Below are 58641 nucleotides of genomic sequence, written 5' to 3' on the forward strand. Positions count from 1 at the left end.
AAATAAAATGATAAGTTTTAAGGAGAAACCATGCTGAGATTGATAGCTTAAGGTAACTAGTTTAGTCCCAAATGATTGCTAGTTCATATTATCAAATTCTGATCCAAATCATCGAGTTTTAAGACACTACCAAAAAAACTATGTAGCCCCCCGTTATAAGATCTTATGCTTTCGACAATGCTTAAAGTTAATCGCCTATATCGGAAACCTATTTGTCTTGGTGAATCAACAATTTGGATAATTGGGTAAAAAAAAAAAAGCAAACATCAAAACCAGGAAAATATTTATTTTCAAGCCACCCAATAAGAAAAGGGAACGCCTAAAAATTCACCAAAAATATTAGGAAAAAGTTTATATAGAGCCAAGGCTCTAAACAATCAAATTAGAACCCACCTCAAAAATTTCACTAGCAGAGATTATTTTAAGTCCTAAATATCCTCGAATTGGTCATCTCGACATCAAGATGAATGGACATGAGAAAAAAGTAGATTTCAAGTTTTGGGAATAGTGCATCATGTAACGCCTTTTTGGACTGTCAATTTTCAAGATTTTCAAGTTTTCATAGATATGCTTGATCTATACTATGTTTGAAGGTTTTAAATTTTATAATTAGAGATTAAAATATATTTTAAGGCTATCACAGATATTTTCGATAATGAAACTACATTTCTCAACGCTACTTGAAAGTGGGCTGTACTTGGATTGTTTAGAGCATCAGCTCTATACAAACCGCACCCAAAATATTATCTCACTAAAAGTTCTATAAAAATTTAAAATTGTATTTGAACATGTGAAATGAACGATTTCAGCCATCTGATCCGCTGATAAACAAGAGAAGTGGGGGGTCACGTGGTATATTATTTGTTTAAATAAAGGGGCAGGTGGGCCCGATACAAAGCATTAGCCTTCCCAAGAGCAAACCCCAAAACCATGGATCCTGCAAAGGCCCTAACGCCACTTCCAACCATCTCCCCGCCATCTTCAGACCAAACCCTAACGTTAGATCCACCAATCTCACCTCTGAACAAGCCATCTTCAGAGCAAACCCTAACCCTAGATCCACCAATCGCACCCCAGAAAGCACCATCTTCAGAGCAAACCCTAACCTTACATCCCCCTATCTCTCCTCAGAACACGCCATATTCAGAGAAAGCCCTCACCCTAGGCCATGACCATCCGCTCCAGAAAGTCATAGTGATGCGCCATGGGCATCGATTGGACGCGTTGAAGCGCTCGTGGAAGCAAACTGCTCAAAGGCCGTGGGATCCTCCTATCACCGTTGCAGGAACGCTTGCTACTTTCTGCAGTGGAGTAATACTTAGCAAACAAGGGTTTCAGATCCATAGGGTTCTGGTTTCTCCATTTTTGAGGTGTATTCAAACTGCTATAGGGGTCATTGCTGCACTTTGTGCAAGCGAGATGGGCCTTCATGAGTTCATGACTAAGATTAGGTCGTCGGAGATTCATCCATCAGAGGTCGAGGAGCGCCTTGCTGAGTTCACCAGTAAGAATGTGGTGTTTGATCCAACTAAGATCAAGGTATGATGATTCGAGAAAAGCCTTAAAAAGCACTTATAATTCAGATTCGATTTGGGTTTCTGGGTTTGATTTATCATTCTCTTTTTCTTACATTCTTTTTAATGGATGGAAAGATCTGGTTCATTGGGCTTGATGTTAAAATCTGAGAGTTACTGGCCATGATTTCTCAAATAACAATATTTCTCCCAATACATCGTGCCTGCTTCTTCCCCTTGGCAGTCTGTGAGATATTACCGTCGTACACGAAACCCTATGACATGAAACGTTTTGTTGGCATTTTGTCCATTTTCGGTTCGCTTCTGGCGATCCTGGCCAGTTCCCCAGAGTCAGCAGAGATAAATCGTTGAATGTTAGAATTGAACTTCTCTTCAGCTTGCTCGGGGCGAAGAGACAGGGTAGAATTCATGGAGAGAGTAAAAATTATGGATTTGTTGGGTTTCGTGTTGAGATCAAAGTGGTAATTTCAGTTTTAAAGGAAACTATTTTGTGAGATTTGGTAATGTGTTGTAATTTTAGTTTTGAAGGAAGCTATTTTGTGAGATTTGGTAATGTGTTGTAATTTTATTTTTAAAGGAAACTATTTTGTGATATTTGGTAACGTTATTTTTTTGTTTTTTGAGAAATATGGAAACTGTATTAATAAATAAAACCACGAGAAGTGGTATAAGGCAGCCCACATAGCGTGCTCAGTCTGTAGAAATGACAAAGGAAGTAAAGAAGTTTAGTAAACCTACCTACCAACAGCTCTTACTTTTTTTTGAGGAAAGGTTTACTTTTATAAATGAACACGAGAATACATTTTATTAAATAGGAGAAGGCCACCCACATGATGGGCCCTCAGACTACAGGCAGAGGGAGATATAGTAAGAGAAAGAAACAGAAAGAGAGGGGTAGAGTAGAGAAATAAAATAAAATAAAAGTGACAAGGAAACTAGAACAGATATTAAGCTGTGGGATGGGAGGGCGGCCTGGGGGTGTAGAGCCCGTGATTGTTGTAATGGGAGCGGAAGCAAGTTCTTCAAAAAATAAAAAAGGATGACATGGTAAGTGCTTTCCACGATATGGGGGGAGCACCACCATGGGAGCAGTGTGTCACCTCGGGTGCAGGAAGCATTGCAATATCTGGTTAGGCATGTCAAATGCAGGATGTACAGCCAGGGATTGTCGAATTGCACCTGTCCGTGAGATCCCAGCCTTGGAAATGAGAGGGTCGAAGGGTGCACAACGGTGAAGGGAGCGAAGAGGAGGACGAGAGTCTAAGGTCATAAAAGGTATGGATAAAGCAAGAGACTTAGGGTAAGAGTAGAGTGGAGGATGCGAGAGGAGAGAGATGAGTGCACATAGAGGGAGAGAGCAGTGAGGAGATAAGAAAGCGATGAAGTAGCGAGATGGGGAAGAGAGAAGGAAAGAGGAGCGAATGGGGCGTTGTTTACAAATCCCCTAAGTATATTTACTTTTGTTCGGGAAGAGAGAAGGAAAGAGTAGAAATTAGCGACAATGGAAGTGCCGGAAGGGTTAGGGGACCAAATAACTGAGTCTTGACCTTGGAGAGTACTGAAGAGAGGTGCAAGCATCTGAAGAAGGGAGTTCAAGGATAAGGAGGTTTCCTGGTCAGTTAGGTTCCTTCGAAATTTTGGAGTCCAAACTAGGAGCAGCCTCTAAAATATGTATAATCAGCAATTACAGCTGCCTGATTGTGAGCCGAGCCAGGAGGAAGAGGGAGTGGTAGGACTGTGTGATGGGAGCAACTCCAATCCACTTATCTAATCTAATTCGCTGGCCATTGCCTAGCCTGAATCGTCTGCAGTTGAGGAAGGGATGTTTACAAGAGGCTTGTTCACTATACAAGCAAAGTATAAAAGTAAATATAAGACACAGCATAAAAGGATAAAAGTAAATATAAGACACTATAAAAAGATAAAACTAAATATAAGAACTACAAAAGACCAAAAAAGGCTAGAGGTAAAGTGTTGGTAGAGGAGAAAGAAATTGTATGGATAGGGTAATGAAGAATATGTGTGCCGGAGCAAGAAGCGAGGATATATTGGATTGTGCAAAAATGAAGAAGCTGGGAATTATGGATTGTGCAAAAATGAAGACCTGACAACATTGGAAGCATTGAAAGCACAACTGATGGATGCAAGATGAAAGGAGCCTCTAGAGCAATCAAGGGGTTGGATAAAAAACATAGAGCTCTAGACAAAATGGAGAGAGAGAGAGATACAAAGGTAGTGTTTAGTGTAGAGGGCTTTAGCGAGTGGGAGATAGACTAAAGAGAGCCGAGGGAGGAAAGCAAAGAAGAGTGTAGAAAGGGGAGTAGGAGCCAAGAGGGAGAGAGGAAGAGTATATCGGATTAAAGGCTACGAAGGAAGGAGAATAATAGGGCGGAGAACAGGAGACTACTATTGAAAGGACAGGAAGAAGAGAGAAATGGATTTATTCTTCACCTATTATTTTTTTCCCTTTACCAAAAATAATGGCGGTGCTTTTTTTTTGTTTTGTTTTTGTTTTTATTTATTTTTGTTGAGGGGGGCGGGTGGGGGGGTTCTAAAGTACCACACATCTATATCAACTACAGCTCTAGGGAAAAAGTCTCCATAGTGTGTGGGAGAAAAGTGGAGGGTAGTGACTAGGATAGGAAAAAAGAACACCATGAGAAACTTTACTTTCACAAAGACTGAGAGCAGGAAGGAGATCACATGGCATTCTTATCCCCTCCTACTATAGCGAAACTCGAAAGCACTATCCTTAACAACCTATCATCCTCAGTGTTGACATCTCTGAGAATGTGTTTGAATGTTACTCAAGAAATAAACACAACAAACAATGTAAGCTAGCGTCCAAGGGGGCTGAGCAATCTTTGACGCCTATGCAATGACATTCCTAGAATGTGCTCCAACAAAAAGGCTGCTCTGTTTGGAATTAAATGCCTTGCGGCAAAGCCACGGCTTTAGCAGTAGTTGATTGAACTAGAGAATGAGAGGAAGACTCTCTCAAAGTTAGGAAGGGAACTACCATAACCCGAGGGACTTGGGTTGCCAAGAGAGCGTCCATCAGTGTTGAGTTTGAGAAAGCCACGAGGAGGAGGCAACCATTCTGCTTGGAGTCTATTTGAGGTTGGGGCAAGGGGAAGCAAAGTATCTAATTGTTCATGAAGTTTGGGATGCCTATGTTACTGTAGATTGGTAAACTAACCATGAGAGCCACAAGGCCCTAGGGCGGATTGCTTTTCACCATATGGCCTGTAGGGTATTATTTTTCACCACTTGGTCTCTGATAATTTAAAGGTCACTATGGGAGGTGAAGATTATTGGTGGAAACACAAGTGAACCTATTATCGATTCCAGCATCACCTACACCCAACGCTAAATCTTTCTACAATGGAGGTGTTTCATGAATGCTTTCCGAGACCAAGATTCTTGTTTCTCTAGAGAATCCTATATGATTCTTCAAGGTATTTTTTTCCTTAGCTAATCTGACCACATTATGTGTTTTGCACTTGTTAATTTGCATCCAAATTTTGTTCCTTGATGCTTTTGGTACCAAGTCCACCTGCGCTCTTAGAATTGCCAATAGTATTCCATTTATCAAGGTTTGGATGTCTTTCGTTTTGTTAGTTCCCCCAAGGAAAATTGTTCATGAAGTTTGGGATGCCTATGTTACTGTAGATTGGTAAACTAACCATGAGAGCCACAAGGCCCTAGGGCGGATTGCTTTTCACCATATGGCCTGTAGGGTATTATTTTTCACCACTTGGTCTCTGATAATTTAAAGGTCAATATGCGAGGTGAAGATTATTAGGGGAAACACAAGTGAACCTATTATCGATTCCAGCATCACCTACGGCCCAACATCTAAATCTTACTATAGTGGACGTGTTTCATGAATGATTTCCGAGACCAAGATTCTTGTTTCTCTAGAAATTCCTGTATGAACCACATTACGTGTTTTGCACTTGTTAATTCCCATCCAAATTTTGTTCTTGATGCTTTTGGTACCAAGTGCACCTGCGCTCTTAGATTTGCAAATAGTATTCCATTTATCAAGGTTTGGATGTCTTTCGTTTTGTTAGTTCCCCCAAGGAAAATTCGTTTTTAGCTTTTCTAGAGTGTTTGGGCGTGATTGAGGGTAATTTGAATGTTGAGTACCAATGATGTGTGAATGAGCTGGTTTCCCCAAAGATGGCATTTTTACTGTGTTACCCTGGATAGAATTATATTAGAACAATATGATTAATTGTAATCTGCAGATCCTGATTTAAGATAGTGAGAGTAGAATTCAGTTTATTACAGAAAAATGGGTATGGAATTTTTTGGCTGAAAATTCTAATTAGGTAAACAAGGATTGCATCAAAATGACAAAATTCTAGTGAATTCCTGGGCTAAAATTTTCGGGCATTAAGAATTTTCGTCAGAATTTCAGCCAAAATTTACCCTTTTGGGCAAGTTTTGTTTCTATGGACAAAGTTTCTGCTGATACTCAACATACTTCAGTTCAAAGGTTACCTGAATCTGTTTTTGAAGCTGGATTTCTTGTATTGGTCTAATTAGTCCTAATGTCTGCTGGTTCTTAGGCTTCATGGAACTTTATCATACTATCTGAAAGAACTGACTGTTTCCTTTGATGTATGGTTTGGATCATTTTGTGGGGCCTCCTATATTTGTTGAAATCGGAAGCTTTGGCAAAAGTTTAGTGAAATCTAGAGCTTTAAATTGTGAAAGTTTAATTTTCATTTTGTCTTCAAACTCAGACTTAGAAGAAAGTTGTCCTCGCTTATATCTAGCACTAAATCTTTGTAAGAGAAATGCCAGGATTGAAAGGGACTCTGATCAAGACCCATCTGGGTCTGGAGCCCAAATCAGGTCTGACAAATTCGGCCGAGGTTCTGATAGGCTCGGCCAAATCCTTAAACATTAAAAACCAATGGGAACCAGCCATAGTCCGTGGTTCGCGTGGTTTTGGTTCCTGTATTGGCATTGTGAGTAACGTGTTGGGACCCAACTATGGTCAGCGGTTGCCGTGGTTTGGGTTCTTATCTTGGCAGTCTGAGTAACTTGGGCGAGGCCAAGTTGAATGTCCTGACTTTTGACTCACTGAGAAATACAATCTGTTGAGTTAAGTCTTGTTAACGGGTGCTTCACAATTATAAGTTTTAAGGGAAGGATTGTAAGATTGGCCTGGGATCAACCAGGGCATCTTTGTTTGTCTTTCACCTTCTTCTCTCTATTTATATCTCCATTTATCTACATCACGAGGTGTTAATGGATATTGAAAGGCTCTATCTGTCACTTTCCAAAAAAGATAAACAGTGGTGTCTCTGGTAAGTGAGTTCAAGCCAGGTGGGCTAATTTGGGAAAGTTCTCTGACTTTGCGTAGTGCTTTAAACTTGGTAGTGGCACAACTCTTGTCTCCTCTATCTTGTTGAATATAATGCTGTTGAACTCTTGAAGGTTACATACACAGGACACACACACATACACAGACAGTTGGTTATTGTTGTTGAAAATTACACTTGCACACCTTGCCCGTATTTTGTGCTGCATAAGGCTTGATAGTCTTAATTTGATCTTTAGGTGTCCATGAAGTGATAGTGTTTTTCCAATTGGTACTTAACTTCATTAAATGAGATACTACTTTCTATGTGTTTTGTTCGTCCTTTTGTCTTTCCCAAAAGTTTTCTGCTGATTATCTTTGCATTTTTGTTTCAGTAATGTTGTAAATTTTTTTCATTTTTTCAGCTAAAGCTTGGAAATTTGAAATTTGAAATTTCTTATGTGATGAATTATCATGCCATACCAGTATCAAAATGTAGGTATACCCTGTAAAAGAAATTCCTGCAGATTATAATTATGTGATAGAGAAACAAGAATGTAATCGAGCGGAGCATTTTTTTTTTTTTGTTTGGTTTTTGTTCAGGTCCTTCAGATATTTTCAATGCTGTCACTGTTTTCATTAGCTTTTCTTTTCTTTTGCAGGTCTCAATAGAGTATGGACTGTGTGAAGCCCTGTGTGGGCCGTCCATAAAGCCAGAAGTGATTCCTAAAGATGGGAATTGGTTCCCTGATGTTTCTGAGCTTGAAGCTTTGTTACCTCAGGGAATTGTTGATCGCTCTGTTGAATGCGTGTACCCAGAGGTCTGTTCTCTCTCTTTCGTTCTCTCACTCTCCATCTATTTCCTGCTTAATTTTGTTGTTAATTGGTTGTGTTTGTTTAAACTGAATCAGTTGATGCTACGGTTCTGTTGTTAATTTTGGTGTTTGTGTAGAATTGAATAGTTGCCGCAATGGGAGGAGGAACAGAAAGTGTCGTGCAGAAGACTCAAAAGAGTCATTCGGTCTCTTGCAGACAAATTCCCCAAGGAAAATCTCTTACTCATCGCTCATGGTAACCCCTCTCTCTTTCTCTCTCACCCACACAAACACAGGCATATTTAGATTCATCAATGTACTCAAACAAAATCAACTTGAGTTTGTAAAGTGTAATATGTAATTGCTGTGGAGATAAGCGATGTGACCTAAAAGTGGAATACACAGAATGAAACAAAAATGGTTTAGTGAATCATCAAAAACCACACCTGGTTTTAAAGAGACCAAAGAGCTGGACATAGAGCAGTTGGTGATCCAGTTTCACATGCCAAGAATAGTAGATAGAAAATATACCCCCTCTCTCTCTCTTAGATCTGCCTCTCTTTTGCTTGTCGGTGCAGTGGCAGGAGTTGCAGTTGGAATGAGAGCTTTCTCCAAAAGGCCAGTGATCGTTGACAAAGTAGGTTACTGTTCCTATGCATGCCTTCAAAGGTCGGCCTCTTCTCCATCTGATTTGGAGACCCTAACAAAGAAATCTCGGGGTGTTACCTATTGCATTGAGGGAGAGCGTTCGCCAAAAAGCCAAGGATCATTGACAAAGTAGCTTACTGTTCCCATGCATGGCTTCAAAGATCGGCCTCTTCACCTTCTGATTTGGAGACCCCAACAAAGAAATCTCGGCGTGTTACCTATTGCATTGAGGGAAAGGGAAAGAAAGAAGAACATGCAACAGCATGGAATACATCCCACTAAAAAGAGTCCTCAAAAGTAAATTGGAAGGGGGGCAGGGGGGGATAGTGGACTGTTGTTTGTTTTAACTCTATTAGATCTCTATGCTCATGCTGTGTTGAATCATGGGTTTGAATGTTCTTTTTTTCTTATTTTTTTGAAAATGTTAACTTGTACAGAAAATGAACCCCGCAAGGGGTTGCAGAGGCAGAGGCCCAAACGGGCAGCAAAAAAAATCCCAAAAGCTAAGCTTTACACGTGCTCTCAAAATATCCAAGGCCTGGCTTACCCAAATTTATCTTATAGACTGGGCCTAATGACTTTGATGTTATTTCTTACCTGTTATGTTTGGTGATGATTAGGGTGTTTCATTATACCAAAAGTAATTTGTCTGCCCAATATAGAGAGTAATAGCTAAATACCACATTTATGGAAAATTGGAAATTAGAATGATCATTCTTCTTTATATTGTAACATGGGTAGAATTTCCAAACTGAATGCGCCTTTTAATGCCTTTAACAAGGCAAACGAGCTGGAGTCAGTATTGAAGCATCATATAAGACCCCCTTAAAGCTTTTAAATGAATCTACTCTCATTAAAGTTTGTTTTGTTGCTCAATTATGGCTTAAAATATTTGGAGACGGAGGGAGATATTTGTTTATTGCTCAATTATGGCTTAAAATATTTGGAGAGAGAGAAACTAGGTTACACTTATTACTCGTTTCAGTGAAGAGAGAGGGGGTTTGTTGTAATGTAAACTAGGGAAATTATAACAAATATATTTTAATTTTTATCTATTCAGAGAAAACTCTATTTTTTTTCTTCAATTTGGAAACTATTTTTTTAATTTTTTTTTAATCAAAATGGTTTTTTCGGTAGTTGTATTATTGTGATGTACCAGTACGATAATTTTACTACCGTAATTTTTAGATTATTGTAAAGTCTCCATCCTTTATTACAATATGCAAATTACAGTAATCTCACAATCCATAGCACTTTGACTTAGAGAGAGAATGAATAGTGCAACCTTTATTACGGTATTCGAATTACTCTAAATCTCACAATCCATGGCGCTTTGAGAGAGAAAATGAATGGTGAGTTGTACGCCTCTCATCACCAACGACGGACAGAAATAGGGAGGGCTGGCGTTTTGGGCTTTCGCTCTCGCTCCGTTCCCATCACAGTTTTTCCATAATTTGGATGGTGAGTAGCACGCCTCTCTCTCGCCTCTTTCTCTCTTGCTTTGGTGCGATGCATTCGTTTGACTTTTTTGTTTTTCTTTGATGTTCGCTCGTCTCTTTCGAACCCTAGTTCTTGTGACTTGAGCTTTTGTTGATGAATTCAAGCTCCTGTCTGCTTAGTGGTCGAGCATTTGAGTCAAGGTCTCAACAGTGGTCTCGCTCCCAACCCCCACCGCCATGCTAAAATTGTAGAGACAGACGTGGGAAGATCGGAGGGTGAAATTGGAGGGAAAACCCAAAACACTCGCTCTTCTTATTTCTTAATCCATTTTCTCTCTGTTTTATTGATGAAAGTCAAAACTCCATAGATCTTGAGATTACAGTAATTTGAATACCGTAATAAAGGTTGGAGATCTTACGGTATTTTAAGTATCATATAAAAAATTATAAAATTATATTAGCGATATACAGCTCTGATCGTCAAATCGGCCCAAACTTATACCATTCCATAAGCTAGTGGGCTCACCCTAGCATCTTCATATATATATATATGGAAAACTCTTCCCAATGCCTATAGGTGAAAATGAACAATGATTGCGCCTACCCTCATCATCATCCAAACTTCATCGTACAATCACAGTTGTCCGATAGTAATTCAATTTTAATATTTTTTTTACAAATCCAAATTACTTGAAAATTGGATTGTGTGAACATCTTACTGAGACGCACCTAATAAAAATATAAAACAAATAATTCTCAGATCGGAATTTGGTAGTATCTTCATATATATATATCACAAATTTTGAGTTTTTTATTTTAAATTTATGTACCAACGATTTCACATATCTTTTTCCAATTTTTGTTTTTGAAAGTCTCTTATTTTAGACAAATTTGGGCCAAGAACTCCCTTATTTAGATGAACTTTTCATTGGATATTTGACCCAATTAAAAAGGTTAATTTCGTACAAGAACTAATTGGACTATAATCACATTTGTTGGGGAGGTAATGTAAAAATCACCTCCTAATGGCTTGTGACATTTCCTTAATTTCAAAAGTATTTTTGGTCCAAATGAAAGAATGCTTTTTATGGAAACCTTGTAACCCATTTAGAAAGAGAAAACTGAGACTTAAGTGAAGGAGATATTTGTAAAAAAAAAAAAATGCATAAAAGTTTGAGGAAAGAAATTAGGGTTTTTTGTATAAACCCTATCACCATTGTCGCTTCGTATTGGACCAATTTGTCATCATCAATTTCTTTGCAGAGAAGGTTGCGGTTGATGGTGATAAAAAGGGAAGTCGATTGATGGTGGTATTGTGCTAGGAAATGTTTATTTGAACTTTCCATGCTATTGTATAAGGTAATATCTACAAAACCTCAAAATTTTAAATTTCTTCTAGTAATAGTGAATGCATTATTGCCGTTTTTCTATAGACATCGCCCATTTGGGTGAACCACGTAAATTCGTATGTGTCTTCTATTGTGGTTTCATCATTTTTCATATTGTTTGTTTTCTTGTTTCTATATTTTTCTCAAATATATTGCACAAATATTATTATTTTTTGATATTTTAATTGGGGATGATCAAGTAGAAATTTAAGTTATCCCGATTTGCCAAGAAGAGGTTATCGTTATAGCTTCATGTGTTGACGAGTTATCCGATTTGCCAACAAGAGGTAATCGATATACCCTCGGTAACCAACACACTAACTCCAAACTCTCCACCAGTTGTCATATAAGGATGCCTAACTCAAAGAGATATAGCCAAACATCAAACAATACTAGGCTGTAAACCCCACAAACATCTACATTGCCGCATCCCAAAATAATATAAATGCTAGGAACCAGTGTTTGATAAATCGGACTGGACTTGGAAACCGGCAGATTCACCCGGCTTAACCGGGCATATCCCCGCAAGTCCAAAAATTGTTAAAAAAAAAAAGTGCAGAACAAATCCAAAAAAATATTAAAAGTATATTGAAAGCATAATTAAACGAACACATCAAAATGAAGTTGAAACGTAGTGAAAAAAATTGATTTGTCCCAAAGTTTTTTTTTCATTTTTTTTAAAAAAGATGGAAAAATATAAAAATAAGCCAAAACACTTCCAATCTTTTGTCAAAATGATAAAAAAAAAACATTAAAAAATGCATTCTAAACAAATCCCTTATTTTTTGGGATTACATACATATTTTTTAATTTATTTTCAAAATATCCAGCCAAACCACCTAAATCGGTCTAGGTTTTACAAAAAAACACTTCCAGTTTGACTGGCCAGTTACGAGTTGGACTGGCCTTCTTTGCGAACACTATTAGGAACAACTATTACTACTGTTTGTTAGCTATCTCGATTTTCTTTCATTATTTTTCTCGTTTTTTTTTTTAGAATATAATGAATCAATATTTTCATATTCACTTTAGAGTCTTTTTTGGTTTGACGAGAAAAATGAAGCAATTTGGTACTTCGATCGATTCGGGAGAAGTCTTCGGATTTTTTTAAATAGAATATAAATAAATTAGATATTTATATAAAAATAACAAAACATATACAAATAAAATTTCAAAAAAAAAAGTTTCATAGATATTTTTGTGCTTAGCCTGAATCTGACTGAAGCTTCGGTTAAATCTGCTCGAAGCAAACCCGAATCTAACCGAAGTGGCAGCTCCAGGCTTTGCTTCACTTCTATCTAGGCTTAAAATCCGAAGGTTTTGGCCTCTTCGGCCAAAACGAAGCAAGTTTAACAACATAATGATGAATCCTAAACCATTTTTTGCAACTTAAGTGTTACATCCCCGACATGTTTCTAATTAGCCTGAAGAAAAACGAAGAATTTTTCCATAATAAATTTATGGGAGAAAATGTATAAAATTAATTTATTTTTAAAGAAGTTTTAGATTCACAAAAAGAATAATGATCTTCCGACACCCTCCCACACCCACATTCATGTGTATAGAACTTCAAATGATCACCATTAAAATAGGTACAAATCTCTAAAAAAAAAATTATCATATAAATGTAAGATTCGATTTTTTTAAAAATTTGTACTAAATTTAATGGTTATCATACACACATGGGTGTGGGACTCTAATGATCCTATAAGACCCTCCCACACCCATATGTGTAGGACGCCAAATAATCACTATTAAATTTGATATAAGTGATGAGATAACTTTTTTATTACTTGGATTTTCTTTTATACAAAATACATCATCGCTTATTCACATAAAAACCTCTCCACAATTTATCTCTTTTACATTGCCATCCACCACATACGTGGACACGCACAAGACCACAAGTGCCAACAAGCTGCCGACATAAAGAAGCACCGCAAAGCATTCTTCTCCTTCATTGCGTGTAGGAAGGGCAGGAAACATGGCGTCAGCTTCCACGAAAAATCAAGAGGCATAACTTCATCTCTTATCTTATTATTATTTTTTTCTTTATCTCATTTTATTACTCACTTTGTTAATGTCGAATCGATCGTGTTTATGGGAGTCGATGTTTTTCAAATTGTTTCTGATTTTCTATATTTTAAAAGAGTATAATGGGAGCAATGTTATCGAGATCGGGTGAGACCGGTCAGGCCATTCTGTCGAATCACAACCATTTGTATGTTGGTTGGGTCCGGTCCGGTCGGGTCATCGAATTGAAAATATCATAGGACTAATCAAAATTGGTTTTTGACCGATGCCACTGGCCAGTTGTACGAGCCTTTTTCTTACCCTTTTAGCTTAGTTTTGCTTCGAACTTCTAACCTTTTCTTGCTCCTTCGTCTTTCACTTTAAACCTACGTATCACTAAACCATATCTGATAGCTCTTTCTACTGATCTAATATTTTTAAAGTTTTGTTAATTCAAAGTTTGGAGCACCTTCAAATAGTGCCCAATTATGTTGTTTCAGTATCATAAATCTTTAGGATGGCCTAATAATATATTTTTATCTCTAATTGTAAAATTTGAAATTAAAAAATAGTGTAGATCGAGCATATATATGAACCCTTGAATATCTTGAAAATTGACAGTTTGGAATTTTTTTTAAGACTTGAATTTTTTTTTTTATGTTTATCTATCTTGAGGTCGAGATGATCAAATTGAGGGTTTTCCAACCGAAATGACATTTTCTAATGAATTTCTGAGATGCGCCTTAATTTGATTGTTTATGGCCTCACCTTTATATAAACTTTTTATGCCCAAGTTCCCCAATTTTTAACCCAAATTGGGAACCCTAAAAATTCTTATGTTTCTGCTCCTTTTCATTTTGGCAACCCACTTTTTCAAATTTCAAATCTCTAATATAATTAGACTCATTTTTTCAATATCTTTATATAAGAGATCAACTGTTTAACATTTTACATTATCGTAGGTGTATCTATGTGTGTCGAACATATCTTCAAAATTTTATTTTAATTAGGTTTTAGAAAATAAAATAAAAATATAATCAATCATGACTGCCTTTTCTTTTTTCCTTCTAATTTAAATAATTGGAGGATGCTTGTACGATATTTAGAAAGGAATTGTATACTATATGATAATTTATGTTTAGAACAAAGAAGTTACAACTAATCCTGACCATCAAATGTTAAATCAGACTGTTTAAAATACTTCAAAAAATTAAAATTTTTTTTTTTTTTTTTGACGATTCCTTAGTAAAACCATATAACCACTAGTGGCTATCAACAGTGGTATTCCATGTGTACTTGTAAACCTACAACTATTGCCACCGCACCACCACTAACGCACCACCCTCACTGCCACCACCGCAATCACCATACTACCACCACCACCTACAGGCACCACCACCACCACCACCACCACCGACTCCATCCATTGCCACCTACACACCACCGCCTAACCAAAACCGCGGCCACCACCACTACTATCGACCTGAAACTGCCGCTTCCACCACCTACCCGCCACCAACACTGCCACCACTATCACCGCATCTCCACCACCACCACCATTATATCACATAATAACAATATATAACTCAAATTGTGACGATCAAACAATCATATAGAACACTCGACCGTCAACTAAATTGCCATTTGGTTAATTACAATTTGAAAAAAAAGAACTTTCGATAGAATTTCGCAATCAAACGGTCCTTTTTTTCAATTCTCTCATCACTCAAACACTCGCTGCCACCTAAATTGCCACACGCCAAAACATTTTTACTCAGAAGTTTCATTGAATTTCTTTTGTCTGAGCTCTTTTTAATGATAATTTTGTCTGGCTAGATTATTGTAGATGGGACATCAAGTGTGAGGACACTAGTACTGAACAGGCCACAGCAATTAAATGCCCTCTCATATCAAATGGTATGTTTGGGCTTTTTTTTTTGTCATCATATGCTTTTCCCATTGTTATATCTTTATTGTATATGAATTTGCTGGCACTTTTAAGAAGAAATTCTTAGTGGGCAAATAATGATCATTCTTAAACCTAGAAAGTAAAGAGAAACATAAAGGAAAGGGCAAAGTTTTTGCTGCCTCAAAACCTATCTTGGGTATGGATAGGGGATCTGAAACTCTACATATCAATCTTTAGTTCTACAATCATGAATATGAAGAAAATAAAAATAATAATTATGATTTGGAGCTCTAAAAACTTGTATGGGGCCGTCAACAGGGCTGGGCTGGGCCGGGCCACGAGGTTTCGAACTAGTTTCTAGCTTCCATACAAGGCCCAGGCCTAGCCTGCTCGGCCGAAGAGCCCAGCCCGTGAATACTTTTATATATCTATTTGATCATTAAATGTATAATATTCTTTATAGTACATGACATTATATTTTAGATATGTAACAGCCCGGCTTGGCTCGATGGTAACCTTTCCGGGCTGGACCCAACCCGAAATGATATGTAACCTAGACATGTCTATTAGGACCAGGAATCCATTCTATTTTTTTCATGTATTCTGACTTTATCCTTAATGACATATTTACAGATTTCTAACTTACTGGAAAAGTTCGTATCATACGAGGATGATCCTAGTGTCAAGCTAGTGATTTTGAAGGTATGCAATTATAATCCTAATGTCGAGCCATTGAAAAGGAAATGGATTGTATATAATGAGATCATTTACCTTTGATACAAGGAGGTCACAATTACTTATGACCATCGAATGTGAAATCTGATAGCTTAGGTGTGTGACAATTAAGTAATATTCATGTTTAGTACAATATGCAAATTTTCCTCTGTAAGTCCTTGTAGAATTGTTAATAAAATTTGCATTTACCCATCTTTCGCCGAAATTACGTTGAAATTCTCTAAGGGAAATTTAACATAATACACGTAAGAGATGATCTATTTAACATTTTACTTCTATCTTTTGTTTTAATTTTAAAAAGCTAATCAAATTAGCTATGTTGAGGTGCACTAGATAAATGTCGGTAAAATATTAAATAGTTTATCAATTAGGTGTATTTTGACAAATTTCCCTTTTATTAATACATTAGGTACTGCCAATGAATGGCTCTAAGACATCTTTGCTAACAAAATAGGCAGGTTTCACTTATTTTTCTTATTGTATAGGTGTCAACCAAATGGCGATATCTTACCCTACAATGACCACCGAGTGACAAGTCCCAGTATTTAGGGGTGACAATGGACCCGGAACCGACCCAGGATCCGAGGGGTAGACCCGATCTAGGTCCGGCTATGGGTCCGAATCTTGGATGCGGCGGGTCAGGTCCGGGTTTAAATTTTGGACCTGAACACTATTCGGGGTCCAGTAATACTTTTCAGTTCCCAATAAATAAAATATATTTAAATATAATTAAATTTTAAATAGATATTTTAATTTTTGGGTTGAGTCCAGGTCTGGGTCCAAGTCTAGGTCCCATATCATTTTTTTGGGTCCAGGTCTGGATCCGGCTTGACCCAGACCCGACCCGACCATACCCGATCTGTTGCCACCCCTCTCAGTATTGGAGAGATAGGGCCATAAAGCTCTTAAACACAAAATTCATCATGAATCTTGGATAAAATACTTGTTTTGTGAGCCAATTGTCATATATAGAGATTGGACCTTTGAAAAGGGCAATGGGACTATTGTATGTAATGCATCTCGCATAATAGGAAACTTTTTGTTAGTTCTATTTTATTTTGAGTAATTTTGGCAATTTTGCTGTTATTGTAACATGTACAACCATTATCAAGTAATTTGAAATATACTAAGAAACTCATACATGTTTCTTTTATGGTACAATATAGAAATTTGATGATGCAAGTTCATGTTATTTACGTCTGATGCCCCATAGGGACAAGGCCGAGCATTTTGTTCTGGGGGCGATCTTTTGTCCGTGGCTCAAATAGGGACTACAGAAGGTAAAGTACTCTCATGATCATTTTTTTCATGTCTGATGCCCCATAGGGACGAGGGCGAGCATTTTGTTCTGTGGTGATCTTTTGGATGTGGCTCAAATAAGGACTACAGAATGTCAAATAGTTAATGTATTCCTTGCCTTTTTTTCTTTTTCTTTTTTGTGGTCATTTCATGCACTTATTATAGAAGTTTATTGAGTTCACATGGTGAAATCAGGTTAGAATTCATTTTATATTGAGTTTGATCATTCTATGAAAGCTTATTGAGTTCACATGCTAAAACCAGGTTAGAATTCATTTTATATTGAGTTTGATCATTCTATGAAAGCTCGAGTATGAAACATTCTATGAGCTATGTCTCGGTAAATGTCTCTTAGGCTTCGGCTTAGTCGTAGACATATCAATTTGGTTGAGGAAAGTCGAGGCTGGGTAAAATGCCCTAAAGATTGTCCCAAAAGAGCACAAACAAGCTGATCCTAGCAATTTTTTTTTGTGTGTTTATGTCAGGTCGTTGGGATGTGTGTTCAAAATATTTTAGGGTAGAATACACCTTAAACTATATTATGGCAACAAACGAGACCCCCCAGGTAAGGGATTTTCTATTGATTGTAAGCATATATATGCCTTGTTACTGTGTAATATTCTACTTTAGTCATTAAAGCAAAAAAAGATACTCTTATTCATAGATTTTCCTCAAATATGAGTTCTTCCTAATTCGAAAACATTGTATAAGGTTTCCATTCTGAATGGGATCATCATGGGAGGTGGTACTGGAATTTCTATCCATGGGAGGTTTCGAATCGCCACTGAGAAAACTGTACTTTCCTCTCTTTTACTCAAGTCTTTGATTGTACGCTTATTGATAATCTACTTGCCATGATTACAATTCCGCTTGATTTTTAATGGAAAAAAGAAAAAAAAAAATAGTTAGTTGTCAATACATGTCAAGTATGTAAGGTATGATTATGAATATGAGGAGGCCATTTATCAGCTCAATATATTTTCTTCTTTTATTTCACCCATCCTTTTCATGTTAAGACAATCATTGTTTTCTTGGTGGGGTGATTTCCTACTGATTTTTACTTTTGGATTTCAATCTTAAACAGTACTTTGCGATGCCGGAGACAACACGAGGAATTTTTCCGGTTGTGGGTGCATCTTACTTTTTATCCAAGCTCCCAGGTTTCTTTGGTATGGTTTCAATCTTCAACATGGTTGCTTTTTGTTCTATTTTTCCTTTATGCATTTCTTTTTGGTTTTAAAAAGAAAAAAATACAAAGAATAACCATATCATCTTATGAATGCAGTTGCTGTAACTCAGAAAAGGAAGAAGTAAAAAGAAAATAAAAATAGAAGCAAAATATAGGGGGGATGTTAGGAGAGTCCATAAGCTATTTCCTTATTCCATTCTAGGTGAGACTATAGTGATTGTAATTTTATTTTTTGAGCAACACAAGTCATGAGTACTTCTCTAAACTTATCAAGTAATAATGCATTGGTTCATGGTTGAGCCTCCAGTATTGAAGTGCAAATCTAAGTAGTAGCTATTGTCTCCCTTGCATTAGATAAGTACAAAAGCAGTAGGAATTAGACTGAACAGTGCAATAGCCATAAATATGAGGATTTTACTTCCATAATCTCATTCTTTTTGTTTTATTTTGCAATAACTCGGGATCTATTCCTACAAATATGATAGATCCTTCTCCAAAATATGTAAATTAAATGGAATTAATTGGTCTTGATGAGATTAAATTAGATTAATATCATGAAGAACAATATCTTTCAAATTAATTCATCATCAAGAATTGAATAGTATGAGATCCGTAGAGATGACTCATGTTGGGAACTGGAATATATATTAGTGCAAATAATCAATTATTTTGTACTTATACACTAGCAAGCCAATGGATTGGTCAAGACTAAGGAAATGCACTTGTTTCCTCCCCCAAGAAATGCTTCATTTTGCTCTCTGTCTCTCCATATATATATATATATATATATATATATATATATATATATATATATATATATATATATATATATATATATATATATATATATATGTATGTATGTATGTATGTATGTATGTATGTATGTATGTTCCTTTGATCATGTATTTTCTTCAATCCTTTGGGATAGGTGAATATATTGGCCTTACTGGACCAAGATTGGATGGTGCCGAGATGCTTGCATGTGGCCTTGCTACTCATTTTGTGCCTTCCAAGGTACCACTTTCACATAATATTTTGTTTTTTAATCTTTCTTTTGTTGTTTTCAATCAGTATAACAAGATCGACGGGTATGGAAATCTATAATTATATAACCCTAATCTTGGGTCCCCCTCTCTCTATCTCGTCCATCATTTCATTGCATGGTGATGCCCTAGTGGACTATCATTTCCATAGTCCATTCGAGTACAATATATTTTCCCGTTTTTTTAATATCATTTTTTACTTCTTATTTCTTGAAACCTATGGGACTTATTCTAATATCAACCTTTTATGATTTAATAGGCATTGCCTTCGCTTGAAAAGGAATTATCTAAGGTGGATACCTTAGATCCCTCTGTGATTTGTGCTATGATAGATTGGTTTGCGCAGAAAGTGCCATTGATGGATAATAGTGCTTATCATAGGCAAGCTCTCTGTTTGTTTCTTATGAAATGCTTCCTTATTGAAAGTGCATTTTGCTTTTTGGTTTTATTATATACTTCCCCTTTAAAAATTAAATGGTCTAGAACACTAAAAGTTTGAATGTTAATTGGCTATTTAGATGAATGTTTAAATTGATTACTAAAACCACCATGAATTTTCCCCCATGACTTTTTCTAAGACTACCTTTTAATATTTTACAGATTGGATGTAATCAATAGGTGCTTCTCCCGAAGAACGATCGAGGAAATTCTTTCTGCTCTTGTATGCAGCAAACATCTCTTGCATTGCACAATCCACACAGCTTTTAAATTTTAAGAATGAACACAAACTTGAAGAGTCACAAAAATAAAATGGAGTCTCATGTGTTGATCCAAGAGAAACATAAATAAATTATCATCAAACTCGTTAATGATTACAGGAAAACGAAGCTGAGCATGGAGCAGATGCATGGCTTTCTAAAGCAATTAAGTCATTGAATAGTGCATCTCCAATAAGCCTTAAGATTTGTCTCAGATCGGTGGGTAATTGCTTCTTTCCATGGTGAGGAAGTCATTTTATGTGAGAGTAAATTTGGTTGAAAAACAAGCTCAAAAAAGAGATTGTTATACATGATTTTGAATGTAAACATATTGAAAAATAATAATAATAATTTTAATGACAAGAACATATGCTAGCTTTGTGCAAAAATAATTTTATGTGACAAATAGGAAATATGAATTTTTTTTTTTTGCATTTTCTTCCATATACGATCCTTCTCCATTGCACTGATGTAGGTCACAAACTCCAAGATATAAAATACGCATTTTTAAAGAGAAATTCATTTTTTTGAACTTTTCTATTCTTTTATACTTCTATTTTCTAACAATACTTTGTACATACTTTACTTAATTTGCCAGATCAGAGAAGGTAGGGTGCAAGGTCTTGATAAATGCCTCATCAGAGAGTATAGAATGTCATGTCACGCCTTGCTTGAAAAATTTAGTCAGGATTTTTATGAGGTATGTCAACTGCACAAGTTCCATTGCTCTTGTCCATGATTTTAAATTGGGTAGCTGTCCATGATTTTAAATTGGGTAGCTGTAAATGTGTCATTGACTAAACTCAAAGTTTAAGTATAATTTTTTTGAATTTTGTAACATATCCCAAGACATCCAATTTAACATCTATTACCTTGTAACAATGGTAAATGATATACAATCCCATATATATATATATATATATATATATATATATATATATATATATATATATATATATATATATATATATATATATATATATATATATATTCTACAAATCGGATTGATGTGAAATTTTTTTTCATGTGTTTATCAAAAATATGATAATCTACGAACAATATCAAAAAAATATTTTACATGAAAGAAATTGACCAAAATACCTTCATGTATTTTGGTCAAATTCTTTCATGTAAAATATTTTTTTGATATTTTCATAGATTCTCTTATTTTTGATGAACACATGAAAAAAAATTTCAGATCAATCCGATTTGTAAAAAAAAAAAATTCAAATACTATTGAATATCTGTGAGCGTCAAATCAGTCTAGATTCAATCTGGGTCGTTGAGCATCTTCTCTACGGTAAGCCCGTCGGCATACAGTAGCATCATCCATATGGGATAATCTAAACATTACAACCTTTCAAATTACAAAGGTTCAAGATAGAGACAGTTATGAATGGTGGATTTATTAATTTTATAGTCTATTTTTTTTAGAAAGTTACTTTTTGTGGGGCAAGACAAATGGTGTTTTTGTCATCTTCATAAGGGGTAAGTTGAAATTTTAACTAAAAGACAAAGGCATTCTACCAATAAAGTTTCAAGATACTAACTTCCAAAATGCCATTGTACTTTTGTGAAAATTTCAAATTTGTTTTTGCTTGATGGTAAAGTTACCTATTTAAATATTTTTTAATAAAAAAAAATAATTGTTTTTATAAATACATTCATGACAGCTCTTTCTAACTTGAACCTTTATATTTTGAGGGGTTGTTAACTCTAGACAAACCCTATATATATATATATATATATATATATATATATATATATATATATATATATATATATATATATATATATATATATATATATATATATATAAGCTACGGTACGCCGATTCCTATACCGCTACAATAAACGTCGAACGCCTGATCGAATCTGGGCCAATCTAACGATCACAGATGTCTGGTAGTATTTTTATTTTTCATTTTTTTTCTACCAATCAGAATGATCTGAAATTTGGAGTGTGTGTTCATCAAAAATAGGCGAATCTATAAAAAAGTATCAAAAAAATATTTTACATGAAAGAAATTGATCAAAATACCCTCTAAAAATTTTAGGGGTATTTTGGTCAATATTTTTTTACGAATTATTATTTTTTATATGTTTATTAGATGCGTCTCACTAAGATGTATACACACTACAAATTTCATATCATTCTAATTTGTAAAAAAAATTAAAATTCAAACACTCTCAGACAACCATGATTGTCAGATCAGCCCAGATTTGATCTGGGCCGTTGGGCATATACTGTAGCGGTACGCACATGGGCGTACAGGAACTTTTTCCATATATATATATATATATATATATATATATGATGTTGGGCGTCTACTGTAGCAATATGCACATGGGCGTACAGGAACTTTATCCATATATATATATTGTCAAAATATTTTGAAGGTACAAGTCCTTCATTGATACAATTCAAATCAGCACCAGAATCTATGAGAGCTGATGTGTCAAAACTATAATCTTTAGCAATAATAAAAATTTTATTAAAAAGGATTATTTATCTGAAGAAAATAAACATATTCGAGAATGGTATTTAAAAACATTTCAACCTAGATTAATAGAATTAATGCATAAAAAATATAATAAATTCCTTTAAAAAGAAAGATTGAATAAAGGATTTTTTATATGGTTAAAAGAAGTATGTATTGAATATAATATTACTATTCCTTCATTTGATAATATTCAAACAATAGAAGAGAAAACTTATATCAGCACGGATGGTACTACTACAGCTAGTATGCACCCTCCTGAAAAAAGTCTAATACTCAAAGCAACTATCCCAGTTAAGGATGAGCCTGCACAACCTCAATCAATATATGATATAGTAGCCACTCTTTATAAAATCTTACCCAAAGAGCTTGGTAAGAAACAAGAATTGATTCCTCATATAGTGGAACAAAATAATTATAGAAATCTATATATGCAATCGTTAGGTAGATAAGCAAAAAGAATAGAAAGATTTGTTTCTACAAAACAACTTTCTACTACACCTATACCTAAATCAGTTTTGTTCAAACCACCTCCAGAATTAAATAAGAATAAGTGCCATGTTGGAGACAATAATAAATCCCTAATGGATCAATTAATATCAAAATTATCCCAATTAGATATTAAAGGAATATCTTCTCCCAAAAAAAATATTCCACCTCCAACTATTCTCAATCCACCACCTGAATCGTCTGATAAAGGCAAAGCAATAATATGGGTTCTCGAGATACTCCTCGCAGAGATAAATAACCCATGACCAGTAAAATAATACCATATGAAGGAGAACAACCGCCTTTGGCAATCCGTTCACCTTCCCACTCTCCTGTCCATCAAATCATCTTCTATTTGTAGAGTTAATATTTGGAATTCTTCTATACTGGGTTCAGAAGTATTTGCTATACTGGATTCAGGAGTATATGTGGGAATAACAACATGATCTGTTGTTTTTCGTGTTCCTTGAAATAGTAAATCTGAACTAGGTGTTGATGAAGAAGATTGAGTAGGCGGAGGTAATATTATAACATTTGGATTATTCGAATAAGATTTTCTACTTGGTATTTTATTCCTTATATTTCTTTTCCTATTATATTAGCATAAAAGGCTGCCCAGCTCCAAGGTGAGGAGCTTGGTCTTATAAGCTTTTTATTTTGAAGATCATTAATCTTTTTTTTACACATATCTAATAGAATAGTATTCATTTGTATTGGTCTAGTTTTAGTAGGTATTTGTTTTTCATCAAATCCTTGTTCATATGGTAAACTGATAAGATGTTCAAAATTTGGTTTCTAAACAAATAGGGGCTGTTCGTCGTTAGAGTCAGTGTTGCCCCCCTGCAAAAATTCACGGGTTAAAAAATCAGGGAGTGAATTGGAAGACCTGAGAAGATGTTCGATAGAAAAATCAAAGGCAGAGAGTATGGCCTGCCAACGAGCAAATATTTGTTTAGAAACCAAATTTTGAACATCTTTTTGCAAGATATTTTTGGCTGCTTTGCAGTCAGTTCGTATTAAGAAATGTTGATTTAAAATATCACTTTGAAATTTAGTAACACAATGAACTATAGCTAATAGTTCTTTTTTTACCATGGAATAATTTAATTGGGTAGTATTCCAGGCTTTTGAAGTATAACGAAGTAATTGTTCTTGAGAATCTATTTTTTGTTTGAGAATGCCACCTAAACCTTTATCAGAAGCATCACATTCTATTATTTTAAAAGCAGTTGGATGGGGAAGGGAGAGACATTCGAGTGTCTTTACCTTACTTTTGATTACCTGTACTGCCTTGGTATGACTATCGGTTCATGGTGGAGGATTCTTTTTGAGTCTATCATATAAAGGTTTAGAATCTAAAGTACGGTTAGGATAAAAATCACTAACATAATTCAAACAACCTAGGAACCTTTGAAGTTCCTTTTTATCAAGTATTTGATCAGGAAACTTATCTGCAAATGGTATTGATCAATCTATGGGAATAATGGTTCCATGATGGATCATATGACCAAGAAAGCGAATATTAGTTTTAAATAAGGTTATCTTTTTAGCTGAAACAACTAATCCAGCATTCTGGACTGCATGTATAAAAGTATTAATGTGTTTAATATGTTGTTCGATTGATTCAGAGAATATTAGCACATCGTCAATATAAACAATCATAAAATGATGATAGGCATTAAAAACATCATTCATTATTTTCTGGAATTCTGATGGAGCATTTTTGAGACCAAAGGGCATAACATTCCATTCATATTGACCAAATGGAACATTAAATGCAGTTTTGTATTTATCTTGTTCTTGAATTTGTATTTGTCAGTATCCTGATTTCATATCAAATTTAGAAAAGATACATGCTTGAGCAACTCTATCTAATAAGTCTTTTTTATTGGGAATAGGATATCTAATCCATTTTAAGACTTTATTCAAAGGTTTATAATTAATAAAAAGTCTAGGAACTCCTCGTTCCTTTTCAGCATTTTTATTAACATAAAAGGCGGCACAGCTCCAAGGTGAGGAGCTTGGTCTTATAAGCTTTTTATTTTGAAGATCATTAATCTCTTTTTTACACATATCTAATAGAATAGTATTCATTTGTATTGGTCTAGCTTTAGTAGGTATTTGTTTTGCATCAAATCCTTGTTCATATGGTAAACTGATACTGTGCTTCTTTCTTTCCCAAAAAGCATTGGGATGCTCACTACATATTGAAGTTTCTATATGTTGTTGTAATGTTTGGATCTTTTATTGTATTGCAGGAATTTGTAATTGTTCTTCAATTACCTTATATTTAATTTCTTGTTTAAGAGTACAAAGAAATCTTTCTTTGTCCCATAATTGACTTTTCACATTATTTAATTCTTTTACTTTTGGTTTATGGATAAAATTAAAATGTATTGGAATATTTTGAATAGTTGAAGATATTCATGTTTCATCTATGGTTAAAGGATATAACAAAGGAAGGAATGGAACTCCTAAAATTACTGATTGGCTAATCCTTTTACCATTATGAATGGTGTATCAATGCATTGGCGATTGTTACAAACAGAAGCATTGGATAATTTATATTTGATAAATAATCTACTTCCATCTGCTGTATTTAATATTTGAGTAGTCTTGTCAAAATATTTTGAAAGTACAAGTCTTTCATTGATACAGATCAAATCAGCACCAGATTCTGGTCTCATAGATTCTGATGCAGTCACACATATTCAGAAAAGGAGAGTTTATTGAATCTGGAATATTTTTGGCTACGAGGTCATAGTAGCTGATATTGTTGGATGTATGAAGTGTTCTGGTCTGTCGAGCAGGATGAAGAAGGTGTGAAGGAAGGAGCAACCTTGGTGGCTTAGGGGAGAAAGAGAAATTTCAGAAGAAGAAGAGAGGTTCTGAGTGAAGGTCTGAGAAGAGAAGAGATGAGGAGGAGACCTCTTAAGAGAGGAGGGAGGTTTCGACCTTAGAGCAGATGGTGCGACCTTGGTTGGAGAAAGAAGAGGTCGGCCTTATATAGAGAAGGTTCCTTCGGCTTGAAGCAAAGAAGAGGGGACATAAAGGTAGGAGATGAGACGTAAAGGTAAGTGACTTGACATAAAGGGATAAAAACAAAATAAAAAACGACAAAAAGGAAAGCATCTGCTACAGTATTGTTTGTCTTTTTCTGATGATGGCCACAGTGAAAGCATCTGGCATAGTGCTTATTTTGTCTTGTTGTGTCGGTGCCACAGTTCTTTTCTTGTCTTGTTGTGTCGATGCAAAATCTCTGTACAGTAGGTTGTCGGTGATGAGATTGAAAGGGATTCTTTATGTCGGTGATGAGATTAGAAGGGAATCTTCTTTTTTGGTGGACTATTGACAATATTTTGATGGTGATTGAATGTGCTTTATGGTCTTTGACTGAACTCATCCGGATCGTCTTCGTTTGGATCAGTTCTTCTTCCGGATCTTCCATCGGGAGATTGAGGTATTGATTGGTATGCAAGGGAGAGGATTGCACTGTTTCTTCAGAAGAGACTGGCTTTCTCCCTGCTTCAGCAAATATTTGTTTCATCTGTTTTTCTAATGTCTCTTTTGAGGCATTAGGGTTTGATTGCAGCATATTTCTTAGGTATGTGGGAAAGTCAAAAGAAGTATTGGTTGTATTCTGGCTTTGGGGTTTTTCTAGGGCTTTTTGAGGAATTCTTTTTGGAGTGAGTGAGGATGGGTCCATATTAAAGATGTCCCACCATTTTATTGAAATGGTCTTTCTAAGTCTAGGTATGTATGTGTAATCAGAAGTGGTATCAGGGGAGATGGTATATTCCCATTTCATTATCCAAGGTATCTGGTATAAAGCCATAAAATAGAGGTGACTGTCTATGGTGTTATCGCTCTGGTTATATACTTGGAACTTTTCCTGCACTGTTTTAAAGGCAGGAGGTAAAATGTGAGAAGTTAAACCCCACACAAAAAATCAGTTTTTAAACCAGGTGGGGAATCTTTCTGAAATAGGTAGTCTAAACTGGATATATCAGCTATGAGTATAATTGGGATTTTGATAATATAAAAATTTGTGACACGCCTCAATGCATTCGGCATACTTGAAATATTTATATGAAAAATCTGGATTTTGAAGTTTCTTTCCATGCGCGGGATTACAACCCCACTCTTCATAGGAAAGTATATTTTTGATCTGGACTTTGGAATATGCAATAGTCCGAGTATTTTGTTGATAATAATGGACTTCAGAAACGGATCCTGTTTCCATTAATATTGCTTCAAAGTATTCTCTTGTTTTAACCCCATTAGAAGGGTTAAGATGGTTGAGTAGATAAAGAGGAGCAAGTTTTATGGGTTCAGTGTTTATATGTTTCTCATCGATAGTAATATCCATGAGATAGGCTCTTTCAATATATAGACAGATTTGGGTATATTAGATGGAGTAGCAGATTTGCTTTGTGCTGGAGAATATATGGGTTTTGAAGCAGTAGCTTCAGGATAGGTAATTTGATGGACAGGAGAGTGGGATGGTGAACGGATTGCCAAAGGCGGTTGTTCTCCTTCATATGGTATTATTTTACTGGTCATGGGTTGTTTATCTCTGCGAGGAGTATCTCGAGAACCCATATTGATAGGTGAAAGTAAAGGTGAAATATTAATATTCTTATTTTCTTCGAACAGTTGCAATGCAAGAGATAAGGGATGTTCGTCGTTAGAGTCAGTGTTGCCCCCTGCAAAAATTCACGGGTTAAAAAATTAGGGAGTGAATTGGAAGACCCGGGAAGATGTTCGATATTTATCTTCTTGGGTAAGTGTGTGCACATTATGTGTTGATATTGGACAACGACAATCATTATCTTCGAATGAACTGGAGGATTCTGTATCTGAAGCATTGGTGGAATCAGAAGATTCTGTCCATATTAAATCATCATCATGGATTTGATCTATGTGGGACTCAGTAGAAGTAGAAGATGAAGAATCATAATTAAATATATTATATAATTTTGATTTTGTTGTATCATCTATATTTAATTATTGTATTTTCTTTGTTAATTTACATTGGTGCTTATAATGTCCTACTTTACCACACTTATAGCACACAGGTAACTTTCTCTTTTTCTTTGTATTGGGAGAAAATTTATTGATTAGTTTTCTTTTAGTCTTTTTATAGTATTTCCTATCTTTCTCTTTATTTTTGGATTTATATTTTTCCTTTTTATATTTTTTCTTTTTCTTGTATAAATTGTCAGGCATATTTTTCTTATCAAGGTAATAACCAAACTGTTCACAAAAGTCACCAAGCTCTTTGCGCTTAGTGTTTTTTTGTTTATCCAATTGTCTTTTTAATTTCATATCTGTGCATAAAGCTAAACCTTCAGCACATATTTCTGCGGAGAGTTCTCCGAGTGTATATGATGAATAAACAATAATTCCATTATGTTTTTTCCTCAGTCTTTTCTTGACTTTTTCAGCAAATAAATATGGGAGACTAGCTATAAACTTTTCTTTCCAGTGGTCTAGCTGACAATCTTCTCTTATTAATAATCTTGAGAAAAATACATCTTTATACCATTTATAATGAGATAGGGTTGGACAACGTAGATTAGATAGCAGATCCTCCGATCTTGCTGCTAGTAAAGCTGTACTGCCTACAAAGTGGAGTGTAATGGTATATATTAGAGTATTAACAGCATCACTTTCTGTATAAATTATTTTTTGGTTTTGTTCATTTCTGGCGGTCCATTGTCTTGTATTATTTAGGATTCTATGTTTAGTTTCATCATCGACATAGAAATCCCACCATCCTCGTAACCAGCCAGTAAATCCATTAACTATTGCTTTTGTAACCTCTTGATCAGGGTTGCCTGCCATTTTATTTGCAGAAGCATACATTGTCATATGTCTCATGACATATAATCTTTTTAATTCGGATAATCCATCTATTTGCCAATTCACTATTGATCTTCCTGAATATGACACTGCCTGTTGTATGGCATCTTCTTCCATTTGAATATCAACAGGTGTAGGTCTTTTGTGATATGGTAAAGCTGTTATTGGTTTCCAATATTTTCCATATGTTATTCTGTTTATAGTTTCAGACATAGGAGTAGTATCCTTAAATGCTTTTTCTTGATTTTGGATAGTATCTTCTATAATTGGTTCTTCTTCCTGAAGCATCATTGTCTCATGCTCAGGCGGTAATATTGCTTTGCCTTTATCAGACGATTCAGGTAGTGGATTGAGAATAGTTGGAGGTGGAATATTTTTTTTGGGAGAAGATATTCCTTTAATATCTAATTGGGATAATTTTGATATTAATTGATCCATTAGGGATTTATGGAACTTATTTTTATTTAATTCTGGAGGTGGTTTGAACAAAACTGATTTAGGTATAGGTGTAGTAGAAGGTTGTTTTGTAGAAACAAGTCTTTCTATTCTTTCTGCTTGTCTACCTAACGATTGCATATATAGATTTGTATAATTATTTTGTTCCACTATATGAGGAATCAATTCTTGTTTCTTACCAAGCTCTTTGGGTAAGATTTTATAAGGAGTGGCTACTATATCATATATTGATTGAGGTTGTGCAGGCTCATCCTTAACTGGGATAGTTGCTTTGAGTATTAGACTTTTTTCATGAGGGTGTATACTAGCTGTGGTAGTATCATCCGTGCTGATATAAGTTTTCTCTTCTATTGTTTGAATATTATCAAATGAAGGAATAGTGATATTATATTCAATACATACTTCTTTTAACCATATAAAAAATCCTTTATTCAATCTTTCTTTTTGAAGGAATTTATTATATTTTTTATGCATTAATTCTATTAATCTAGGTTGAAATGTTTTTAAATACCATTCTCGAATATGTTTATTTTCTTCAGATAAATAATCCTTTCTGATAAAATCTTTATTTAATTTTCTCATTTTTCTTTCTAATTTAGCTGCTAAATAGGCTGCTATATATTGATCAGAATATTGATCATATGAATTTATCTTCTTCTATATCATCTTCTATTTGTAGAGTTAATATTTGAAAATCTTCTATACTGGGTTCAGAAGTATTTGCTATACTGGATTCAGAAGTATATGTGGGAATAACAACATGATCTGTTGTTCTTCGTGTTCCTTGGAATAGTAAATCTGAACTAGGTATTGATGAAGAAGATTGAGTAGGCGGAGGTAATATTATAACATTTGGATTATTCCAATAAGATTTTCTACTTGGTATTTTATTCCTTATATTTCTTTTCTTATTAATATTAATATCATCTTGAACTTGTAACTGTTGAAATTTTATTTCAATATTACCATCAGGATGTTCTATTATTTGGTTCGGAATATGATTTTGAGGAATTTCTTGTGGTTGATTGGCATGTTGTAATGCCCATGACTATGGTAGAATAATATCTGACCATTTTATTGTTTTAGGAACAATCATATTAGATTTTTCTATATTTGTTTGGAATAAGATAGTTTGATCTTTTTGATCAATTTTCATGATATTTGGACATAAGGTGTTCATGACCTTGTAGTATATTCTATAAACTATTGCTAAATTTTGGAAACCATGGATCATATTAAAACCATGTGTTTTTAAATTTATTGTTAATATGTCTAGAATATTTGGGTCCGTCAATGAAACAGAAAAATTAGGAAAACAATTAAAATATATGGGACCACTACAGAGGCTGGATTCAACCATGCCAAGTAGCGAGTCTATGAAAATATTGTGTCTTGTATCTCCTAGGCATACAAGCACAGAGGTGTTCAATCCTAATCGGGTCAAAGGTTTCACGGCTATTTGGATTAAACCGATATGTAAATATTTGTAATTAATTTCTTTATGTTTTTCAATAACTTTCTTTGAGAGTAGTTGAAAGTCTTCTTGATTTTGAATAACCGATAGACTTACTTCTACTGTCTTGATGGCATAACCCATCTTGAATTTGAATGATCCTTTATTATAAATGTCATGGATTTGTACTTTGGGTATATTCCAATTTGGGATATTTTCCTCAATATCATTGATGATAATTTGTTCTCTACGTTTTTGAGATGAAGTTGCAGTTTTACTTGTAAGATTCTTTATTAGATTTGCCATCCGTAGGTTGCGGATAATGACAATCTGGGCATTCAGTGGCCCAGCGTTTTCCCTAAGCGGCTCTTCTTGGCCTTGGCGGTACTTTGCAATAGGCTTTCACTTGTCTCTTGTCTTAACTCTCGGACCAACTTTCTGGGATGTAAATCTAACTTAGTATCTTTAGTAAGAATGTAACTTTTATCTCTTACAGCTTATGTTGTAAAAAGAATAGTTTTACTGTTGTGACAGTTTAACTGTTTACACAGTTTCACTGTTGGACAGTTCTACTATTGGCTTGACAGTTTTACTGTTTGGCTCTGATACCAACTTCGGCCCGGATCTACAGTTAGATCAATACAATTTGCAGATAAGTTTCCTCATCAAATACTTGATAAAAAGGAACTTCAAAGGTTCCTAGGTTGTTTGAATTATGTTAGTGATTTTTATCCTAACCTTGCTTTAGATTCTAAACCTTTATATGATAGACTCAAAAAGAATCCTCCACCATAGACCGATAGTCATACCAAGGCAGTACAGGTAATCAAAAGTAAGGTAAAGACACTCGAATGTCTCTCCCTTCCCCATCCAACTGCTTTCAAAATAATAGAATGTGATGCTTCTGATAAAGGTTTAGGTGGCATTCTCAAACAAAAAATAGATTCTCAAGAACAATTACTTCGTTATATTTTAGCTTCTGAAGATTCAGGGATATCTGATGATGGTTGTAAATCATATTTCATTAATTCATCAAATTCTATTTCATCTGTGTCTTAATCTTGTTGAGACATTTGTTGTAATTCCAATGATTTAATTCGAGTTTTTAATTGAACTATTTCAGTCTCTATTTCTTTGATTTCTTTCTTAAGATCTGGTCATATGATCCATCATGGAACCATTATTCCCATAGATAGATCAATACAATTTGCAGATAAGTTTCCTGATCAAATACTTGATAAAAAGGAACTTCAAAGGTTCCTAGGTTGTTTGAATTATGTTAGTGATTTTTATCCTAACCTTGCTTTAGATTCTAAACGTTTATATGATAGACTCAAAAAGAATTCTCCACCATGGACCGATAGTCATACCAAGGCAGTACAGGTAATCAAAAGTAAGGTAAGGACACTCGAATATCTCTCCCTTCCCCATCCAACTGCTTTTAAAATAATAGAATGTGATGCTTCTGATAGAGGTTTAGGTGGCATTCTCAAACAAAAAAGTCTATCGGTTACTCAAAATCAAGAAGACTTTCAACTACTCTCAAAGAAAGTTATTGAAAAACATAAAGAAATTAATTACAAATATTTACATATCGGTTTAATCCAAATAGCCGTGAAACCTTTGACCCGATTAGGGTTGAACACCTCTGTGCTTGTATGCTTAAGAGATACAAGACACAATATTTTCACAGACTCGCTACTTGGCATGGTTGAATCCAGCCTCTGTAGTGGTCCCATATATTTTAATTGTTTTCCTAATTTTTCTGTTTCTTTGACGGACCCAGATATTCTAGACATATTAACAATAAATTTAAAAACACATGGTTTTAATATGATCCATGGTTCCCAAAATTTAGCAATAGTTTATAGAATATACTACAAGGTCATGAATACCTTATGTCCAAATATCATGAAAATTGATCAAAAAGATCAAACTATCTTATTCCAAACAAATATAGAAAAATCTAATATGATTGTTCCTAAAACAATAAAATGGTCAGATATTATTCTACCACAGTCATGGGCATTACAACATGCCAATCAACCACAAGAAATTCCTCAAAATCATATTCCGAACCAAATAATAGAACATCCTGATGGTAATATTGAAATAAAATTTCAACAGTTACAAGTTCAAGATGATATTAATATTAATAAGAAAAGAAATATAAGGAATAAAATACCAAGTAGAAAATCTTATTCGAATAATCTAAATGTTATAATATTACCTCCGCCTACTCAATCTTCTTCATCAATACCTAGTTCAGATTTACTATTCCAAGAAACACGAAGAACAACAGATCATGTTGTTATTCCCACATATACTCCTGAATCCAGTATAGCAAATACTCCTAAACCCAGTATAGAAGATTTCCAAATATTAACTCTACAAATAGAAGATGATATAGAAGAAGACATAAATTCATATGATCAATATTCTGATCAATATATAGCAGCCTATTTAGCAGCTAAATTAGAAAGAAAAAGGAGAAAATTAAATAAAAATTTTATCAGAAAGGATTATTTATTTGAAGAAAATAAACATATTCGAGAATGGTATTTAAAAACATTTCAACCTAAATTAATAGAATTAATGCATAAAAAATATAATAAATTCCTTCAAAAAGAAAGATTGAATAAATGATTTTTTATATGGTTAAAAGAAGTATGTATTGAATATAATATTACTATTCCTTCATTTGATAATATTCAAACAATAGAAGAGAAAACTTATATCAGCACGGATGGTACTACCACAGCTAGTATACACCCTCCTGAAAAAAGTCTAATACTCAAAGCAACTATCCCAGTTAAGGATGAGCCTGCACAACCTCAATCAATAGTCATGGATTGGTACTTTGGATATATTCCAATTTTGGATATTTTCCTCAATATCATTGATGATAGTTTGTTCTCTAAGTTTTTGAGATGAAGTTGCAGTTTTACTTGTAAGATTCCTTATTAGATTTGCCATCCGTAGGTTGCGGATAATGACAATCTGGACATTCAGTGGCCCAGCGTTTTTCCCTAAGCGGCTCTTCTTGGCCTTGGCGGTACTTTGCAATAGGCTTTCACTTGTCTCTTGTCTTAACTCTCGGACCAACTTTTTGGGATGTAAATCTAACTTAGTATCTTTAGTAAGAATGTAACTTTTATCTCTTACAGCTTATGTTGTAAAAAGAACAGTTTTACTGTTGTGACAGTTTAACTGTTTACACAGTTTCACTGTTGGACAGTTCTACTGTTGGCTTGACAGTTTTACTGTTTGGCTCTGATACCAACTTTGGCCCGGATCTACAGTACTGTCTTTATGAACTTAATTCTTTGAATTTTTGTATATTCTGGACTATTTTTGCATATAATTTGAACTTGTTTCAGTGATATGTTTTTAGAGTAAATAAGTGAATAAGATGCTATTATATCTTATTAATTCTTGCAAGATCCTATAATAATTGAGTACAAATAATATTAAGCAAATAAAAGGAATTATAGAAACATCTATCACTAACCATTGAGCATATGTAAATTCTCGAATTTTTACACTAAACAATATTTTAAATTGCATAATAAAATATTCATAATAAAGCTTTATTCAGAATTTATAGCACATTGTTACAGTCTTAGCACACTGGCACACTTTTTACAGAAATATAAACAACTGAAATATAAATGACTGGAAAAGCAGAAAAAATCGGAATCATAAAGATTAAAGGGAAGGCAGGAAAGAGTATCAAATAAAAGAAACAAAAGAGGATTATGAAGATGAAGACTCACTGAGTGCATATACAATAGCTCGAAAATAATTTCAAGTTATTTGGGCAATATGACGGAAGGGAAGGAAAATTGCAGTCACACATATTCAAAAAAGGAGAGTTTATTGAATCTGGAATATTTTTGGCTACGAGGTCATAGTAGCTGATATTGTTGGATGTATGAAGTGTTCTGGTCTGTCGAGCAGGATGAAGAAGGTGTGAAGGAAGGAGCAACCTTGGTGGCTCAGGGGAGAAAGAGAAATTTCAGAAGAAGAAGAGAGGTTCTGAGTGAAGGTATGAGAAGAGAAGAGATGAGGAGGAGACCTCTTAAGAGAGGAGGGAGGTTTCGACCTTAGAGCAGATGGTGCGACCTTGGTTGGAGAAAGAAGAGGTCGGCCTTATATAGAGAAGGTTCCTTCGGCTTGAAGCAAAGAAGAGGGGACATAAAGGTAGGAGATGAGACGTAAAGGTAAGTGACTTGACATAAAGGGATAAAAACAAAATAAAAAACGACAAAAAGGAAAGCATCTGCTACAGTATTGTTTGTCTTTTTCTGATGATGGCCACAGTGAAAGCATCTGGCATAGTGCTTATTTTGTCCTGTTGTGTCGGTGCCACAATTCTTTTCTTGTCTTGTTGTGTCGATGCAAAATCTCTGTACAGTAGGTTGTCGGTGATGAGATTGAAAGGGATTCTTTATGTCGGTGATGAGATTAGAAGGGAATCTTCTTTTTTGGTGGACTATTGACAATATTTTGATGGTGATTGAATGTGCTTTATGGTCTTTGACTGAACTCATCCGGATCGTCTACGTCTGGATTAGTTTCTTCTTCCGGATCTTCCATCGGGAGATTGAGGTATTGATTGGTATGCAAGGGAGAGGATTGCACTGTTTCTTCAGAAGAGACTGGCTTTCTCCCTGCTTCAGCAAATATTTGTTTCATCTGTTTTTCTAATGTCTCTTTTGAGGCATTAGGGTTTGATTGCAGCATATTTTTTAGGTATGTGGGAAAGTCAAAAGAAGTATTGGCTGTATTCTGGCTTTGGGGTTTTTCTAGGGCTTTTTGAGGAATTCTTTTTGGAGTGAGTGAGGATGGGTCCATATTAAAGATGTCCCACCATTTTACTGAAATGGTCTTTCTAAGTCTAGGTATGTATGTGTAATCAGAGGTGGTATCAGGGGAGATGGTATATTCCCATTTCATTATCCAAGGTATCTGGTATAAAGCCATAAAATAGAGGTGACTGTCTATGGTGTTATCGCTCTGGTTATATACTTGGAACTTTTCCTGCACTGTTTTAAAGGCAGGAGGTAAAATGTGAGAAGTTAAACCCCACACAAAAAACCAGTTTTTAAACCAGGTGGGGAATCTTTCTGAAATAGGTAGTCTAAACTGGATATACCAGCTATGAGTATAATTGGGATTTTGATAATATAAAAATTTGTGCCATGCCTCAATGTATTCGGCATACTTGAAATATTTATATGAAAAATCTGGATTTTGAAGTTTCTTTCCATGCGCGGGATTACAACCCCACTCTTCATAGGAAAGTATATTTTTGATCTGGACTTTAGAATATGCAATAGTCCGAGTATTTTGTTGATAATAATGGACTATAGAAACAGATCATGTTTCCATTAATATTGCTTCAAAGTATTCTCTTGTTTTATCCCCATTAGAAGGGTTAAGATGGTTGAGTAGATAAAGAGGAGCAAGTTTTATGGGTTCAGTGTTTATATGTTTCTCATCGATAGTAATATCCATGAGATAGGCTCTTTCAATATAGACAGATTTGGGTATATTAGATGGAGTAGCAGATTTTCTTTGTGCTGGAGAATATATGGGTTTTGAAGCCGTAGCTTCAGAATAGGTAATTTGATGGACAGGAGAGTGGGAAGGTGAACGGATTGCCAAAGGCGGTTGTTCTCCTTCACATGGTATTATTTTACTGGTCATGGGTTGTTTATCTCTGCGAGGAGTATCTCGAGAACCCATATTGATAGGTGAAAGTAAAGGTGAAATATTAATATTCTTATTTTCTTCAAACAGTTCCAATGCAAGATATAAGGGCTGTTCGTCGTTAGAGTCAGTGTTGCCCCCCCTGCAAAAATTCACGGGTTAAAAAATCAGGGAGTGAATTGGAAGACCCGAGAAGATGTTCGATAGAAAAATCAAAGGCAGAGAGTATGGCCTGCCAACGAGCAAATATTTGTTTAGAAACCAAATTTTGAACATCTTTTTGCAAGATATCTTTGGCTGCTTTGCAGTCAGTTCGTATTAAGAAATGTTGATTTAAAATATCACTTTGAAATTTAGTAACACAATGAACTATAGCTAATAGTTCCTTTTTGACCATGGAATAATTTAATTGGGCAGTATTCCAGGCTCTTGAAGTATAACGAAGTAATTGTTCTTGAGAATCTATTTTTTGTTTGAGAATGCCACCTAAACCTTTATCAGAAGCATCACATTCTATTTTTTTAAAAGCAGTTGGATGGGGAAGGGAGAGACATTCGAGTGTCTTTACCTTACTTTTGTTTACCTGTACTGCCTTGGTATGACTATCGGTCCATGGTGGAGGATTCTTTTTGAGTCTATCATATAAAGGTTTAGAATCTAAAGTACGGTTAGGATAAAAATCACTAATATAATTCAAACAACCTAGGAACCTTTGAAGTTCTTTTTTATGAAGTATTTGATCAGGAAACTTATCTGCAAATTGTATTGATCTATCTATGGGAATAATGGTTCCATGATGGATCATATGACCAAGAAAGCGAATATTAGTTTTAAATAAGGTTATCTTTTTAGCTGAATCAACTAATCCAGCATTCTAGACTGCATGTATAAAAGTATTAATGTGTTTAATATGTTGTTCGATTGATTCAGAGAGTATTAACACCTCATCAATATAAACATTCATAAAATGATGATAGGCATTAAAAACATCATTCATTATTTTCTGGAATTCTGATGGAGCATTTTTGAGACCAAAGGGCATAACATTCCATTCATATTGACCAAATGCAAAATTAAATGCAGTTTTGTATTTATCTTGTTCTTGAATTTGTATTTGCCAGTATCCTGATTTCATATCAAATTTAGAAAAGATACATGCTTGAGCAACTCTATCTAATAAGTCTTTTTTATTGGGAATAGGATATCTAATCCATTTTAAGACTTTATTCAAAGGTTTATAATTAATAACAAGCCTAGGAACTCCTCGTTTCTTTTCAGCATTTTTATTAACATAAAAGGCTGCACAGCTCCAAGGTGAGGAGCTTGGTCTTATAAGCTTTTTATTTTGAAGATCATTAATCTCTTTTTTACACATATCTAATAGAATAGTATTCATTTGTATTGGTCTAGCTTTAGTAGGTATTTATTTTTCATCAAATCCTTGTTCATATGGTAAACTGATACTGTGCTTCTTTCTTTCCCAAAAAGCATTGGGATGCTCACTACATATTGAAGTTTCTATATGTTGTTGTAATGTTTGGATCTTTTGTTGTATTGAAGGAATTTGTAATTGTTCTTCAATTACCTTATATTTAATTTCTTGTTTAAGAGTACAAAGAAATCTTTCTTTGTCCCTTAATTGACTTTTCACATTATTTAATTCTTTTACTTTTGATTTATGGATAAAATTAAAATGTATTGGAATATTTTGAATAGTTGAAGATATTCCTGTTTCATCTATGGTTAAAGGATATAACAAAGTAAGGAATGGAACTACTAAAATTACTGATTGGCTTAATCCTTTTACCATTATGAATGGTGTATCAATGCATTGGTGATTGTTACAAACAGAAGCATTGGATAATTTATATTTGATAAATAATCTACTTCCATCTGCTGTATTTAATATTTGAGTAGTCTTGTCAAAATATTTTGAAGGTACAAGTCCTTCATTGATATAATTCAAATCAGCACCAGAATCTATGAGAGCTGGTGTGTCAAAACTATAATCGTTAGCAACAATAATTTTGACTTGGACAAACCATTTTTGTATTACTGTTTTGTCTATTAGATTAAAAGAGGGAATAGGTACTATTTTAGCTTTTGAAGATTCAGGGATATCTGATGATGGTTGTAAATCATATTTCATTAATTCATCAAATTCTATTTCATTTGTGTCTGAATCTTGTTGAAACATTTGTTGTAATTCCAATGATTTAATTCGAGTTTTTAATTGAACTATTTCAGTCTTTATTTCTTTGATTTCTTTCTTAAGATCTGAAATGGTAGGTTCTTTTTGTTGAGAAGTGTGTTGATCACTTACTCTTTTCATTATGGAGGAAAAATTATATTCGTCCGGAGTTTTATTGATAGGAAGTGATTTTGCTTTATTTTTTGTAATAGCAATAAATTAAGTAATGATAGCTCTTTTTTCATCTGGATCAATAATTTTATCAATAATATCGAAGATGAAATTATCTTCTTGGGTAAGTGTGTGCACATTATGTGTTGATATTGGACAACGACAATCATTATCTTCGAATGAATTGGAGGATTCTGTATCTGAAGCATTGGTGGAATCAGAAGATTCTGTCCATATTAAATCATCATCATGGATTTGATCTATATGGGAATCAGTAGAAGTAGAAGATGAAAAATCATAATTAAATATATTATATAATTTTGATTTTGTTGTATCATTTATATTTAATGATTCTATTTTCTTTTTTAATTTACATTGGTGCTTATAATGTCCTACTTTACCACACTTATAGCACACGGGTAACTTTCTCTTTTTCTTTGTATTGGGAGAAAATTTATTGATTAGTTTTCTTTTAGTCTTTTTATAGTATTTCCTATCTTTCTCTTTATTTTTGGTTTATATATATATATATATATATGTTGTTGGGCGTCTACTGTAGCAATATGCACATGGGCGTACAGGAACTTTATCCATATATATATATATATATATATATATATATATATATATATATATATATATATATATATATATATATATATATATATATATATATATATATATATATATATATATATATATATATATATATATATATATATATATATGAAGCCACTATACAATACCTATGGACGAAAATGAATAGTATTTTCACCTATAGGCTCGGCGTCGTCTGAGTTTTTTGGATGGCGTAGATTAAAAGACCGCAACAGACACACTATGTTTGTTGCGGTACCGCAATGGACCCACTATATCCGTTGCGGTATTGCACAAACATAGCATGTTCGTAGCAGGTCGAAATACTATTCAATTTCGCCTATAAGTATTTTTAAGAGTTTTCCATATGTGTGTGTGGGTGTGTTCGTGTGTTTGTGGAGATACATATGTTTATGCCTGGCTTGGACTCGAACCTGATCTACCTGGTCTAGCTAGCGGATCCAAAACCGGACTTGGTCAGGTGGACCAGGTGACTTGACCCATTTATCATCCATCTTCATAACAAAATAGTAGGCTTCCATATTTTATCATGTTCTTTAGTTAAAAAACCTGTAGTAGAATCCCATGGTGATTCGAAATAAGAACTGATATTCATGTGCAGGGTGCCAGGGCAATCATGTTGGACAAGGATAAAAGCCCAAAGGTGCAATGCAAGAATGACAATAATAGCTGCTTTTCTTTTCCGGATTCATTCCATTTTCTCACAACTTATTTTACTTTTTTTAGTCACTGCCACTGTTACCAATAAAAAGAAGTGGTTTTTTAGTCTAATCTTTAGATTTAGTTCCCCTACTGTATAGAAGATATATACTCTCCCCTCCATCCAGCCATCCAATTAGATCAAATGAGCCACTGATCTTTTGATTTAGATCCAACGTCTCAAAGTATTTTATTTTTTATTTTTTTTCTAAAATTTATATGGATATAAAATTTGGTATGTGCCATCATCTCAATGGGGTGTACCTAAACAAAATATTTAAAAATACTTTTGGTAAAATACTAAATTCGGTATGTGCCATCATCTCAAATTTGGTACGTTCCATTATCTCCATGGAGCATTTTGGTCATTTTATTTTTTTGGGAATATTTTTTTTATATTATTTACAAGTCCAATTTTAAGAGAGTAGTAGACGTCCAAAATTTGGTGTCAAAATGTTTTGTAGAAAATTTTAAAAATAAAATAGTGTAGAGACATGACGTTGTAATTGGGGCCATCTCAATAGTCAGTTCATAATGGATCGTTAGATAGGGAAGTATATAAGTTTTATACAATAAAAGAAGTATAGAAAGCTTGCCCTTATCTAAATTAAATGTGTTTGGTTTTTGTAGTGGAAGCCATCTAAATTGGAGCTAGTGAGTGAGGAGATGGTGGATCACTACTTCTCCAAGGTGGATAAAGAAGGATGGAGAGATTTGGAATTATCTCCAAGGAAGAATTCAATATACAACTTGGCTAAAACTAGACTTTGAAGACCTTGGGATGATGGCACCACCTTATGCAACCATTAGTTGCATGGTTTACTTAAACAAAAGTAGGTGGAAGAGCTCCTACGTAGCCTGCTCCTTACACCCTTCCCCCATCTTAGGCCATGCTTTGGAGGGTTTCAACTGAAATTGGAGAGGGGTAATGCTAGATCTCTTGTTATTAGAGTAAAACTTTTTTTTCTTAAAAATACAAACAAGTATATTTGTGGAGCATCATCATGCTGTAGTGATTACCTTTATTTTAGCCAGATTTTATATTTATAAATTTGTTGTTTTATCAGGAAAACATCATTACTGATGGTCAAATACCCTAAAAAATTAATGAGGTGATTCAGTCAACAATTTAATACCAACAAGGTAGTTGTTTAAAGGGAGAATTGCTAAAAACCCTCAAAAATATAATTTTTAGACACTACCCCCACTTTAAACTTTTCTCATTTATTTTTCTCAAAAACCATCTTTTATAACTAATACCACCAACTCAAAAAGTTACATCTTTTTTTACGAAAATACCATCCCTCATTTTTAGATCCCAATAAAAGGAAACACCGTACCGCATTTGTACAATGCCAGACTACTCAGTCTGGCGAACTTCAAAATTCCGGACTGCCACATCAAAACACCAGACTGGCCTTTCAAAATGCCAGATTGCAACTTCAAAATGCCGGACCGTAACTTCCAAATGCCAGACCGCCTATTCCAGTAAAAAATAATCGTCGGACCGCCCCCTGAAACACCGAACCGCTACATTGAAACGCTGGACCGCCCATTTCAGCAAAAACAAAATCTCCAGATCGCTTGTTCAAAATGCCAGACCGCCCTCTTTAACGAAAATAATTTATTATGTAAGGGAATGATATTTTCATCCAAAATTAGTGAACTTTTTATGTAGGGGATATTAGCTAGAAAACATCTTTTTTTAGGGAAAAGTTGCTAGAAAAAGTTGGTGAGGTGTAAATAGGCTATAACCAAGGTGCCGTTGCAACCCCCAAGGCGAAGGTGTTTCTAGGCGCTTGTCCAGTCGCCTAGGTGGCCATGACCCCTAGTAGCCTTGGTGTCGGTTTTTTGGAACATTAGCCGCCACTACTCCAGTCATAGACAGGAGTGGCAATGGATCCATCCCCGACCTGGGATCCGACCCAAGTACGGGTATCGGTCCAAAACAAGGACCTGAACATTATTCGGGTCTGGGTCCTAGGTGGACCCGACCTGGATCCGACCAGAATTATATTAACATATAAATCAATATAGTTCTATATTTTAGTTATAATATTTAAGTAATACATGTATATATTTAACATGCTTCTTAAATATATGCATATTTTTATTTTTAGGTTGGGTTTGGGTCCTAGTCCGGATTGAGTCTAGTCAGGTCTGAGTCCGGGTTCCATAAAGTTTTTTTTGGGTCCTGTGGGGCCCGACCCGTTACCACCTATATGACATAGAAAGAGGCGATTGTAACCTTTCTACACTAGGGGCATGTTTGGTTTATCCGAAATCACTGTCCACGAGGGAGAATTCCGAGCAATCGGCATCATACTCTGCAATATACGGAGCCGCTTTCTCATAAAATGCTGCTAGTTTGTTCAGTAGCCTTAACATTTTAGAGTAGGGAAAGTTTATATAGAGCCTAGGCTCTAAACAGTCAAATTAGAGCCTACCTCAAAACTTTCACTAGAAGATGTTGTCTTGATGTCCAAATATTATCAAATTGATCATCTCGACATCAAGATGCATGGACACGAAAAAAAAATAGATTTCAAGTTTTAGAAATAGTGCATTTTGTAGACCGTCAATTTTCAAGATATTCAAGTTATCATAGATCTACTCAATCTACACTACTTTTGAAGCTTTAACTTTTATAACTAACAATAAAACTATAATTTAAGGCTATCACAAAACTTTTTAATGTTAAAACTATGTTTCTCGACAATATTTGAAGGTGGGCTCTAATTTGATTGTTTAGAGCCTCGGCTCTATACGAACGGCCCCCTTTAGATTAAGAAAGGATGGGACAGTGGCATTGCCAGTGGAAATCTCTAAGCCGGAGGGAGACTTCCAACAAACCATAGCTGCCCCAAAAGCAAACGGTCTTACTATATACTTCTATAGTATACAGGACTTTTGCTAAAACCCCCTCAAGATGGGCTTTTTTTTTTCTTTTTTTGGTGCGTAAAATAGTTTATTTGTTTCAAACAACAATATCCCAAATTCCCAATCACTTCAAACACATACACGAAGGAATATACGCAACATTTTTTTCTTTTTCACACAAATTCTTTGTTGTGTAGCATGACATCATGTATTGCACTGGTACTTTGTCCAAATTCTTACAATTCTTTGTATAGTTTAACCAATTTCTTAATTTTCTTGTAATTAATCTCCCATCCAACTAAAACACAAAACTAACACAACATTGCATCTGATCCTTTTTATCAATCATTTCAAAATCATGTTTTAAAGAATAAAAAAAGCTATCTTTCTGAAATAATCAACATAAATTATAACTCAATTCTTCAAATTAATCATTAACTGTTCGCCAATAGCCCACAATTTCCGTTAGTGCAGCCAAAATCAGTGATTGATAAGGGAGGGGAGGGGAAAGGGACCCTTGCCCAAGGGACCTTTCTCTGCCCTCAGCCAAGTTGTTCCAAGACGACCGCCTTGAGTCTACTGCCTACGCCGAGGTGGGTGCCTAAGAGCAAGAACGCCCTAGGCCCCGCCTCGGGATTTTGGCTGCAGCCGGACTCGCCAAATTTTCGAACATTGGCCGAGGCTGTTATCATTGACGGGGCCTGAAAAGTGTAACATATCCCCAAGCTTTGTGCACGGAAATTATGCGCCCCGCACTTTTGCAATTGATAACCAGGGATAATTGCAACCATTCTGAGGTAAAGATAAAGGTTCTTATAGCATACAAACCATGAAATAGGAACCTAATTTAGAGAGAAACAAAATACAGTCCTTTCAGTTGAAAAGGCTCTCACTTGACTTCAAAAGAACAATTGAGACCTGTCCTTAGCTATCAAACTCCTACAAGCCAAAACAAAAACAATACTTAGAGATTAAAAATCCTAATCAGAACCACCGAAAGCAAGGCACAAGAAATTCAATAAACTGGAGAAATCAAGCATCAAGAAAGCCTGTACAATTTGGAGTATCTAGCCCCCAAGTTTACATGTAAGCCACTGCACCTTGTATAATTTGGGGCCTCCAGCCCAAGTTTACAGGTAAGCCACAACCCCATCACAGCTTCACACACACACACACAGCGGTCAAGCTGAAATCAGAAACTTATGCCGCTAGTTGCATTCAAGTCCAGAGAGAGAGAGATTAGTGAAGGTGAAATGGGGCATTTTCAACTCTAGTTGATGCAAGACCAGAGAGGGAGAGAGAAAACTTGAAATCTAAATGCAAGGGATGGAGAAGTCCTAGCTCCCCCGGTAGGTGCTGAAAGAATATGGAGAGAGCAGCAATGGAACATGAAAATGTTCCAACACCTGTGTCTCCTTGATCTCAAATACGATCGAAACATAAGGAAAAAACCCCGCCTTCAAATACTTGCCAGTATTAAAACTTATCCGATAATACCTGCAATAAAATAAATAAAAATAAGCCATATAAGGAAGTAACAAATAAAAGATGTAAAAGAAGGGAAACCAGTTCCAAATTTAGTATCTGGTATATTAAATACAGGGGTCAAGCTTTCAAGAATGTAAAAGAAGGGAAACCAGTTCCAAATTAATATCTGGTATATTAAATACAGGGGTCAAGCTTTCAAGAATAAACATTGACTATGCAAGAGCAGATTCTTGTTTCTGAAAAAATCAAAGGAATGATAGAGAGAAAAAGAGAGAGAGAGAGAGAGAGAGAGAGAGAGGGTTAAAGCACATAGAACCAAGAGTACCAAGGTCAATGGTCATGAAAGAGAGGGAAAGAAAGCACAAACCCATTAGGCACACGGTCCACTACCGGCAACAGCCGCCCACTCCGGCCATCTGAGTCAGTGACTGATGCACCCAACAGTGACCAACCATCAACATTTTGTGCATTGGAAAACCCTAGCGACCCACTTCCTTCCCACTTCTCAAGACTCACCTCAATGCCAACTCCTGGTCGCCCAACTGAAACATCTAAAACATGTGTGGTAATGGGCGGACGGGTTCTTGATGGCACTGCTAATGTTTTATCAGTGCTAAGGCTTAAATGTGCTCCAATTCTCCCGATACGCTCATCTGCAACAACCCGAAAATCTATGCCAAGAAACTTATAATCTGAAGATCTTCAAAGAATAGGGGGGTTCCATAGATTCTAAAAATGCATTGAGAAAGCAATGAGAAAATGAATGCAACATGCCACAGTCACAAGTTCATATGCATAAACAGCCATGGCTCTATGTGCGTGTGTGTGTGTGTGTGAGAGAGAGAGAGAGAGAGGGAGGGGGGGGGAAGAGAGCATTGAGAACGTATATGCAAACATGCCAAAATCACCTTCATATGCATTAATAGCCATGGCTCTTAACAATTATTGATAAATAATGATAGAGACTGGCTTTCCCATAATACCTGGGTAAAATATTACCCAGGTTTTCCGGGAACCTAGTCTTCTTTACTCTAACCCCAAAACAGGCTTTATGGAGTGATTTTAAGCCTGGGTCATGAGAAGAGTGTGCCAAACATTTTTTATTGAAACCTGGACTTTATAAAACCTTGGAAAGTCTCACCCCGATCGCTAAGCTTCTAGGGATTTGGGCCCTTCAGACTAGCAATATGAAGTAATTTACCCAATCAAGTCATCCAAACACACAAAATGAGTATCTAAGCCTTCAGCAAATTAAATTTTAGAGATTCAATCACTTGCATGTAACTGTAAAGTTCTCTTTCATAAAGTAATAATAGATATCAATACTTTAAGGGCATGTTTAGGTGGAAATTAATTCCATCAACTGTGTGTTACTTTGTCTAAATTTAGGATCATCATCATCGTCAAAGCTTTTTTTCAACTAATTGGAGTCGGTTACATGAATCCTGGTCTATCATTCTGCTCTCTTAAGAGCCATACCCTCAGTGAGGCCATAAGTCCCCATATTTTTTCTCACTACTTCCACCCATGTCTTTTTGGGTCTACCCCTTGCCCCTTTTGAACCTTCCACTTGAACGAAACTTTTTGTCTAAATTTAAGATATTTTTAATAATATTATGTTGCTAGTTGTTTGGCAAGTATATTACCTTTTTTAGATGTTTGGCCAGTATTAGTATTGCTTGGTTAGTTACTCTAACCCAAAACACAACTGCATTTTGAATTTTTGCAATTTGACCAAACCTTCGGAGCTCTTCTCATCCATTTCCAAACCCTACCCTTTCTCTCCTCCTTTTTCTCACTCTAAAAACTACTCCATCTTCCCTTTGCATAAAAAATATCCACTATTTCCTCATCTTCCCTCTTTAAATCCCAACAATTTCTCCACCAAATAATATCAATCTCTTACAGCATACCTCTTCTCTTCCCCAACTCTCTCCCTAAGAACCCAACAAAAACCCCTAGCCTCCACAAGAAGCCCCAACAAACCCCTCATCAAAAAAAAGTATACTAAAGAAAACCCTATTTCCGAGTAGAAAATCTATAATACAAGAAACCCTAACAGAGAAAAAAGCCTTGATTGAAAGACCAAAATTAATAACTGAGAAAAGCCCTAAATCAATAACAGAAACCCTAACGTCAACATACAGAGAAAAACCCTGAGTCTATAACATAGAAAGCCCAAAATCAATAACACAAAAGCCCCAAAGCAATAGCAGAGAAAGCATCAATATAGAGAATAACATAGAAAGCATGGAACATTGCTGGAGCTTCGAGAGAAAGCCTGACAACAAAGCTCAAAGCAAGCCGAACCAAAGCAATAACAAACAAGCTTGAAGTGAATAACAAAAAAGCTTGAGTTGAAAAATAGACAAGCTTGAGCTGAAGCAATAAGGCGCAGATCTTTGCAAGGTAGAGAAAGAGTGAAAGCATGAGATAGAGATAAACATTGCGGTGGAGAGTGTGAGTTTGAGATATGGCTATGGTTGAAGTGAAAGAGTTGAGGTTGAGGGAGGGAGAGGATGCGTGGGAAAATGAGAAATGAAGAGGTCATACCCCCCATTCAATGTCTCCCAAGATTCCTAGGAAAGTTACAGACCACCTATCTGGGTTTTCTGCAACTTTCCTCTCCTTTCTCCTTCGGCGGAGAAAGCCATGCCTTGGTTTCCTATAGCGCTCACCTGAGGCTGTCTCATTGCTGGAGAGTAAACATTCCCTAGAAACTGGAAGTTCTTTTTTCCTAAGAATTGGAATGTTATCTTTTTGGAATTTGTTCGTAATTGTGTTTGATAACCTGCCCGGAATATTAAGGAAGTTCTGGGTACCTATATTTGATTGAACATGGAAAGTGTTGGCTTCTAGAGACCTGTGAATACGCCAGTTTCAAACTTCCGTTCATTTTTTAGTAATATGAGGCCGACATGTCTTGGATAAAGGAGATATTCGATACACTCCTGATCTTCAACAGGTTTAACAAAATGAAAGGTTCAAATCAAATGTATAAGGAGTCCATTATGCTCTCTCTCCCTCTCCCAAACAGAGATGCCATTAATAATATGGCCTTTTCACAAGTATCCAATCCAAAAGACAAACAAAAACTCACTTAGAAGAGTCCATGTATTCCTATAAAGAAAAGACAGCCACTGACTTAGGACGAGAAAGAGAGAGAGTGTGTGTGTGTGTGTATGTAGGGGGAAGCCAATGTTATCTTCTACAACATCCACTGCGGTGTTGAGTAATGTAATACAATACATTATAACATTATTGTTATACAATAAAGTATTCTTTCTTTTTTGTGATGATTAATCCCTATCTTCTTTATTTTTGTGCATAATTGCCCTCTATCTTTCTTTATTGTACAGTGCAATCGTCTCCAATAAGCTCTACTTGTGCTATCAACAACTCTCCATGCCTAAACCACAAAATTTGAAAGAGAAAAAACCCATATGAATACCACATGATCAATGTCACTGTCATTTTTGTTGTTGAGAGAGGTCTGTGTGTGTTTCTGATGTGGATAAATGGAAAGTGAACATACCACCTTCAAGAGCAACCATAAAAGATGTTGAGGTCAATAATTTAAGATGATGCAATATGAATCATACTGAACATTGTGTCATGATGCAAACATATAAACATCCCACCAAGAACGGTCTACCTATGACAGAAACTATCAAATTAAAATGTAATGCTCTGTTTCTCCCCATCAAAGCACACTTCAAAATGCATCATGATTCAAAAGCGTCCGCTCATATAAGAGTCAAACTCAAGTAGCACCTAATCATGCATGTTTGGTTGATTCCCTTGACATGGTTGGCCACCAGACAGCCCATCTCCAAAACAACTTCCATTATATACATAGGAGGAAAGTATTAAACACCTAGTAGTATTCCTAGAACTTCCAATACACAAGTATCCCTAATAGTTCCAATACACAGATTAAGGTCTCATCCTCCAAGAAAGGCTTTTGATGCCTTGACTCCTTCAAGATTAAAAACATCCCAGCCTTTGAAGCATCTTGAAATATCCGCCATGCCTTTTGGGATGACATGAACATCAACTTCCCCTCGCTTCCACATACTTTCAACAATTTGTATGCACTCCTTCCTATTCTTCCTGGCCAATGAAGCAGCGGCCAAGACAGGATCATTCCGGCTACTCACAAACTCCTTATGATCTCTGCCATCACTGTCATAGCTGCAGCTATGGTCTCCTTGGTGGTCGGTTTCCCCCTCCTTCGGCGTTGAGTTGTTGGAGCCTGAGAGCATCGCCTCTTTGTCCCAGAGAACAGTGTCCAAACAGAGGGGGATGAGCCGATATCCTCCTTAACTTCCGGCTCTACTTGTGGCACTGCTATGTAGAGGGCATCAAATGATGTGTCGGCGCCTTGCCCACCAGTATCTTGAAGGTCACTCCCACCTGAAGAAAGGCCAGCCCCCACTTAACATAGGCGACCCATTTACCAACCCACCAGAGAATATCTTCTCCAATCTTATGATATTTCTTTGGCCATTCATTTGCCTGCAAATACAAAACACATATTGATTTTGGTGGACCATTGCATCGAAACATCTTCAAGCATATGAAAAGGGATGGAAAGGGCTCGTCACTCACCACTATGTCATCCGCGCATACAGCCGTTCAGCAGTCACCATCCTCTTTCCTTCGTCCCAGCCAAAATCTGATATATTGCGGAGTTCGTTGACATTATTGTACAAATTCCTAAAGAACTTGTACTTACTCTTCAGCCTCTCACAATCATACAACTCCCCAAAGTTGTCTCTCATGGTCTTCATCATCCGTTGCCATGCATCCTTAAAGTCTCCCCCTTTCTTGATCTCTTTTACCATGATATCAATGAAGAATTCGTCCTCTTTTGAGGTCCACTGGGGAATTCTTCTACCACTTTCAGCCATGTTTGATCTGTTTCCTAAATTGCAGCTATACTTGCAGATGATGAGTGAGGCTGCATCCCTTCAGAGAGAGAAAAAAAACACAAATATATTATGCTATATTTAAGAAGTTCACCATACTTCTCTTTAAATACCATACCACATTCGATGTCAAATGATTGGGTTTCCCACAAAATCATCCTTGAACACTCCAACATATAGCAATTAAGTGAGATTTTGCTTCATCCTTGTTGTAGGGTCCATGTACTTCTAATGTATATCATGTTTGTATGCTCTATGCTTGTATGTATATATGTACATATGCACGTACCAACATAGTATCAACATACTATCATCCATCTGCATTGTAAAGTCTTTCCTTTGTTCCGAAGAACTAGAAATCCCAAACTAGACATACAACAAACATCCCCCTTACTCCCCCATTAATACTGAAAAATCAAAGTCTATGTACTTAACCCGAAAACAGGAGTATCATGGCTAATACCAAAACCAATATCTATATACTAATTTCATATAGAAGTAGATTAAAAAAACACGGAAGAAAAGAATGCACGGACTTCAGAATATTTCCCCAAGTTGACAGTCAAAATCAGAGAGAGTGAGAGAGAGAGAGAGAGAGAGAGAGAAAGAGAGAGAGAGAGAGAGAGAGAAGGAGAGACTAGGACAGAGATTGAGAGAGCGAGAAGAAAGAAGAGAGAGGGGGAGAGAGACTAGTCGAATGCAATTAAAAGATCCCATAGTTAAACAAAGCATATACCAATTACCTAGCGACCAACCAAGCACTTGGAAAATATACCAGCATCTAGCAAGTACTAGCAACCAAGATGATGTGACATTGTAGGGTAAATCACAAGCACATAACATCCAAGATAATCATGAACCAACAAAAAAGAACCAAAAAAAAACCAGGGATGCAAATCTACAAGTAAACAAAACAGAAAGATCACAAGCACGCAGGCAAACTTATTAACTTCTATTATAATTCAAATTTAAACAAGGACTCAGCCTAGTAACTTCAATGCTAACGCATACACTCAATCAAAGACTTCTGAATTTTTTGAAATTTTATTAATTACCTAGACAAATCCTTTCAATCAAATATCTGAGCCATTCAGCTAGCGGAAAGGAAAGCAACAATATAAAAGGTACCACCAAAGTGGCTCAAAAAAGAAAGAGAGCACAATGACAAGACACAAGTGATGAAACAAAAGGAAAACAGCACACAACATGCCTACATTATAACAAAAAATCTAAAGTTCTCTCAAGAAAAATATAAGATAAAAACTTGCAGGTACACATTTCCATTGCAGCTTCCATACCTCAAACACAATTTCCTACTTTTGTAGATCTTTTCACTACTATTGCAAAGAGAGAGAGCAAGAGAGAGATTTGGTGGTTTCAGTGAGAGAGAGAGAGGAGAGAGGGAGAACGAGCGAGAGATTTTGGGTTAGCAAAGGGAAAGGGAGAGAAAGCAGATGAGAGAGGAATTAGAGAGAGAGAGAGAGAGATTTATGGGTTCCAGAGAAAAAGAGAGGAGAGAGAGTGAGATTTGGATTAGAAAGGAGAGAGAGAGAGATTTTTGGGCCAGCAGAGAGGGATTTGCAGGGAGAGACCATGAGATAGAGGAAAGAGAGTTTTGGGGTTTAGGAGAGAGAGCAAAAGATTTCGGTTAGCACAGGAAGAGAGAGAGCAAATGGGAGAGAGACGAAGAAGATAGATATAGAGAGAGAGAGGCACCAGGTTGAAGGCGGGTTAGGGCTTTGCAGGGGACAGAGAATCTCAAATCACAAGCAGCTGGGAAAGGTTGGGAGAAAGGTATAGCAAAGCGCTTGAAGGGGGTTTTCCCCTTCAAACCGCGAGGCCTGCACGAAAAAACCTTGCGAAGGTTTGGCTTCCGTGGGTATGTCCATTTGAGTGCAATATAGAACTAAGAACTTTTAATTGTAGCACTCCATACGCATCAAATGCGGAAGTGCTACAGTAATAGGGAAGGTTAATCTTCAAGAGACAAACCTTCTCCCAAACAAACACCCCTCGCTTTCCAATTATCATATGTCCCCTTATAGAGAGAGACATCTAACTCTTTGGGTTTTCTTTATAGAAATTTTGAAGTGATGTAGGGAGAAAATTAAAAAATTAAAAAATAAATAAATAAATAAAATTTTGAGAGAATATACCATCTTTCAAGGTCTGCAACGGAATCCACCCCAGAAAGATCTTTTCACAATATTAACTTTATTCAATTCCAATCTCTCTTCTTTACAATGAGGGACTTCTTCCCTTTAAATAGACTTTAGAAAAAAAACAAAAAAACAAAAAAAAGAAACCAAAAAATAAAACTTTGTTTCTCTCTCTAAAACTCTCTCTCTCCCATGCCCTAAAACTCTCTCTCTCTCACGCCCTATTTTCCTCCTCCTTTCCTCAATCTGTATCCATTATCTTTTCCCATATCTAGATCTCCTTAAATCTCTCCTTCTTCATATGTGGTGCCCCCAGATGTCTATTTAAATCTCCTAAGTACATGAAAATAGGAATTTCAAAGATTACCCCTACTTAACTAATGATTTTTTATGGTTTAAAGGCAAAGCTTCCTAAAACAACTCACGTGCCAAAAACTCACGCCCACCAAACTTATCTCTTCCTATCCCTATATATATATATATATATATTCAATTTAAAAAAAAAAAAGTCTTCTGCGTCATTCTCCCTGGGTTGGGAGAAGCTCGACCTCGAGCTTATCGAACTCAAATCTTTTAGTGGCCTTCTCAAAAGTTGGTGATGAAGTCCCACCACACTCCTTGGTACTTTTTCTTCAATTTCTTCAATAGTTTGAGTCATCTGCTTCGTGCTTATCTCGAAGTAGAACATTGAGATCTCGAGCTCAATCGTGATTTCTTTTTCGTTTTCAAATTCCTTGTAAAACTTGGGAAAAATGAGCTGAAACCAAGATCACGAGGATGCTCCTCAGATCGTGGTTCTTGCATCACAATGTGAGGTCACAATCAAGATCGACACCCTTAGTTAGTCGTGGGTCTCGATCTATGACGAAATCTGGTGTCAGATCTTCATAGTTGCGAGCACCCTCTTCGTGATGAAGATTATTCTCCAACTGTTGTAATTGCTGATCATTTCACGAAATTCGGTTCGAACATCGTCCATGACTTTGGTCAAATTTTCTAAAACTTGTCCTAGGCGATCATCCATAGCAAGATTAGATTTGGGTTCGTTGCTCTAATACCAACTAATACAGGAAGAAATAATAATAAACCAAAAATAAATAAAAATAAAATTAAAGTTTGAGAGAATATACCCTTCTCAAGGTTTGCAAGGGAATCCACCCCAATAATATATTTTCACAAGATCAACTTTACTCAATCTGATCTATATTCTTCACAATGAGGGACTTCTTCCCTTTAAATAGACTTCAAAAATAAATAAATAAATAAATAAAGGAACCCAAAAAATAAAGCTCTCTTTCTCACTCTAAAACTCTCTCTCACGCCTAAAACTCTCTCTCTCTCAGCCCTATTTTCCTCCTCCTTTCCTCAATCTTTATCCATTATCTTTTCCCATATCTAGATCTCCTTAAATCTTTCTTTCTTTCTACATGATACCCCTAAATCTCTAACTAAATCTAACTAAATCTCCTAAAGTCCATAAAAACCCCTACCTATTTGCTATGGTTTAACGATAAGGCTTCCCAAAACAACTAACACACCAAAAACTCACGCCCACCTAACTTATCTCTTCCTATCCCTAAGAAAAAAAATATTAAATTTTTTTTTGAATTTTTCTTCTGTGTCATGAAGTGCGAGAGATTATGTTGCCAAACAAATAGAAAACGCCCTGACAGAAGAAGGTAAATTATACTGGATAAAGATAATACAACATTTTAACAGCACATATAGGAATCCAATGAAAGGTATATCATAGATATTTTTATAAGAGACTATCAAGAAACATACAAATCATCATAGCCAATACTTTTATCCGAAAAGTGAATTATTAGTGACATCGGGCACATTCAAGCATCCCCTAATACTATAGACAGTAGAAGCTCAAATAAAAATGTAAGGCTTGTACTACCCTCGATCATTTAATAGACGCTAGTTCATTCTGCTTGGGCCAAACAACTCAACCATCATCAACAAGATCAAGACCCCTACCACACTATGGACCGCCTTTAAGAAAGGAATTCTAGGGATATGTTTTAATTGACCATAGAGCCACTGAAAGCATATTGCCTTATATCACTGTCACAAGGTTCTGTTAGGATGAATCTTCATGACAGCTCTTCTGGAAACTATTTACAGATGATTGAGGAAAAGAGCTTTTATCTTTCTCGAGACTGCTTGGCACCACTGACACCGTGGAAGCAAAAGCCTGTGCTTTGCTTCAAGGCCTGAAGAGTTTGATCCATCCTGGGGTCACCTTTTAGTGGAAGGTTATTCACTTGTTCAGAGAACTACATCATGGGCACAGGCTGGGGAAATGGAAACTAGATGCAATATTCTCAGAAGTTAAATAGATAGCATTAAGCATTGTAGTCTCTTTAAAGAATATATAGCAGAAACCCAATGCTGGAACTGATGCCTTAGTGAGAAAAGGAACACACAAAGACACCCTTAACATTACTAGGAATGAGTAGTTATACTATAACATTTCCAGCCAGTTTTGTCACAGAGTTTGTGAAGGTACACATGCATTCTTTTTGCTGTTGGAACTTCCAACTGAAATTATATAAAGGCCTTTCAAGGCAACTAAACATTATTGAACATTTCAATATGGTTTAATGAAAGAGAAAACAGTTAAAATTAAAAAAATGATCCAACCCCATTTAATATTGGAATTTATACACGAACATAAAGTATTGAAATTGTGTTGCGCAAAAACCTAGGTGCAAGCCAGTTTAAGTGCAATTACCCTACCTTGTTTCAACATGGAGCCAGTAGGAGGCTGGTTAATGGCATGAGGAGTTCTTGAATCTCTGGCATCAAAGAGCTTTACAAGGCGCAACTCTGTTATTTTCATCTGCTCCTGAGCAGCAATCTCAAGTTCAACAATGAGCCTATTTGAGAAGCGTTTCTGCAAAAACATTCCATTTCAATAGACATAATCATGTTTAGCCACACAAGCCAAAACAGAATGAAAATAACAATTTCAATAGACATAAAATCATGTTTAGCCACACAAGCCAAAACAGACAATGAAAAAAATCACGTAGAGAACTAATTCTATTAATTCTCAGTGTATTACTCTCAACCTAGCTCTTGAATGGAAAGCAAGATACCTCTCTCTCTTCCCCCCTCTCCCTCTCCCTCTCCCGCTTTCCGCCCCTCTCTCTCTCTCCCCCCTCTCTCTCTCTCTCTCTCACACACACACATGTGCAAACACGCACACCGAAAAAAAAAAAAAAGAATCCAATGACATTATAAGTCATGAAAAAAGAAAATAGCACAAATTATGACATACACAGAGATCTAACCTTCAATTCTCCAAGTATTTCAGCTGAGCTCTTCCCAGATGCACATGTAAGGAAAACAAATCCAAACTTTTGCTTATACCAGGAATTCCATTCAGAGAGTTCCTATAAAAAAGACAATAATAGCAATTCATTAATCACAATTGGTTTAAATTATGACTTTTAACATTATTCATAACCGATATCATTGTGTAATTTGAGCAACAGTCTGATAATCAAAAGATGCGGTTTGTATGAACAGTGGTACTAATGAATTGGTTTAAATTATAACTTTTAACATTATTCAGAACCGGTATCATTGTGTAATTTGAGCAAGAGTCTGATAATCAAAAGACGCGGATTGTATAAACAGCCATTTGGAAACCACTGTAGAATCATTCATTTGAAAATATTAAGGCACATTTGCTTATTGATACTAAAAAAAAATTATGTGTCTTTGAAATTATGACCTTTAACATTATTCATAACCGATATCATTGTGTCATTTGAGCAACAGTCTGATAATCAAAAGATGCGGTTTGTATGGACAGTCATTCGGAAACCACTGTAGAATCATTCATTGAAAATATTAAGGCACATTGCTTATTGATACTAAAAAAAATTAAGTGTCTTTGAATTCCAAGCTGTGTTATAATATACTAGAAATTAGAGAAACATTCTACATTGTCAAAATTAGCAAAAATTGTTAGTCTCAGAAGAGTGGCTCATACCTGCAAACTACAATTACTAGCAGTCGCAAGAGCTATTGATTGCTCTCCTTTGCTCCACCTAAAAATTGACCAACTCTTGTTAAATTAGTTTTAAGTTTCACTAAAAGAGGAAATGATAAAGGGAGAAAACCTCAATCAACAGATGTGAACTGCATATTGAAATCAAAATACCAAATCCAAGTGTTATCAATAGAATGAACAATTAAATATTACAATAGGAAACGGTATAGAAGAAAAAGATCTCACTTTGCACTTGTCTCATTTTTCTCATTAACAGATGGGGTTTCTCCAATTTGTGGGTGAGCAGCAAAAGCTTCAAGCCAGCCATTTATATCAACCTACAATCAGAAAGCTTCAAAATAAGGCAAAGCCTCAAAACTAAATAAAAAAAAAGGGTTCAAAATAAGGGGAAAAAAAAAAAGTGTTGCAAAAAATAGATGGAAGCAAAAAGTGATAGAAGCCTACAGTTCTCTTACTAAAACCCTAACCAAAAACCGTAATTCCAGAATAGCATAGAAAGCTACATGAAAATAACACAAACCCTACCAGTATACTACCATGTTATGGAACATTTTGCCAAAGTCATGTTCTACAGAAAATGGAACTCCTGAAACCCAACAGAATTTCATATGAAAAGACCATACGAAATGTCAAAATTTCTGGTAAATTCCTAAAATTCATTATTCACAAGAGAGCAAATATCCCAATAATCTACCATAAAAATCAATAAAAACTATAAAAATTTGACGATGCCTTATAGAACTTTGCTCTAAATGAAGCAGACCTCTCAAACTCTATCAGGAATATTTTACATATAATTAAACAAAAACTAGATAGAATTGTAAACACGCTAAATCTTTTAGTTCAATCCATTGAAACCCAATAAAAATTTTATTACAAAATGAAGCAAGCTGCAGATAATGCCAATATAATCCGAGAAATTTTCAGAGTGAAACAGACCCTAATTAATACCTAAAATCATACAAATTTCACCAAAAAGAAGCAAACTTTTCCCAATGCAGTTTAATTCCACGATATTTCAGTGAAAATGGAACAAACCATAGAACTTACTAATACACTCTGGATCTATATTAATAGAAATGAACCAAACCACAATTAATTTCATGAAAGAAACTTCACAAAAATCACTAAAAAATTCAATCAAAATCTAATTCCCGGGAAATTACCAAAAGACTAGTACTTGAATACCAGAATAATAACAAAAAAAAAACCCAGAAAAATATACTTAAAAACACAAAAACCAGAGTTTTTACAAAGGTGAAAAACCCAAAAAGGGAAAAATCAAAACCTTGTTAAACCAGATGTCTCTTGATGCTTCTAATGCCTGCTCAAGAGAGGTGAAGGGCCCGGCTCTGCTCATCTCCTCTGCAAATTTCTTGCTACCGCAACAAGCCGTGAAATCCCTCTCCCCAAACCCTAACTCCATCGCGATAATTCTAGGGTTTCTCCAGAGAAGAAAAAAGAATCAAAACATCCAAAAAAATATGGAGCTACAATGGTGCTAGATTCAGGTCACAGGGCACTGCACCTTGTGTCTTAAGTCACTGAAATTTACCGAATCCGAAATTTTTCTGAAATTTATCGAGAGCGAAATTTACCGAAACGGATCCTCTCGAGTACGATTTTGGCGCTCTTTGTTCACAGAAGTCATAATTTTGATGGGAGATTAATACAATTTTTTATTTTAAAAATTCAAGAGTAATTTCATGAATTTTATATTTGAAACTTAAATCTCACTTTATAACGTATTTTGATTTTTTCTATATGCTCGATAAAGCTTGAATCTTAAGCATCCATGCTTCTCTTAGAAAAAAAATATATAATTAAATTTAATTTAATTATATAACTTTACAAATTTCAAAATTTAAAAGGTATTATAGTTATTTTATTTATTTTAAATTATTTTTTAATAAATTTTTATAAATGTGAAGTGTTGATAAGACCAATTCTCTAAATTTGAACTTAATCTGATATAATTAATCTGATATAACAAAAAGAGTAAAATTAAAATATGATATACACTCTTAAAAATGGGGCTTGTGCAATAAAAAAAAGAGTATTCAACTATTTTTTTAATTCTAATCATCAAAGGAGATTTGTTCCATAAATTTTTCCCTTTATTTTTAAAATGAAACTTTTTTTATTGAAAATTAACACCTAAGTCCCACTTTTTGATAGCTTTAATAATCAAAGGAGATTTTTTCATAAATTTTTCTCTTTATTTTAAAATGAAATTCTTTTTATATTCAAAATTTACACCTAAGTTCCATTGTTTGATAGCATATACTACTGTCACACCACAAGTTTTATAACACTAAAATTTCTGAAATGAGACTATCTATTTCACAACTTATAATAACATAAAGATCTATAGATATATATATATGTGTGTGTGTGTGTGTGTGCGCGTGTGTGTGTGCATGTGTTTTGGAGCAATATATAGTAAAAATTTCGAATTTGTTTTGTTTTTTAAGAATAGCTTGTCATAACTCAAAGAATTTTAATGCTATAAAACTTGGGGTGTGATAACTACATTCTATTAGCTACATTAGTTAATCTTTGGGCATTAGACTAAAATTATGAAAAGATAATCTTGGTTCTTTTGATAAGGTGGAAAAGACTATAGAATAGAAAGAGTTCAATGTTCCTAGTATGGTTAAGTCAATGGCATGATTTTTGGAATTAGAAGAGAGTGCATGATATGTAACACCACCACCAGCGGTTCACTACCTCAAGTATTTACAAGCCTAAGGATTGTTCCACATTCCGTTTTTCTCCTTCCTTTAGAGCCTTTACTTTTTTATAATTTTCCTTTTAGTGTTTCGGATGCTCTTGATCTAATAATGCTAAGGATCTTAAACTTTCCCTTAATTCATTCCAAGCCCAGATAAAAAAGGTGGGTTGCGTTAGATAAATAGGTAGCATAAAATTTTGCCACATCTTATCATGTAAAGGTGTTATATG

The 58641-nt window shown here is 35.2% G+C and overlaps 3 protein-coding genes across 20 annotated transcripts; 2 read left to right on the forward strand and 1 right to left on the reverse strand.

Moving 5' to 3' along the window:
- Positions 1 to 792: 792 nt before the first annotated feature.
- On the forward strand, positions 793 to 8955 carry LOC18437447 (uncharacterized). 3 transcript variants are annotated; one of them, XM_020669198.2, is made up of 4 exons: positions 793 to 1539; positions 7515 to 7673; positions 7815 to 7923; positions 8246 to 8955. In XM_020669198.2, exons 1-4 carry the CDS (start codon positions 931 to 933, stop codon positions 8446 to 8448), a joined length of 1080 nt encoding a protein of 359 aa, XP_020524857.2. In that variant the 5' UTR covers positions 793 to 930; the 3' UTR covers positions 8449 to 8955. The 3 variants fall into 3 exon arrangements, 2 of the variants coding, with proteins under 2 accessions (XP_020524857.2, XP_088712222.1); XR_002281523.2 differs by having other exon boundaries at positions 855 to 1539; positions 7805 to 7923; XM_088856096.1 differs by lacking the exon at positions 793 to 1539 and adding an exon at positions 5053 to 7347.
- A 4146-nt stretch (positions 8956 to 13101) lies between these two features.
- On the forward strand, positions 13102 to 41258 carry LOC18437448 (3-hydroxyisobutyryl-CoA hydrolase 1). Of its 12 annotated transcripts, XR_016047849.1 has the most exons (15): positions 13102 to 13156; positions 14992 to 15072; positions 15698 to 15766; positions 17013 to 17079; positions 17584 to 17663; positions 17810 to 17893; positions 18183 to 18267; positions 19216 to 19301; positions 19590 to 19711; positions 19931 to 19991; positions 20149 to 20247; positions 20627 to 20728; positions 33775 to 33847; positions 40089 to 40130; positions 40817 to 41258. XR_016047849.1 is itself a non-coding variant. In XM_011626275.3 (14 exons), exons 1-14 carry the CDS (start codon positions 13127 to 13129, stop codon positions 40955 to 40957), a joined length of 1149 nt encoding a protein of 382 aa, XP_011624577.1. In that variant the 5' UTR covers positions 13102 to 13126; the 3' UTR covers positions 40958 to 41258. The 12 variants fall into 12 exon arrangements, 10 of the variants coding, with proteins under 10 accessions (XP_011624577.1, XP_011624578.1, XP_020524818.1 ...); XM_011626275.3 differs by lacking the exon at positions 33775 to 33847; XR_016047850.1 differs by lacking the exons at positions 17584 to 17663; positions 17810 to 17893.
- Positions 41259 to 43793: 2535 nt separating this feature from the next.
- Positions 43794 to 57186, reverse strand: LOC18437449 (transthyretin-like protein). Of its 5 annotated transcripts, none has more exons than XR_016047851.1 (8): positions 56966 to 57186; positions 55903 to 55994; positions 55657 to 55714; positions 54950 to 55051; positions 54393 to 54549; positions 44922 to 45207; positions 44167 to 44563; positions 43794 to 44005 (listed from the first exon to the last, which is right to left on the reverse strand). XR_016047851.1 is itself a non-coding variant. In XM_011626277.3 (7 exons), the coding sequence occupies exons 1-7, from the start codon at positions 57101 to 57103 to the stop codon at positions 44404 to 44406; spliced, it is 993 nt and encodes a 330-aa protein (XP_011624579.1). In that variant the 5' UTR covers positions 57104 to 57186; the 3' UTR covers positions 44054 to 44403. The 5 variants fall into 5 exon arrangements, 2 of the variants coding, with proteins under 2 accessions (XP_011624579.1, XP_006847720.1); XR_002281520.2 differs by having other exon boundaries at positions 44922 to 45225; XR_016047852.1 differs by lacking the exon at positions 43794 to 44005 and adding an exon at positions 49166 to 49525 and having other exon boundaries at positions 44054 to 44563; positions 44922 to 49072.
- Positions 57187 to 58641: the final 1455 nt, after the last annotated feature.

Source organism: Amborella trichopoda, chromosome 13 (assembly GCF_054954075.1).
Source record: "Amborella trichopoda isolate Santa Cruz 75 chromosome 13, AtrichopodaSantaCruz75HAP2 v2.0, whole genome shotgun sequence".
In the NCBI taxonomy this organism is placed as follows: domain Eukaryota; kingdom Viridiplantae; phylum Streptophyta; class Magnoliopsida; order Amborellales; family Amborellaceae; genus Amborella; species Amborella trichopoda.

Excerpts from the sequence above, each read along its gene's own strand:
- LOC18437447 (XM_020669198.2), top strand. The coding sequence starts at position 931 with ATGGATCCTGCAAAGGCCCTAACGCCACTTCCAACCATCTCCCCGCCA. Across the intron at positions 1,540-7,514 it reads TTGATCCAACTAAGATCAAG|GTCTCAATAGAGTATGGACT; the intron begins GTATGATGATTC and ends TTTCTTTTGCAG. Across the intron at positions 7,924-8,245 it reads TCTCTTACTCATCGCTCATG|TGGCAGGAGTTGCAGTTGGA; the intron begins GTAACCCCTCTC and ends TTGTCGGTGCAG.
- LOC18437448 (XM_011626275.3), top strand. The coding sequence starts at position 13,127 with ATGGCGTCAGCTTCCACGAAAAATCAAGAG. Across the intron at positions 19,712-19,930 it reads GATAATAGTGCTTATCATAG|ATTGGATGTAATCAATAGGT; the intron begins GCAAGCTCTCTG and ends AATATTTTACAG. Across the intron at positions 20,729-40,088 it reads TTAGTCAGGATTTTTATGAG|GGTGCCAGGGCAATCATGTT; the intron begins GTATGTCAACTG and ends ATTCATGTGCAG.
- LOC18437449 (XM_006847657.4), bottom strand. The coding sequence starts at position 57,103 with ATGGAGTTAGGGTTTGGGGAGAGGGATTTCACGGCTTGTTGCGGTAGC. Across the intron at positions 55,995-56,965 it reads GAGACATCTGGTTTAACAAG|GTTGATATAAATGGCTGGCT; the intron begins GTTTTGATTTTT and ends TTCTGATTGTAG. Across the intron at positions 55,715-55,902 it reads AAAAATGAGACAAGTGCAAA|GTGGAGCAAAGGAGAGCAAT; the intron begins GTGAGATCTTTT and ends GTCAATTTTTAG.